Below are 72,089 nucleotides of genomic sequence, written 5' to 3' on the forward strand. Positions count from 1 at the left end.
TGTTTGAGTTCTTTTCTTCAAAAATCAGCGGTTCTTCCATTCCTTAGTTGGAGATTAAACTTCGGGACTCATTTTCTCCAATAACCAATCGACTTAATAAGTTCTTCATTTTTTTCCTCTTCTTGTTTAGCTTTATTTGGTGTTTGTGAGTCTGTGACTCTCTTTTGGTTTTTCTTCTTCTTGTGGGCTGACGTTTATCTATCTCTCTATGTTCTGCAGGAAGGAAGGAAATACCTTATGGACACAAGCATGGGAGAATTTGTTGAAGCTAAACAAAAAAACGAAAAAACAAACAAAAGAAGAAAATCTGAAAGAGGATCACACACATCATACAAAAGCTAAACAAGAAAGAAAAAAAAGAGGAACTTATTCCTGGAGAAAATGAGTCACCAAGGTTTAATCTTTGACTAGGGAGTGGGAGAATTGCCGTTTCTTGAAGAAAATAACTCAAACAAATGTTAATCTCCAACTAGGACTTGAGAAATTAGGGTTTGGAATTGGGTAGACCTAGAGACTCCATTTTATGAATTTTGTAAAAATTTTAAATCCTTCAATGTAAGAATAAGAACTCATACATCTAATGTACCACACTATTTGATTTCACACATTGGAGCATTTTTTTCTATGGATGGCGCAATCCTATCTGTTGGTTGCATGCTGCAGCAAATATAAATCCGGGATAAATCCAATAGAGGGTTAGTAGAATGATTAACTTCACTTCTTAATAGAGGAGGTCGTGGTTCACTATTGTCCCCATCCCCATCCCCAATTTCCCCATCTCCAAATGTATAAAAATACCAAAAAGAAAAAAGAAAAGAAAATTACGGGGTTGGGCGTCCCCTCATCGAAGCTGTTGTAGGTTGGGGAAGTTGCGAATTGCTATAGTCAGGCAGCTCGAGACATTCTTAACTCATCTTCATTCTCCATCCAAGGACGTATCGCTGAGGTCGTTCATTACACGTTGCAACTCTCGAGATTTCCGCACACGGTAGCATATCTCTCCACTCCCTGCTCTCGCTACCTTTTCACGATTTAGGGATGTATTGGGCAGTACTACAGTAATACCACAACATAAAATACAAGCTCTGTCAGGGGTTTTTAGTTTTTGATTTTGAGCTGCATTATGTGATGAATTCTACTAAATTGAATGTGATTTTTTTTTTCTTATTCAAGCGCAGTTCCACTCTTCCTCAACAAAGGATTTCCTTTCCACTCCTGGAAATCCACATAGGTAGATATTCCCTGTGTGTGGCCCCTTACAACTGAAATCTGCTACTTTCAATTTGAAAAACTGAAGTCCTCATGCCAGCAGCTTCTCCCTCGCCCTCTTCCTCTGCCTACTGAATTTGCACAGCTGAGGTCCCCACCCTGATTTTTACGCAGACCTTTATTATGCAGGTTAGGAACTGAATTAAAACGGTGTTTACCGGTGTTGTGCTGAGTTGTAGCACTGTGTTGTAAAATCTTTCGTGTGGATTAAGTGCTCGACCTTTGCTCCTTTCTCCAAACTCTAAAATATAAGGTATGTTTTGTCAATCACCAATACGAAAATGGAAGATGCATTTCTAATCCATACCGTTGAATTCTAATTTACGTAGGGAAAATTGTTAACCCTAGTTCTTGTTTATCTGAAAGGGATCTCACTTTGCAATCTGGATTCTCCACTCCAGATTGGAATCCAAATTTTCTGTTCCCACCAGGTCTACTTTTAATTGACGTCTGAGGGTTGATATCTATCATTGCTATCATATTTACCAATTTTGATTAGTGTAGTTTGAATCGGGGGAAGCGTAGAGATGGAAGAACATTAGACAACTGTAGTAGTAGTAACACTATTCTTTAGTTGGGGTAGTAGCAAAGTTTCTGGAAAAAGACCAAATCCAGCAAGGTAATTGGGGGAAGTGAGAGCGCCGAGACTGAGATCTAGGCCTTTTATAACTTGGGTTGGACCAAGATCTCGGTCAAGATTTACAATTTTTCTCATTTCGCTCCTGATCTTGTCTCAGCATCCTGAGAAAATGAGATATCTCGTGAGTTCTCGATCCATGATCGTATACATGGTAAGCTACAAGAAAATTTGGCATGTTTGTGTACAACATTGGTCTTTAAATGGCCTAGTACGGAGGAGTTGTTTTAATCCAAATTGAAGGAACTAAAATAGCTCCAGGCACAACTATGATAACCTTAGGAGAATTGGTGAGAAAAGACATGAATGTCTTAGGCCTTGTATAGTTGTATCTATTATGGCCTCGAATAGAGCTGATTGTAAGGCAATGATCTGTGTAGCTAATCCCATTTAGTTGGGATCATGGTCCAAATTTTGGTCGAAACTTGAAAAATCGAAATTTCGTGGAAACTTGGGACTTTTTCCTACAGGTTTCGATAGCAAGTTTTGGAGGGTTTTAGGGGATATTTAGGAGTGAGACTCTAGATATAAGCTAATTAAAGAACACAATGACACATGCATTTTGCTAAAAAATAAATAAATGTGGATATGTCATTCAAAGTCATAGTATACATAGAGAGATTTCCGATAAGTACAATATAAACTAGAAAACATAACTTTCATTTTATAAATTCAAGAATTGCCTTAAAAACACATAAACCTAAGAAAATGTTTAAATCCAAGGGGAACTTTTGATTGAAATTGTGGGTTTCTGCATTCTTTTCAGTCGAAACTCTGCAAAATGCATTTGAAGTTATATAATGAAAGTTAAATTTATAGTTTATATTGTATTTGTTGGAAATCTCGCCATGTATACTATGACTTTGAATGACATATTTACGTTGATTATTTTTTAGCAAGATGCATGTGCTAATGTGTTCTTTATGCTTTAATTAGCTTATATGCAGAGTCCCACTCTAAAATACCCTATAACCCTCAAAAACTTGTTGGATTAAGTTCCAAGTTTCCACAAAATCTCGACCATTTAGAACTGGTTGACCTAGGTTTCAACATGTTAGGGAAATTTCATGGGTGTTGACCTTGTTCAACCGAAATTTCTCAAGTTTTTGTCGAAATAGTTGATTTCATTTTGGTACCCCTAAGTTTCGTTTCAACCTTCTAAAAATCCAAAATTTTAGTCAAAATTTTGCTAGTTTCAATGAATTTTGTACTATGGTTGTGATAAGGCTGATTAGTTGTTATTATTGTGTATTTTAGAAATTAGATTCTTAGGGAAGTTTGTTCCTCATATTGTTAGTTTCCTTATTTAAATTAGAGTACCTATTTAGGGAGTTGATCTCTCTTCTCTTATGTGATTTCTCCTCCCAGTTTCTTCCCATCTTTTAATTTTCCCTCTTTAAAAGCCCACCTAGCAGACCCTTCTCAGGTCTCCATTAACATAGTACAATTTACCACTTGGTTTGCCTTTTAGAGTCTAACAGAGTGTGCTGCGGCAAGAACTTTGAGGGTTTCCTACAATAGTGCCTTGTGGTTCCTTATGATCCCACCTTTGACTGTAAACTGATAATCCATGTATATTTGAGTATAAACAATTCAACTAAGTTGCAATTAAAAAAGACACTGTTGTTAAATCCTCATTGCTTGGTCACTGCATAGGCATCTAGACGCCTTGGATGCCATGTTGGTGTGGACTTGATTCTTTCACCCTCTCATTGCCATGTTTCACTTAGGCTTTGTGACAATTATGTACAGGTGTACTACTTGATTCATCACTAACTTGGGCATGATTTCTTTCTGGTCGGACAAGTAGTAAGTTTAATCTTCATATAAAAACTTTTTAGCATGATGAGCCAAATGCAACCTATATCACTGCCCAAAAAGACGAAGCAGTCGGGGGCCTTGTTGAGGCTAAGGCCCAATTCCCATTCTCACCATAGAAGAAATTTCGGTTGAAATTGTTGAAATTTTGACCGGAATGCCTGCATTTTGGAAAAACGAAACGAAATTCCAATTATTTTGGAAAAGTTACAGGTTTCGACCGAAATTTTGGAGATTTCGACCATTTCGGAGGTTTCGACCGAAATTTGGATCATTTTCAACATTTCAACTTGTTTTTCCTCAGTTTTTGTTAATTTTTATCCCATTTTCACCTAATTTCCGTGACTCCTTTGTCTTCATGCACCTCTTTTGCTCATCTTTTGCCTCCAAACAACTCGTAATCCTTAACAGCTACAAAGGAAACTCCGGCAGCAATAGAATGTGAAGTATGAGCCATACCCAACAGTTCCAAACTTCCCCTTTTTAAAATTTTGTTTTGTTCATGCCTTAAATGATCTTGTATTGCCTTGAAATTAATATATGTTTAGCCTAGGACTATGATCTATGGTTGTGTTTTGTTAAACTTATTTTTTTTATTATTTGCTACCATTTTTTCATTTTTTTATTTTAATAATTTAAATTATGTTGTGTTATTTTATGTACACATGATATATGGGCTTCAACTTAATATATGTGAGACACCATCACTTCATCTAGTTGGTCATTTTATTGTGTTGACTTGTTGTATATGTAACCATTCTATCAAACAATGCATGTATGATGATGATTCTATGCCTGTATGCAATACAATTTGTACTTGTTGGAACCAGTCATTTATTAGTTTTACTTGAATGATAAATTTTATGGTTTTTTTTTTGGCAAAATACTAGTTCCATTGTGTTTATTATGCTTTAAATAGGTAGGAGGCAAGAAATTAGATGAAATGGCCGTCATATAAGGCCCGAAATCTAGGGTCAAAAAAAAAAAAAAAAACAAATCATATGTTTTGACCAAAATTTCGGTCAAATCCTAAAAATTTCGGCTTGGGTTGAAATCCTGGTTTCAACCAAAATTTATTCCTTGGTTCTCACATTACAATCATATCCGTTCTTTGCATAAATCCATCCCCCATGAATCCTTGGTTTCCTAAAACAACAAAACTTGCCTTTTATGTTCCTACCAGTTCCTTGCAGTCCCATCTCGCAGAACGAACAACTAAATATACATTAAAATGTAATTTTAACAAAAAGCATGCGATCTTTTAAGAAAAAGCTCCATTCTTAGCACTCCTTGAGCCCCACAGAAGCAGAATCATGGCTCAAGTGGTTCTTTTCATAGGAAATTGCCTAGGGCTGGGCTATACAGGTTATGTGGCTTTTGTCCCTTCGGTTTAAATTGTAATGCAATAGAATAGGGTTCTTAGGATGAAATTATATTCATTACTTAGTTTATTTCATGTTTTGGAGTTTGGCCTGGTTAATTGTTGGTTTAAATCGCAAGTTAGATTTAGTGGGTCAATTAAAGTTGGGGAATATTAGTTGTTTTAAAGTGTGTAAGTAGGATTCGTGCCATCCGTAGCTGCTCATATGATCAGGATTGTGATTGGCCCTAGGTCCCCCTATATAATACTTAATTGGCAATAGAAATGTTAGTACTTCATCTGGTGGAGCTCTTGATTTGGGGGGGGGGGGGACTCATTGCCAAGGAAAGCCAATAAAAAGGGTGGCGGAAGGGCCTATGGGGTTAGATGGTGGTCTTAGGAGCAAAAAAGAGAGTGAAAGGGATGCCATGGTGGTTAGTGGTGGTTTCAGCAGAAAAAGAAGTGGCAGTGACGGCTGGTGGATGTGATGCTATATCCTTAAATATCATGGGAATTGAATCCCTAAATCAACTGTTCTGATGCTATGAAAAATGTTTGGGGGATTGAACTTTTGTCCATGAGACAACCATCTTTATTTATAAAGTTAGACTATAATTTATAGAAATACCTATAGTGCAAAGGAAGATATAACCGTATAGAAATTCTACTCTTATACCCAAACTACAAAAGATGCACAATTAAATTTGTGTTCTGCAAATTATTTCTTTACTTGGTTGTCTATCATTTTTGAGTGGCTCCCCCAAGACAATCTTTAATACAATATTGCTTGGAAATAGGAAATTTCTGGTGGGTTAGGTTCTTCCTGGACTAAGTGGAGAAGAAATCCTGGTTAAGAGGAATGGTGATTTTCTTATTGCGTTGCTAAAACTGTACAAGAATTTGGGAACATTTGAATTTAGTCCTTGTGCTGCAACTATGATGATCAGAATTCATAAAATTCATCTTCTCTCACTTGAAAAAATAGGAGAAGAAATCCTGGTTAAGAGGAATGGTGATTTTCTTATTGCATAGCTAAAACTGTACAAGAATTTGAGAATATTTGAATTTAGTCCTTGTGCTGCAACTATGATGATCAGAATTCATAAAATTCATCTTCTCTCACTTGAAAAAATAGGTTAGTATGAACTCCAGAATGAACCTTTTGTCTTTTCAGAAGACGGAACATTGTTTCAAAATGAAAATTATCTGAGGACAAAGATTTGGACCGTATTTATTATTTCTTGCCAATCTTTCATCCTTTAATCGACAAGTCTGGCTGAATAAATTCATGCAGTATGCTTTTCACTCATAAATTTTCCCTAAAAAAGTTAAAAAGAAGAGAGTAGTCATCCACTAACCATGCAATCCATGTGTAACTCATGCGGTGACTGTATGCTAATGTCACAGGAATGTTGCATTCAATTTCTGCCCCTAGCACTTTTGTGTGCCACCGGAAAAGCCCTGCCTTTAGAAGACGGCATCTAGTAACATCCAGGCTGCGTATTTCTTCTTCATTACCTGATAGAGATGGAGCTAAAGCAGAATATACTCCATGGCTGATTGTTGGACTGGGAAACCCTGGGAATAAATATCACAGAACCAGGCACAATGTAGGTAGAGATCTTAAGTGTTGATTTGTACTTCATATATGGAATTGTTAATTATTTCAATATTGGGTTTCCTCTATGCATGTCTGTCTATCTGCCTACAAGTTTATTTTTAAACAACTTTTGGAGATTCTGAACTCCAGGTTGGTTTTGAAATGATTGATCGCATTGCTCAAGAAGAAGGCATTATTTTAAACACAATACAGTCCAAAGCATTAATAGGATTAGGTAATCATCTCTCTCTCTCTTCTGTTGGTGGTTCATGAAACCTTGTTTCATTTTACATCTATGATCTGTGCAGGCTCAATTGGAGAGGTTCCAGTCTTGTTGGGAAAACCTCAGGCATTCATGAATTTTAGCGGAGAATCGGTTAGTTCTATTTTTAGTCTTATTATAATCTAGTAGCACAAATTTTCTTACCTTTCTGGTAGGTTCAAAAACTTAAATTCCAACCTTTGTTAAAACCAAAGTATTTTGCGAACTGGCGAAACTTGTTTTCTTAACTGTTGAAATCTTTGTCGAGATGGTGCACATTTCATGGTCAAATAGCAGAATTTTGACCAGGTACTTTAGGGCAAAGCCTATTTAAGCTCCTGATTTCACATTTGAACGGTAGAATTGCAAACACACACAAATGGTGACTTCGGTTGTTATTGGATGCTGTAGCAATGAAAGTGCTCATGGAGTGTAAGAATTTATCCTCAAATTCGTATCTTGCACAATTGTTCACTCAAATCTAGTAAATGATTACCATGGATAAGTTTTACTCTACAATGTGGATGCAGCTAAAGGTGGGAACTTTCAGGCCAAAACATTGAATTTCTAGAGCTCCCTAGAGGTTTCAGTCAAAACATAGTACAACAACCAAAATTTCGATCACATATTCGCAATGTGATATATATATTTTAAAGGGTTGTAATATTTTTGGCAAAATGACGGAAACCTGTTAGTCAATTTGGTATTTTGACTGAATTGGTCAAAATTCTGTATGCGATAAGCACTGTTATCAAAGTGTATGCCAAGGTGTGCCTTGGTGACAAAGCAGTTTTTTGGCTCCTAGGTAATGCACCTCTTCTGACATGCAAAAAAGTGAACCTTTTATCACCTTAGCGGTGTTGCCTTGTCACCTTGTGCGTCATATTGACGCCGGTGTAAACCGGTCGTTTTTTTTGACATTTGTACCTAGACTTTTTTTGGATTTTTGAGCTATTAATTTTTATTTTACAAAACCATATACGAATATAGTTACTTATTTCGAATTGAAATGGAGAATTATTCGTTTACCAAAAGAAGTTGGGTAAAAAACTTCCGATGTTTAAATTGAGCAACCATTGTATATGTGATTGCTGAGGTCATATGTAGAATGCTCGTAGGGTCTAGGCACAAGGCACTTATTTGACATCATAGAAGTATAATTACTGCTTTCATTTTCATATTTACAATTCTATACATATCACAATCGTATGTTATTATGTTATTATTTTATGTTGCTAATTGCTAATGTGTATATATTTACATAACTAATTGCTAATGTGTGTGTGTGTGTGTGTGTATATATATCTGTATGTATTATGATGAGATGAAATTTTGCTTGTTTGTTTTTAAATGACTTGTATGATAACCTTGTAGGAAGAACAAGAGAAGAAAAGAGGAGTAGAAGAATGAGAAGAATTCGGTGGAAGATTTTGAGGAGACTCAATGTTGTTGAGTTCTCCAAATCAGTTGCTGTTTATTTATGGATCCAGTAGCTGATTATGTTTAGGATTTAAATTCCAAAAGAGGAGTCCTCACCCAGGTGCTTTATGATATCTTAGAATCTAAATAACAACATTCCGATGTGACGTCTGTGGAGCAGAGAGAAATGGACTCACAACACTGATGGGAAAGGCAATGTTAGGTCTTGTCATAGTTAAATAATTTAGCTTCCCTCCAAATCTTCTAAACTTCTCTAGATTGTCAAGGATAGTCACATCATCTAGGATTGACTTCAAATTGGTTTCTGTAAGGAGTATCTAAAGGGTTTTGACCCTAACATACCCGTTTCAGACAATAAATCAATTACATATTTCCTTTGGAACAAGAAGATGCCCTTTGTTGACTGAGCCACTTCAACACCTAGAAAGTATTTCAGTTTTCCCAGCTCTTTGGTCTGAAATTTCTTCTATAAAAAAGTCTTCAATTTGTCAGTCCCTGGATGATCCTCTCCTGTAATAACAATATCATCAACATAAACCACAAGAAATATTCAGCCTATGTCTAGTTTGAAAAATGCAAAATGAACTCTCACACCATATTATCCTAAACTCTAATATGGCTGAAGTGAACCGTCCAAACCATGCTTGAGTGATGGTTTAAGGCCATATAATGACTTGTGGAGGCGGCAAACCATTCCTGTCTCCCCCTGAGCAAGAAACCTAGGTGGTTGCTCCATGTAAACTTTTTTCTTCTTGAAAAGCCTCGTGAAGGGAGGCATTTTTCGTACCCACCTGGAACAAGGACCACTAATAGGTGGCAGCAAGAGAGATCAAAATATGTAGAAGTAAGTTTGGCAATTGGCTAAACGTATCCAAGTAATTAGTCCCATATGCTTGAGCATATCCCTCTGCAACATGACAGATGAGCCAAAGAAGCATTAGGATTAACTTTTGCTGTGAAGGCCAACTACAACCAATAGCAGTTTTCCTTGAGGGGAGAGGAACAAGGTCTTGAGCATGGAATAAATTTCACTCAAAATTGTTGAAATTTCAAGAAAAATTCCTGCACTTTTTCAAATTGAAAAAATTTAGTTGAAAACTTGGAATGTATCGTTTCAATCGAAACGGTATGAAATTTTGGTATTGACCAAAACAATACATCACATGTTATAAAAACTAGCTGTTTCAATTGGAAGCTGTTTCATTTCGCAGGTTCCGATAGTTTCAAGCAATAGTTCCGCCCTTCATGTCTTGACCCTAAATCAACATTTTTTTCATTTCTCTTGGATTCTACCCCCATTTCACCTCATTTTAACAATGCCTTTGCATTCCTTCTCCACTCTTGCACCTCCATTGTTGGGTTTTTGAGAATAAAAACAAGGTGAGTTTACAAAGTTCTCCATTTTTTGTTTTTGTTTTGTTTATGGCTCAAATCAACTTTGATTGCTTTCAAATTAAAGTATGTTTAGTATAGAGTGTTAATCTATGATTATTTGAAGTTAAAATAAATTTTTGCCTCTTGCTACTATTTTTTTATTTTTCTGTATTTAAAAATTATTTTCTAAAATATGTGTATTTCTAAAATACACATGTATACACTCATGTATGAGCTTTAAATTGATGAATGTGAGACACAATCACTTTGTCTATGCAATGATGGTGTTGAATTAGATTTTTTTGTTGCTAATTGTTAATTTTAATTGTTTTGTAGACTTGTACTTGGTAATATTCTTGGTTCTTCTTGTATATACTATATACTCGAATGTTACCTTTTTAGTGGGTTTTTTTGGGGTAAACTAGTAGTTCTATTGTATTTATTATGTCTGAAATAGGTACGATGCAAGAATCCAGATCATTTTGAGTCCTTATAAGGCTCGAAATTGAAGTTCGAAACTTCAAAAAAAAAATCACTTGTTTAGGACGAAAATTTGGGTCGAAACCTAGAAATCTCACACTTTCCCTGGTTTCTATGGTGCTAGTCACCCCCACACCTCACAGTGGTGTTCCTCAGCCTACGGCTGCCTAAGAAAGCTCTCATAAATATTCGATACCTCTCCACTCAATTGTCCCTCTATTTATTACCTTCAACTAACCCTAATTCTCTCTCTCTCCTCCACATGGCCTCATCCTAGGGCCCTAACAAGCTGCAGATAGAGATTTGCATTATTCATGGGGCATTGAGTAGGCCAGAGTGCCAGACTTGGAGGTGGTGGAACAGGCTGACTGTCTGTCAAGGTGAAGCCTACTATGGTTCCTAAAGAGGGGATATGGCACTGTCCTTTGGAGGGCTGGTGTAAATTGAATGTAGATGGTTCTGATTTTGGAATTCTGAACAAGCAGGTGTGGGTGGATTGATTCACAAATCAAATGTCAGGGTGTTAACTTCTTTCCGCTGGTATTTGGGGGTTAAATCGAGCATAGAAGCTGCTGAGTATTGTGGTCTCATGAAAGGTCTGGCAGCAGCTCGTGATTTGGGTATGAGGAACTTGTGGTTAGAGATGGACTTATTGTTGGTTTTGCTGGCCATACAGGAGATGCAAATCCCATGATTTGTATTGTAGCAATGGAGGGGGTTGAAACCTTTCTTGAACAGCATTGGATGGAGGATGTCCCATTGCTTTTGCGAAGCCAATCCGATAGATAACTTCCTTGCAAAATTGGCTGCAAAGGATCAGACTTCTACTCCTATAGGGGTGTGGCTTGAACATGTTCTTAAAAAGCTGCAGTGGGATGCCCTGCAGTTGCCTAATCAGGTTTAGTTGAGTGCTGCAGTTTAGGAAATTGTATTTCATGCTTTATCTTCTGCTAAAGGAATCTGTGAGCTTGGGTATAGGTGGGCAACTGTTGTTGCAGGGTTGAGTGTGGTTCCTATAGTGTAACTTTTATTCTTTAATTCAATACAGTCTGATCCTTTACTTAAAAAAGAATTAAAAAAATATATTTTGTAAGAAATTAAAATAAAATATCATGAGTTATACTTGTGTTTTGAATTTTTTTCGTAATATATGTTAAGACTCAATTGGAAGGGCTACAGGGTTTGAGTTAGAACTCATATATACACTTGCTTTCTCACAAGTCTAAGGCCACCATTTTGTTTAGAAGGCTTAAAACAAGCTAAACACTGAGTTCCAGCCCAAACGGAGCTCTAAAACCCACCAAGATGGAACCTCGAGTTCACTTGAGTTGAGCTAGGAAAAATTACCAGATCTCGGTCTTTTGGCTGGCCAGATATGGGTCGATACCAAGGTCTCTAACCATGCTGATTCCATACAATAATGTTGCACATTAATCTCCCAAATGGAATTCATTTGTTTGGGATTTGCACTACATTAATTATATAACCATGTGTATTGATATGATTGTATGCATATTTTATTATTACTTGTGAAGTTATTATCAAGATTTGTCTTTTGGTGTTCCCATAATTTTTAACATTGTGCTGGGGGTTTATTTCCTTTATCATGTGGACCAAGGCTGAAATTGAATTGTTATTGTCATTATTATTATTGATGGGGTAAGGTTGTGCAAGAAAATTGAACTTTTGTACTCAGCTTGTGTGGAAGCCCTTGATACATAGTTCGTCCTTTCCTTGACAAGATTCCCATTGAATCGCCCTCCCATTGATTGTTTCCACTTTCATGAGGACTGAAGGCTAAGCTGAAATTCAAGGTTGTTGCCTATGAGTTGTACATTGAAGTGAAACTGCTTAAATAGGAAGAATGAAGGTTATGCATACTATATTGGTGCTAAGTCCTGTATGGCCTGCCTTTTGTTACCTCTTCCTTTGTGGCAGTCACAAGTTTTTTGCCATCCTTTTCTGGGAAATATATGTGTTTTATCTGCATCTGGTATGAGCAGAAATCCTTTTGGGCACACTTGCTGGTTGGATACCTATTTCTTAATTTTATGTTGTGTTTTAGAAATGTCCTTTCCTGCCCCTAGCACTGCATATTCATGGATGTTAGAGCCTATTTCTAAAGTTTAAAATATAAGAAAGATGCTTTCTGTGACTATGAATTTGTAATCTTGTGGTTCCCTCTTATACAAGGCACTGGATTCGATGCAGGTGGTCTATTCATCACAAACATGCTGGAATTTATATTCATCACTAAGGCTTCATTGCACTTCCTGTGTAGAAATTGATTAGGGTATATATGTTCATGTCATGTTTTTTTATTTATTTTTTATTACCTTTCTCCGTTCTAAAAAGTTGGGATTAATAATATTTCTCTATTTCATTTTCTTTTTGTTCTTTGATAGACTCAAGCTCTAATTACCATTGCCAACCCCCCCTTCTTTTTTGTTCCATTATTCTTAGATTGGACCACTTGCTGCATACTACCAAGTACCATTGCGCCACATCTTATTGGTATGTTCTGTACCTTACGTAATGTTTAAAAGTTGAATCGTTCTTTCATTATTAAAAAATAATTATAATAAAGAAACCCACATTTGGAACAATCTGACGTAGTTTTTTTTTTTTTTGGGTAAAATTACAATCTGACATACTTTGTTCATGAAACATGTTCACTGTAGGTTTATGATGAGATGAACCTGCCAAATGGTGTCATGAGGCTTCAACCAAAAGGGGGGCATGGCCATCATAATGGGTATCCTTTTTTATAATGGTCATGCAAAACACTATGTTCATCTGTGTTAGTATTACTTAGGTGGTCCTATTTATGTGGCAGCTTTAGGATTACAATTCATGTCATGGTACAAGGTCCAGTAAAAACTCGTCAAAATCTCAGTTTCATGAAAACTTGAGACAATTTGAAAGCAGAAAAGGAGGAAAAAAAAATAAAAAAAATGAGGCAGTAAGCAGCTACTCCAAGTTCTGCTCCACCTGCATCAGCTTCACCTCCACCAGGTCCTGCAGCTCCTCTATGTTGTTGAGCTTTAGCCAACTCCAAATGATATAAGTTTTCAGCTACAACTTCCTGCATCTTAGGAGGGACTTGGTGGAACTTGGGTGTATCTGCGTAAAGTCCAACCAAGTGTTGTTTGAACCTTGTTTTACCTCCACCCAAGACTCTTTATCACATGAGTTATAGATTCCCCTTTATTTTCTTGCATCCATCAATGTCCGTGTTGCCATGCAATATCATCCTAGACTCATGAAGCAACCTATAAATTTAATTGGAAACCATCATATATTCAATGCCAAAGGAAAGCAAGTAAGATACTTGTAATAAGTTAATCAAAGTATGTGTTCAAAGTTCAACCTTATTCTAAGATGTAGAGAAGTAGTGACTGGTGAGTATCACTCAACATTATGCAACATCTAGTGTTGTGTTTGTACCAAGAAGGTTTTCCATGTCATCTCGTTCCTGTAGTACCACCGTAGGTGTCTACCATGGCTCGAGAACTCGATCTCGAGGGCCATGTACCTACTCAACAAGGAAAGTTGGCTTGAGATCTCGCTGAGTTGGTGGATTTTTTCATACCAACTTGAGACTCTTAACTGAAGGAGTATTTGGGTTTATTTGGGGCTGAAACTTATTGTCCAGCCAATTTCCCATTCTGACCATATTGATGGCCTCAATTTTATGAAAAAATAGTGTAGATGTGAATTTCATGATGGACCCCAAGTGGGAAACCACCATGCTGAAGTGAAACCTTAAAGTGGCGTATCGTACGCATCATATACTCATGCATAAACGTTTAGTGTTCAAAATTCAGATGAGTTTAACACATTGTACATGTATATAGTTCAAAACTTCAAATTACCAAGTTCAAATGACTCCAATCATCCAAGTTAGAACTTAAAGAATCAAGATTTCTCGTTTTGCACATCATCTCATTTTGGCAAATGGAAAAAGAGAGATCTATTGTGAGATCTCAAGAGTCAAGAGTTACCTAACTGTGGTGTCTATATTGCACATATATATTGTATAGTCTGCAGATTGGAACAACCTAGGGTTACCTTCAATGGTGGGCATCTGAAAGCCAAACTCCAATACTGAAACCTGAATAGGAGGTATGAGTTTGTGAAGTAGTCACTCATTAAACCACCTTCACTCTCATACTGACACCGGCCAGGTTTAGCTACAAAAGGATCATGATGTCCTCCATACTGAGGGTAGGTACTATGATCAGAACCCTTTATGTGATCGCTATATGGATAGGAGTATCAAAACGACTGCCAAGGCTGATGATGGTGACTACTAGTGGTATCGTACCCGTTCATGTTCACTTCTTTTCCTATATGTCCATTTTTAGATCATCCTCTATGATAATCTTTTCTCCTTGACGAATTCCTTGCACTAATCTATCCATTTATTCCCAAAATTGTAAGTTGCCACTTTTATCTAGTCCTACTTGAGGTGCATATGCACTAATTATATTTATGATCTCTTTCTCCAATACAAGCTTGAATAGCTGACACAACCAAGTCGCTATGTAGCTTTGCTTGTTAGATATATCCACATGGACAACATTGCTTGAGTCAAAAGTTTTCTCTGTCGGAGTTTTGATCAAGAAACCTCACTTCCTGAGTTGAGTGCCCCATCTAGCTCTATGGAATTCAACTCTTAATATATACCCTTTTTATTTCAATCCTTCCAACTTATTGTTAATAGGGATAATTACTATTGCCCCCTGTATTATAGCTTAATTACTAATTGAACCATGCTTTATGAATTTACTGTTGCCTCCCTCACTTTTAACGGTGTTAAATGGCTGTTGAGGTTGGATACGTAGTGTCTATTTTTATCTTTTGTTAGAATTGGTAAGTCATCTCATTTATAAAAAACCTTAATGAATACCAGTTTTACCCTTATATTCTTGTCATTTGATTTTTTTTTTTGGGGAATTGATTTTGGATTTCTAAGGGTTCAAAACATCGCAAACCTAGACCAAGACTTGTTGGAATAACTGATAAAGATACCCTGAACTAGTCCTTCAATTCGGATTTCTAAGGGTTCAAAACATCGCAAACCTAGACCAAGACTTGTTGGAATAACTGATAAAGATACCCTGAACTAGTCCTGCTGCAGGTCGCATGATGGAATTCTTCTCTTCTACCCTTGCTTGTGAAAGAGAGGACAGCAAAACCCAGATGCCAGATTCCAACAAAAACTGTGAATCTAACTCTAACCGCCCTTATACAGATTGCAGATTTTCGAGCCCTAAATTTTCTTCTAGGGATGGAAAAATGAAGACACAGCATTCTCAGCCAAATGAGGAAGACAATAACATGAGAGAGTATTTCGGGGTTAAAGGATTGCCTTTTGGATGACTTGATGTCAACACCGTTGGACTAGGTGAGTAGCAGGGGAGGGTAATATCATGTTCCCTGTAATTTATCCTCATAACTCAATATTAAGTGGACCACCTACACCATCAAGAGAGTACTTTGTTCAAAATAACTAGAGAAGATGGTATGAAGAAAACTGTACCTGGTACCCACCTCACCCCACACGTTCCAAGAAAAGGATTCATTATCATTCTGCAACCCAGCTTCATAATTTGACACCTTACAATTTGATGCTACTAAATTAAGCTTGGAACCCACTACAGAGAACTGGTTCTCATTAAGAAGCAGAACCTGAAACGTGTCTGCTCTCTCTCCTCTCCTTTTCTTACATTTGATCATGAACAAAGCCTTCCTTGATCCCTCTTCTTCATTCCCTCGATTGATCCTCTTAATTTCTTTGTTCTTCATTCCCACTGCTTTTCTCTTCTCTCACAGATATCTCTCAGCCTTCCCATAATGTCTCAACAACTCCTCCGTCTCAGTCTGCTATCTCTCCTCTTTTTCCTACTGTTGATCATGAAGAAAGCCGATAGAGTTTCCCTGGACTCATCCTTCGGTGCATTCAATTCTGCTTTTGATTGAGCATTATGTCAGGTACTCAGGTACCATTATAGCAAATCAACAAGATCAATTCCTCTGTCTCTGCAGTTACCCTGGATTTGATATCTCCTACTTTGAGGACGACAAACCACCCATCCTCTACTTCTGCTCTGGTTGACTGCAAGCACTTCTCTCATTTCTTTTAGTTTATTTTTTTCTTTATGAACGTACAATAGAAACCGTGCATAGTGAAATTCTATTACCTTATGTTTTGAATTTCGGTTTTGAGTTTGTCTAAGGAGAGGAAGGAGTTGGGTTCAAGGTCATTGAGAGAAAGAGGAAGAAAGATGTTTTCCCCCCCTCCCCTGGTACGCTAAGAGAAGAAGACGGTTAAGCACTTGGTTTTAGGTTTAATTTTTTCCCTAATTACTAAGGGTAGTGATGTAATTTAATATAAAGTTTAAATATGCAATATAAAATCGCAGAGTTGTATTATCATCATCTAATTGACGGAGCTTAATAGCCCGGGGGGGGGGGGTGTCAGTAATTTTAGGCATAGTTAAGGTTGGATTTCAAAAAACTATAGGGGATAAGCCGATAAAGGTAGTAATTAAGCTACGGTTCAGGGGGACAACAATAGTTATCCCTTATTATTATTGTTGTTTTTTTTCCATGTCATTCCAACAATGGTCTCAACTCCTAACCAAGAGAACAAGGATCCCCAGGATCCATAGATTGTCATCCAACTTAACATAACAACCTCTTATTTGTCTAACGGAAGTCCTATCTCATGATTCATACTGGTTACCTTCCTCTCAACAAGGTTTTTTTGTCTTCTTGATGGTTACCTAACTCTCAATTTTTTGTTTTACACATCAAACCAATAGGAAGTATATAGACACCAACCAAAGGACAAAATAGGAATCTACTAAGAAGCTGAAAATTCCCACCCTCAACACAGCAGAAAGTAGAAGGCAATTAATAGAGTTGGGGATCACACACATGACATGTTATGGTTGCGCAGGGTAAAACGGCTCATGATCCTGATGCAGGTCCCAAGAAGAAGGCCTAAGATTACTGCCCAACAGCACTGAAGCATGACTCAATGGCCGGGGCATTTTGTTAATTTCGGCAGTTCTATTTGAGCCCAGCTAGGTCTGGTTTATCCCTTAGTTTGTTAGGAGTTTAGTTCTGTTTTTGATTGGTTATTTGAATCAGTCTAGGATGAGATAAGTAGAAGTCCTATTTAAAAATCAAAATAGACTTTCTAAATTCTGTTTTAAAAGTTTTAAGTACTCTTAGGAGTCTAATAAAGGCTATAAAATGGGAAGCCTATGCTTGTAAGGAGAGAGTTTTTGATGATTAAAATTATTGAAAAGAGAGTTACTGCAGAGATCAAGGAACGAGTAGGGTTTCTTGAGTTTCAAGTACAGGAAACTTCCTACGGCAGCTCTATTGGTCTGATTTCCATCAACTAATCTTCATTCCACTGCCTCGTAAAGTGGTGAGCAGTCATCCTTAGACTTTCCCTCCATTGCACTTTGGTATTTCCCTTCCCTTTCTTCTCTAAGGCCTAAATTTTCTTATCTCCCAACTCCACCCCAAAATTCTCCCCTGCTAGAATCACAACACCCCCACTCCCTCTAGCACTCAAGTTTGAAACCCTAAATTCCCAAAACCCTAAAACCCTAGGAACTTGAATCTGAAATTGAGAATAACGAGGCTCAGATTTAAGTTTCAAGAACGCTAAGCCTAAAACCTCTAGCTGAACTTTTGTATACCCACCCTAGAAATCCTAGAACTCCTAAAAAAACCAAGAATCCCTTAACCGCAGGGTATACAAAACCTAATTTTGACTGCTGTTCATCTATTTGATCTTGGATATTAGCCCTCCACCTCTTGAGGCAACATCAGATCCATGGCTTCTTTGAATAAATTAGGCCTAAGGTGTCGGCCATTAACTTTAAAAAATGCTCCATCATTGGGTTTGAGAATATATACAGTTTCTTGACTCCAAACATGTTGCACAATGTGGAGTTACTGCAATCTTGTCTAATTATTTTTTTTTTGTGTCAATTCTTGTAATAGGTTCTTAGGTGCTAATACATAGGAGGTCAGTGTCCTTTTATTTTACTGAGTTAATAATTTTTGTAATGGCAACTGATCTTCTTTGTATGAGTTCCTAATATCTTGCAGCCAAGTAACTCCCATGGTAGAAGGGTTTGCAATTCTGTATTCTGGCTATTGGTTATTAAAATATTGAGGAGGGGCAGCTAGCCAATGTACTTCTGAAGTTCACTCCATGTTGTCAGACTATTTATCAATCGGATTACACTGAGATTGGAACATGTTATTCCCTTCCCCTCCTTTTGACTCAAATTTGAGATCCATTGGAGGTCGATTGATTCAATTTTTCCTCACTATACGTTTTCATTTTCTGTCAACAATTGAACCATCCAATTGTAAGAATATTTTGGCCACACTATCTCTTTGTTAAGGCCTCCATTCTGCTAGAACTCAGGTCCATCTGTTGGGTAGATGTAGAATACGTTTCTTTGCTGCCGATTACTCTCTAAGGTTTGGTTTAACAGTGATTTTGTTTTTGATGGGTTTGCTAGTGTTTGCTATTTCACCTAGCTAACCTCATCACTAGGTAACATCAAATAATTGCCTGGCCTTGCTTTCACCTGCTTTCTCTTTTCACAGGTTAAAGAGTGTGATGGACCATTTGGATGGTTCTCGTGAATTTCCTCGGTTGTGCATAGGTTGGTTCTAAGCATATTTACCGATTCTTCTTTATAAGTTGTCATTCTTTTACCCTTCTTCTGTAGCTGTTGTCAGTTTACTACATGCATTTCCTGTGGTACTTGGCAGGCATTGGCAATCCCCCTGGGAAAATGGATACAAGAGCATATCTGCTGCAGAAGTTTAGTTCAGAGGAGCGAAAGCAGGTAGAACTTTTCTCAAGCTTGTGGTGATTGTTCTTTTCTTTAATTTGAGATCCCTACCTTTACCCAGCCACTACTTTTCCATTCTGAGGCTGCTATCTTCAGCTAGTGATCTCTCACCCAGAGCACATCAGTGAAAACTTTTTTTTTTTGGTGGTGGTGGTGGTGGTGGCGACGTTTTTTTTTTTTTTTTTGTGTGTGTGTGTTGGGGGGGGGGGGCATTGTTGGCAGGGAGGGGTGTGCTGGGGAGAAGAAAAACGCTCTCCCCTTTTTTTACAGACTTGTTATTACGATTGTTAGAATTTATTGAGTAATGGTTCAAATTACTGTTATCTTGAACAATGTCGTCAACGATATTCACTGGTACTGTTCACATGAACAGTAACTCCTGTAACCCTAGTTAATTTATTTATGTTATTGTTGAGAAATATGAAATTGGTAGAATGGCTTATTGATCCATGATCTCAAGCCCTCTATTTATAATTAAGTGGAAAGTAGACTATTACAAGGAATAGAAGTTTACATGAATGCAAACTCTAATTTAACTCCTATACAAACTCTTATTAGACTCCTAATAGAATCCAACACTCCCCCTCAAGTTGAGGCATGGATATCACACATGCCCAACTTGACCAAAAGAGTATAAAACATCTATCCAGGTAAACATCTGCAATTTGATCTTCAAACTTATAGATTACGTCTGCCTTATAGACTTCCATTTGCTTTGTCCTCATCTTTACTCAACTTTATGTCTCCAAGGAAGAACGCCCAAGAAAAAAGGTAAAATCTTTAAATGTTGAGAAGACTAAATTTCTGCGCAAATCTGAGGTAAAATATATTTTTGGGGTAACAATTGCTAGGGTAAAATAGCCAAAGTGAAACTTTTGATTTGTAGCAATGTTATATCTTTAAAGGGAAAGTTTGCCAAGGGACAATCTCCAAAAGTAGGGGAAAATTTGTCAAGATAAGTGATAATCTCCAAAGGTAATAGAGATCAAGTTCTGCAAAGGTCAAACGACAAATCTTTTGCAAGGTTAGATCTCCGAAGGGAAGATGTCAAGTTAAGGGGCAAATCTCCAGGGTTAACAGAGATTAAGTTCTGCATAGTCAAAAAGATAGCTCTATAGCAATGTTAGATCTCCAAAGTAGAAGATTGCGAAGGTAAGGGACAAACTTTCAAAGGAGTAGAAGATTGCGAAGGTAAGGGACAAACTTTCAAAGGTAACAAAGATCAAATTCTACATAAGGAAGTCTACATGAAAGGCATTGAATTGTAGACATCTTCAATCTCCCCCTCATGTGTAGCTTTACACGTGGGAAAACAATAACAAAGGAAATGAAGAAATTGTAATGGTAAGATAAAAGTATCAGGAAAACAAATCTAGAGAAAATGACAAAATTTGAAAGGTGGATGATCGAGCCTACGGTGCCACTGATGAAGGTTTAATATTACCGAATGGACCGGATTAGAAGATGTAGTCAAAGCAGAAGTAGATCCTCCAATTGGCTCGAGCAAATAAAGTCCATTTACCACGACCAATCTCCTTCCCCGTGACCAGATCCGGAAGTAGCAAGGTAGGAGTTGGTAGGGGTAGTAGAGGAAGCAATGGTCGAGGCTGTCTTGGCAGTAGAAGACTGCAGAATATGTCGCAGAGTAGCAAACTCCTGTGAAAAACTAACGTCTGCAGAGGGTGTGGTGGAAACTGTCTCAGAAAGATTAGCCTTTGGTGTTCCCTTTCTTTGTGCTCGTTTTTGCTCAAAATCAGCAGGCTTCCCATGCAGTTTCCAACAATTTTCCTTGGTATGATATGGTTTGTGACAGTGCTCACACTTGACAATCTCCTTAGCCGGATCAGATTTAGTGTGAATAGACTGTAAAGCTGATTTCTCCATAATAGGAGTATAAAGCATGACTAATCGACGACTTTCCTCACACTGAACAAGAGCATAAGACTGTTCTAGTGTAGGAAAGGGAGAACGACTTAAGACTTGTACTCTGATCTAATCGTACTCCACGTTCAAACCTGCCAAGAAGTCATATACTCGAATCTTATCAATGTACTTCTTATATGTCGCCACATCATCTGGATTAGTGGGGTGATAATCCCCATAATGATCCAACTCTTGCCAAAGAGATCGCAACTCAGCATAATAGTGGGCCACAGTTAGTTCCTTTTGGGTAGTCTCATGAAGCTTCTTTCGTAGCTCATAAACCTGTGCATCATTCCCCAACTGTCCATATGTTTCAGTAGTAGCCTTCCAGATTTGGGCTGCAGTATCAAGTAATAGGTAACCCCGGGCAATATTTGGATGCATGGAATTCAAAAGGAATGACATAATAAGAGAGTCATTTGATATCCATTTATCTTGTAAAACACCTGCGGTAATGGGTTTGATAGTGGTGCCCGTAATGTATCCAACTAGTCCTCTTCCAGCAATAGTCAGGTAAGCAGATCGAGACCAGATCAGGTAATTTGTGCCGTCAAATCTTACCGAAAGAGTATGAAGAGTAGGAAAATATTCGGATCCATTGGGAGCAGTAGTATCATTTGTGGCTGCCATGTTGAAAGAATTGTCTGCAGTTTTTTAGTCTTCACCCCTTCAAAGTAACTGAAATGTCGCAGAATGCAACAGCCAAACCACCTAAAAAAAAAGGTTATAAATAACCCCCCCATTTTTTTTGTTAATTACAAACAAGTCCCTAGAAAAGTTGAAATTACAAATAGGTCCCTATAACTATTTGAAATCCCAAATAAGCCCCTGTAATTATCTGAATTTACAACCAAACCCCTAAAATTATGGTAATTTGCATGTAGGTCCCTGGGAAAAAGTAAATTTACCAAAGAAGTCCCTCAACTATCGTATTCTGTTTCTTCCTTTTTTTTTGGGGCAAATAGAACGGTAGCTAAGGGAGAAAAGAAACTAGGTATGATTCGATACAAGTTGGGGCTTGATTCGATTCAAGGTAGGGCTCGATTCGGTTCAAGGTAGGACTTGATTCAAGGTTCGAAAGAAAGAATCAGATGAAAAAATTTGATGGAGACGAAGAGTTTCAGAAGAGAAAAAAAACCAGAAAAAAACTCACTGTGATTACGATCGATATTCTGCGAATTGGGTGTGATTAGACGAACGATATGCTGCGATTTAGACAAGTGATGGGCCAGAACTGTTTGTATTCTGCGATTCAGAGGAAAACTGTGTTGGCTGCGAGTATATTCTTGGAACTGGAAGCAGCAGTTGCAGAAGCAAGAAGCAGCAACCAACAGCTGTGAATCTGTTCTTGACGCAGGAAGCAGCAGCAGGAAGCAGCAGCAGGAGCAGCTTTTTCTCTTCTGGTTTCCTCTGTTTTCTGTTACTGATCTTCCCTCGAGACGGTAAGTCCCTGGAAGCTAGAAGCAGATCGATTCTTTCTCTTCCTTACTTTTTCTTTTTTTGTTTCTTTGGTCGATGGCGGAAGCAGCGATGAGAGCAGCACCAGTAGCAGCAACGATAGCAGTACCAGTAGCAGCGGTGGTAGCAGCAGGGTTCTTGACGATAGCAGCGGCTGTAGCAGCGGTGGTATCAGCAGGGTTCCTCTTCTCTTCTTCTTTCCTTTCCCTCCTTCTGGTTTTGGAGATCGATAATTGCAGCAAATTTCTGAATTTGAGTTTCTGCGATAGTTGCAGAAAAAAAAACCTGCGATGGGTTTGAAAGAGAGAAAAAAGAAAGAAGAGAAAAAGAAAAAAATCCTAATCGAATTGAGGCTCTGATGCCATGTTGAGAAATATGAAATTGGTAGAATGGCTTATTGATCCATGATCTCAAGCCCTCTATTTATAATTAAGTGGAAAGTAGACTATTACAAGGAATAGAAGTTTACATGAATGCAAACTCTAATTTAACTCCTATACAAACTCTTATTAGACTCCTAATAGAATCCAACAGTTATACTTCTATTTTTTGGGGTTTATAATATTCCAACTATTTAGTTTCCTTTTTCATATTTAACTAGATTAGGATACTTCAATTTCAGTATATTGTACTCACTTATTATTTATTGGAACTGTGAGGGGTTTTAGTGTCTAGAGACTGTGTTGCTAAACAGTCTCTCTCTCTTGTTTGCATATAACCTCTAGTTAATTTAGTTGCTACCTGTTATGTGGTATCAGAACATTGAAAACTAGAGATATAGATCCAATCGTTTGATGCTGTTTTGGGAATTCCCTCAGAGAAAATTGAGAAAACCTGCAACAACCCTTGTGCCGCTGCGTGTTGCTATTCTACTAAGGTACTAGCTGTTCATGCCATGAACTAAACCTTCCTCTTATTGAACAAAGAGAGGTTCTGATGGATTGAAGTTCTCCACCCTATTCTGTGAAGATCAAGTCTATTGTTGTTATTTGGACAGTTATCCTCTTATTGAAGACTTAGTATCTGCCACTTCACCAACTGATGTTGCTGTTTTTATGAGGGACGCTATATCTGCATGGTGGCAGACTCAATCAGAACATGGTGTGGTTCTTGAATGGTCTGTCTTCTGCTTCTGGCCTATGCTGTTGCTGCCTTCGGATGCTCTGTTTCTCAACACTAGTTCGCCAGTTTCTTTACCTCTTCCCTAAAAAGCCTGGAATTTTGGGTCATTGTTTCCCCCTCCAAGTAGTAACTTTGACTCTTAGTAATAGACTTCCACAACGTGCTGTGTCTGAGCTCTAGAAAATCAGTACATCTGCCGCTGATGGGTCTCTGTTAGTCCTTATTTTCATTGCTGCCTTGGTGTTCCTACTTCTGATCAATGTTTAAAATCTTGTCTCGTCTCAGTGTCTCCACAAGGTCATGACAGCCTGCACATTGAGATTCTGCTGAAATTTCCGCGAGACATGCTACAGCAGTGTACCATTTTTTGGTTGACTCTTTGGTGGGTTTTAGGTGGTTGTTGGGTCTAATTTTTGTGTGCAGCCTAATATGATGCCAATAATCACAATGATAGTGTTATTTTTACTACATCTTAGTACACAGTGGTATTCTTAATCTGCACATGTCTGGCTGTGTGCAAACAAAAGTGGATCATGTATTTTCACAAGTGTAAACATGGATGTACAAGAGAACATTGAAACTTTCATTGTAATGCAATAACAAATACAATAACAACTAAAATTCAAGAAGTCATAGCCCAATACTTTTTTTTAATGGACGAATGTTGTGAAAAATAACAACGTAAGTGTACGCTGTCGTAACAAGTAATATAATGATAAAAGAATCGTCCCGTCGAGGGTTATAGAGTAATTACCGAGCTAATTATACCAATTCTATTCGAACAAATAATGAGGAACATAATTATTCTAGACCATATTGCAAATTGAAATTTAAATTGAGATCTGTTAATAGCTAAAATCCTAGGGGTCAGATTTCACCATAATTAATCCTTCCCACCCTTTGATCCATCTTTATAATCTGAAATATTTTTTTCTGATTGATAGTTAAGATTCCCTTCCCTATCTACTAAATCTCTCTTGAGTACTAATAGAAAATTCGCTCAATTGCTAACCTACTATATTTCTATGTGATTAAAACAATTAAGAGATCATTAAATTCTATGGATTCCCATGTAACAACTACACAAACCATGTAAATATATATTTCTATCCTACATGTAATTCATGGCATTTACTCCAACAAACTAAACACATAAATTCCATATCAGTTCATTATGATTAATGAATCAGTTGATTAGTGGCCAATTAATCAAAAGCATTAAGAATAGAAGTAAAAACTCAATCAATGAAAACAATATTCAGAATTATATTAATGAATTCGAGAGTAGAAATTCAAAGTTAGGCTACATCTGATCCCTAGAAAAATTAAATTAGTTCATTCTAGAAATAAAAAACATCATAGAAGAGTTTGAGAACATTGAAAGAAGATGAAAAAAAACATATTCCCAAGCTCCAAGTCTTCTTCTCGAAGTCTCCAAAGCCAACCAACGTCTTAAAAATCCGTCCTCTACATTTCTCCAAACGTCCTCAAGCAAGTGTTGTTCTTTTTTGTTTCCTTGATTCCATTTGGTAAAATTCTGATTTCCTAATTTGACTCAACCAAGCAAGGATTTGGCGTACAAATCGTATTGACTTCAAGAGCTCAAATGCACAATCCCACTTTTAAATTTGAAGAGTAAGAAGTTATAAGCTCCTGTCCAAAAATCGGCTTGATTAGACATCGGATGACCGTCCGATGAAGCACCTGATCAAAACTGGATACAGACACCCAAAAGCAAGATTTTTCCCTCTTCCTTTTTTAATCTAGTCCCAAATAGGAAATAAAACCTTGAAATATGCCAAGGACAAAGCAACACCCAAGGCGTAAGCCCGAGGCAAAACGGAGAACAGACTAGTGTTTCCTATTTTCTTCTTTTTCTTAGAAGGGCAAAGGTCCACAACAAAGTCTCAGCCTAATTTGTGACTACTTCTAAAAGACCGGCTGCTTCGCCTGTAAGGAGTTGGAGAAGTGGAGACGATCGGGGACTCACAGTCACGGTCATTGACCACAGCTTGCAATTGGTTCGAGCAAGCAACGATCGTGCCAGGAGACTTCATGTCAGAGCAAACCCTTTTCTCACTTTTGTAGTCCTTACTCAATGGGGACTAGAAGGAGTAGCCAGGTGTCGCTTTCTTTTGTTATGGAGTTGGTAAAAGAGAATCTTAGATTGAGAGGGATCAAGAGGAACAAGGTGACTTGTACCAACATTTGATGAGATTAGGGCCAATAGTAGTCGTTGTTCACTGAGCAAGATGGCAAACGGTGCTCGAACAAATGACAATGGGTGCAATGTGGCGGGGGCCATTCATACTTCACAAGCTGAATTAACGAGTAGCCACTCTGATCTTCAATGCTTATAGAGGATGGTGATGGAGAAGAAGCTAACAACTCTATGCAACTTCTAGCATAAAAGAGTCTCTCTATTTGTAGGGTGCATGCATTGGAGCGTATAACGTTATTAAGGGCCAAGCTAATCCTATAGAGGCACTCTTTGTTCCAAAACTCTAGGAGGAGGTCTGGGAGGATGATCCACACAAGAAGAGAGCTGAAATTGATTTGATGGAGCTTAGAGATGGTTCCCATTAGCGGACGAAGATCGTCTTGTTGGTACAAGCCATGAGGCACCGTCAAGTGTAACATCTTTGGTAGGCATGGTAGAAAACTTGAACAAAACTAGACCATTATGGAGGAGGTATACTTTTTGATCTTGGGTCTTCCATTGCCTCAAGAGGGGGTCTTTACCACCAAGAAGGGGGGTCTACTACCCAGGAATTGACTAATAAAGGCATGTTCCCAGAGTCTGAAATTGGGTTCAAGGAGGGGGAATGAGGGGAGGCTAAGATCAAGAGGACTATGTAGGGAAGATGGAGTCGAAGTGAAGAGGGAGGTCCATCTATTGAGTGCAGAGAGGCAAGATGAGAAGGAGAAGCAGGGGTTAGAAGGATGAGATGATTGGAAGGGGTCATCGAAGAGGGGGGTTAGCAGGGGAGGGGTTTCTAGAGGTCATCCTCCTTTGATGTCTCTCCAATCGAATCAATTATCCATGCAAATTCTAGCATAATAGAGTCTCTCCTAACCTACGACTTAGTTACAATGAACAAGCTAGAACTTTACAAGACACCATCAATCATAGTTCATGAATCATAACATAAATTACATGAATTTGTAAGACCTTGGCCAATAAAAGCTACTAGGTTGGCTTGGCTCAATGCCACTGTATGTCTGTTGGACTAGATGCTCACTCTATGCCATATATACATCCTATGACATAAGAGATGAGAAGTATCAAACGTAATCTGGCACCACCTCCATGTATATGGCGTCATCAGCATCCTGAAGGTAACCAATCTAGGATATGGTCACCACATTATGAAGGCTGTGATGTACTATTGACAGATCCACCACCATTCCTATAATAAGGATCATATAGTGGCATTGACGTCATGTATAGGTACGGATTGTTGGCTAAAGGGACATGCTAGGAAAACATCTCATCAATGAAGGAAGATCCTGTGCCACCATACTTTGACTTAGACTGTGCTTGGGAGAAATAGTCAACACTAGAATAGCATGAGCATGCATCACCATCCTAACCATTTGAATGTATAGGTTAAATTATGGCCCACTCTAGTTTGGGCCCCTCCGAGATGAATTCCTGCCAATAGTCCCAACTCTATGTCAAAGATAGAGCTCACTAAGCTCTCAATGTTCGAAATAGGGGGGTTACTAATAAAACTGATTTAATGGTTTTGTTTGATAAAGCTCTAAGGGCTGAAACCTCGTTGGCCTAAAAGCAATAGCCTAATGAAGATGTTGGGAAAGATCCTGGATACATCAAACCACCTCCTACTGCCACCATTGCTATTAGTTCTCCACCACCCAGATTTGATTTTAGAATAGGCTTCCCAACACCAACAATCCTGAGGAATGTTTTTATTATTATGAGAAAGGTCACTATGCTAATTGTCCCCAAAGAAGGGGAGTTGTTGTGTTTGATCTTAACTAGTAAGTTCTTGAAGAGGAGGAAGTTTGTCCTCCACTGGAAATACTGCCAATGGCAAAGATCTTGGTGTCAGAGACTGAAAGTGAAGACTGGAGGAGAAGCAAAATCTTCTACACTAGAGTCAAAGTAGGTAGGTTCCTGGCCCAAACAATTGTAGAAACTAGCAGCAATGCCAAATTGTATCAGAGAATTATGTCAGAAGAATGGGGCTTAAGACTAAAAGGCACCTTCAGCTGTACAAGTTTTCCCTCAACAGTTCCAGATTTGAGGTAAACACCAGGTGCTTAGTACTGGTAAGTCTACACTTTTACTCTGAAGAAATATGGTGCTAGGTGGTTCCCATGAAGCTCTTTGACATCATTCTAGGTAGACCTTGGCTCTCTGATAATAATGCCACCATCACCAACAGAGAGAACAAGTGCATGTTTGAACACTACGGTCATAAATTTGTTTTCCTACTTCTCAACCTTATTGAAGAAGCCAAGAAGCAAGCTCTCAGAACCACTAAAAGAATGCTAGTGCAGATGATGTACCCAACTATAGGGTTAGGATTCTTTAATATAGTTCCCTAAAGTCTAGGGGTTAGCCCAGAATCTTCCAACAATTACTGATGACACATTTACGTGTGAAATCTTAGGGCATAAAGCATGCATTTTACACATTTAGAAGGAGCTACCTTGGGTTTTATGTTGTTTTTGTGGATTTTAGGATTTTTTAGGATTTGAGCAAATATTTGGAGTTTTGGGTATGAAACATGCAATTTTACACGTCAAGAGGTCCATTCAAATTCTTAAGTGAGAAAATGGGCCTGATTGGCTAGAGATGCGCTTATGGGCCAAATCTAGAATATCTTAAAAATTAGAGCAAATTGCACAGGCACCCCAAAATGGAGACCTTAAAGCACTGACACCCCACTTTATGTTTAAAAAGCACAAAGACCCCAAAATTGGATTTTTATTGGATATATTTGTCCAAATTTTCACTGAAAACCTTTTAGACACTGTTTATTATAAGGATATTTTAAAAATAAACAGTGATTTAACTGTTTTCAGTGAAAAATTAGACAAATATATCTAATGAAAATCCAATTTTGGGGTCTCTATGCTTTTTAAATATAAAGTGGGGTGTCGTTGCTTTAAGGCCTCTTTTTTTGGGTGCTAGTGCAATTTACTAAAAATAAAGAAGCTAATTTTAATCTACAGCTGAGATTAGCTAGAATTTTTATTTTACTTTACTTTATTGTAATTGAAAAATGTATGGGGCCCACAAGTAGTCAAAGATTAGGATTTTCGATTTTTTCTATAGATTTTCTAGAAGATTTTGTTTTATTAGATTTTATTTCTTTTCCTTAATTATTTTCTCTCTCCCCACTTTCTATTTCTTTTACTTTACTATTTTATTTATTTCTTTAATTAAGTCACATTGCTTTTCATAAAAGATATATTTTTTCTCTTTCTTCTCCACTTTATTCTCCATGTTTGTACACTACTATATTTATTTATTTTTTATTTTTTTCTCCACTCATTCTCTCTCTCTCTCTCTCTCTCTCTCTCTCTCTCTCTCTCTCTCTCTCTCTTTATTCCTTAGATTTTCCAACGAAATTAGATTCTTCTCTATTTATTTTTTATATTTTATTTCACTCTTCTTTATTCTTTATTATTATTATTATTATTATTATTATTATTATTTATTTTTTATTTATTTCCTTATTTGTAAATCATTCACCATCTCCTATAAATATACCCTCCCCTCTTAGACCTAGGTTGACACCTTCTATACTCTTTAGCTTGTTAGGTTTTCTATAGTTCTTTGATTGCTTTGTGAGGTTTTAGTTTCTAGATTGAATGTTTAGGTTCAATTTTTCTATGTAATGCAATGAATTTTCAAGTTATTTAATTTATTTTATGCAAGATTTGATCAATTTCAATTTCAAGTTCAAGCTTCAAGTTTCAATTTCGAAGAGGATTCGTTTTGCTTTGGGTCTAGCAATTGCAGATTTGGATCATTCCAGATTTGGTTGTTAGGGTTGATTGAAATTCAAATTGTTCAATATTTTTTTTTTGTCATTCGAGATTCAAGGATGCAAGTAAGTAGCCTTCGTTAGTAATCTTCTCTCCCCCCTCCATTCCCACTTCTGTCTACCCTCCATATTCTTAACATAGGATTTACTTTTTAATATTTATTTATTGTTTTCCTTTCCCCTTGGGTCATTGATCAAAATGTCTATAGTTGTGCCTCTCTTTGGTTAAGGTTTCCCTTTTTCACATATTGCTTTGTTACTTGTTATATTATTTACTTTATGCATTTTTTTCTTTAATATCCGTTCCCCCGATCGGTGGACTGTAAGCTACGGCAAAGGGTCCATGGTCAAAGTCATCCTAGTTATATTCCCCTTCCCTCGATCCAGAGCTGACATTCGGATCACTTCCCTTTAATTTGTTATTTATTTATTGTCCGCACTTTTTTTAATCCTGCCTTCTATTTATGCATTTTATTTATTTATTTATTAGATGATGAATGGTTAGGTTATGTCCGTTTTATTTTTAGTCTCAATTCGATCGCATTAGATGTATGTGTTAGGACCGCTCATTTAGTATAATTAATTAGTTAAAAATTTTGATTCCTTGCACTCTCATATTACCATTAAGAGGTTAAATTCTAAAGTAGTGTATCTCCCTGAGATCGACCCGTTAGCTACACGATACTGTGTACTTGCGGTTACTTTTATTTCACATACAATTACCATGTGATCATTATGGTTTGTAGGGAGGATGAGGAGATAAAGTTGGGATCCTAATGGGTTGCTAGTGAAAAGTTAGGGTTTTACTAAATTCGCATGGGATGATTTTGGATCACAATGATAGGGTTAGAGTTACTTCAAACTAATATGGGATGAAAAGGATTTATCCAAATTGGCTTGGGATGACTAGGGAAGATGGTGGGAGTGATTTGTGGATGGATCAAAGCTAAAGAAGATTTTAGGGTTTTGGGAATGGATCTTGGGTAGGGTTTTGAAAATCTTGGAGGAGGGTTCTTGGATCTTGGCCAATATTTTTTAATTTTTCTGTTCTTCTTCTTCTTTGCTTTCTCCTGTCTTTTCTTTCTTCCTCCCCTCCCCCCCTTGGGTGTCTTTCTTCTTTCTTTTATGGTTTTCAGACTGCTGCAAGTCAGAAATGAGAGAGAGAGAGAGAGAGAGAGAGAGAGAGAGAGAGAGAGAGAGAGGAGAGAGAGAGAGAGGGAGGGACCTGAGGGGGAAAGAAGGGTGCTGCAAGGTAGTGGGTAGGTGGGGGGAGGGTCTGGGTGTGTTGTGGGGGTAGGGGAGGGGATCTTAGGGGCTGGCAGGGGGTTGGGGAGGGGAATTACGGGGCTGCAGAAGCAGTAGGGAGTGGGGTTTCCTGGGCTGCACAAGAGAGGGAAGGGGAGGGGGAGGGCTGCAATGGGTGTGGGGTGACAGGAAAGGGGACTGGGGAGATGTGTACTTGGAGAAGCTGCTGGTTCTTGAAGGATGTTGCTGCAATTGAAGGCAAGACACTTTGAAATTCGTCGTGGCCCTCCCAAGAAGGCCACGACCTGTTTTCAACATGGTGGGAGATCTCGTGAGATCTCGCGAGATATCTCGCTATTTTGAGATATGGAGACGAGAGGAGAGGCAAGATCTGCGAGATGGGAGATCTCGCCACATCTCGCCGAGAGCTTCCCATATTTCGCCAAGATCTCACCATATCTCTGCGAGATCTCGCCTCTCTCTCGCTGCAACCATAAAAGCTTGCCAGAAACTCGATTTTTTGCCGGAATTTGTTGGGGATTCAATTTCTAAACATCTTTAAGACATCTACAACATCAAATTATCATCATTCAAGCTTATTTCAACTTGGAAGACATATTTAGGGTTATTTTCTCACAAATCTAAGGCCACCAATGTGTTCAAAAGGCCTTAAATAGGCTAAATACCAAATTTCAGCCCAACCGGGGCCCTAAAACCCACCGAGATGGGCCACCGAGATTACGCCAAAATTTTGGTAGATCTCGATGGAGATCTTGCCATCTCGGTCGAGATCTCGCTATTTTGGAGTGGCAAGATCTCGCTCGAGAGCGAGATCTCCCACCATGGTTTTCAATGCAGACTCATTTAGAATGAAGAAAATGGCTTATTTATAGCTTTACATCAAGAAAGAAATAATCAAACTCTAATTGGGAAATTTACTTAGACCAAACTAGAATTTGAAACTAATTTTACCAGGATTTTTTACAATTAAATAATAGACATAAAGTAAAAGAACTGGACTTGAAGTAAAATACCTAATTATCCATAAAGAGTCCTACTTAAGAGAAAGACTCCCTATGACACTAGGACTCAACAACTAACTCAAAACTAGGACTTACAGAATTGGACCCAGAAAAATAAAACAAAACTTCTAAAAATAAAAATAGCAACTAATTAGGGTTGGAAAAGAGCCAAATTGCCCCTATAGGGGTTCAGCCAGCCTTAAGTGCGCCATCTTGGTTGGGCTTTGGGGCCCAAACCAGGGTTTTGGCCAGGGGGGTGGCTCCTTGTTCACATCAACAGGGCACCCACTCTCAGTAGTCCCACCCAAAAAAGATAAAGGAAGAGCCCATCAAGGGCTTCAAGAGTATTGAACCAGGACAAGGAAATCCCACACATTCATTGTGGATGAATGAATTCAAGAAGGGGAGAACTGTTCTAATCAGGGTCAGCAGGCCGGAGACAGCCCAAAAATTGGGCCCAAAACAGCCTCTAGGCCATGCGGCAGCCAGGGCTGGCCAAATGTCCTAAGGGATATTTTGGTCAATTTCATATCTCTTTTTGGCGTTCTGTGCGTCCAATTAGTCTTCTTGTTGTGTCAGGAGTTAGGATCTATTTTAGTGTTTAAGTTGATTATGACATGGTCAAGTTATTCAAGAATTTTATTCTATGTGGGAGTCCCAGTTGGAATAAACTGTAAAGTAAAGATTCCTTCTAGATGATTGGTATTTTATTTGGTTAGTTTTGTGGTCCTTAGAGACCCCTTTTTTAAGTTAAGTTGTCAAGGGATTCCCAATTTAAATTTGGATTCCTTGATTAGAATTCGAGTTTGTTACTTAGAGTTCAAGTCCAAGTGTCTTTCCTTCATTATAAGAGGCTATATAAAGACCCTCAGACCTTGTATAAAAATTAGACTGGATATTGAGCATTGAAGGCTTTGGAGTCGTAGGTTCCATCTCCACGGCTGAGTGTGTTCAGCTTTCTTCTTCAACTTCTTTTTCCTGTGGCAGCATTGTGACAACTTCTACCACAGCCTAAGAGTGAACCAGTCAATTCCATTAACTGTAACCCCAGCCTCCTCTCTACCCCCAATTTCCTACCCCCTAACCCTTGCTCAACACCACCTTCACCCCTCCCTTTCCCTTGCAGCAGCACACCACTGCTCCCCCTACTTCTTCCCTCCCACAGGCCTTCCCCAACCCATTTCCCCCTTCTTTACTTCTTCTTCCGCCATTGTTGATCTTGCGGCAGCTCAGGAAGCAAAGAAAGAAAAAAGGAAAAAGGAAAGAAAGAAGGGAAAGAAAAGAAGAGAAAGAAAAAGAGAAGAAAGGAAAGAAGAGAAAGAAGAAGAGAAGAAAGGAAAGAAGAGAAAGAAGAAGAGAAGAAAGGAAAAGAAAAGAAAGAAAGAATAGAACACATCAAGAACCTCAAATCAGCCCAAACTCTTTCCCAACACCAACTGCAGACTTTCCAACCCCCTCTTTACCTAATGCAAGCTTCCCCCTTCCCTTCCTTTTCCCTACCATTCATCCTACTCTCATTTTCTTCTCCAAAACCATCCCATCTTGGGTTTTTAAAATCCTGATTTCCCTCAACTCTTTGTATACCCAAGATACAATTTTCTCAAATTAAACCCAGACCCATATAGGGATCTCTGTGTAGGATTCAATTCATGCAAACAAATCAACTTCTAAGCCTCCAATGCTAAAATTGCAATCTCAATTCAGAAGGTGCTTTGCCAACGGTCCTTAAGATTAATTTTGGAGAAAGTATTAGTTGGACCAAGTCTTCATGCAATTGCTCCAATATAATATCCAGTCATGGTGCTATAAAGAGTAATTGGCTCAACAGGCTTCACTTCATATGCAACAAAGGTGGACATAAGGAGTAAACCATGCTCTTCAATCTCTCTCGGATATGTTGTTTTGAAGAAATCAATACGTGTTGCTGTCATTGATGTTACAACAAGGGAAACTAAAAAACATTCCACCTCAAATCTGGTATCAAGGATCTTGAGGGCTTCTTGAGGAAACCTTGGTGGAGTCGCTATTGATTTGACTAGACCAGGTTTCACTTCTTGGTCCAATTGTGTTAGCTGGTTGAGGCTGGTGATGCGCTAGGCTAGTCCAGGGATAAACGAAATGGGTTGGACCCATTGCCTATGTGCTTCCTAGCCCACCAGATGGGCCTGGCCTAGAGAATTTACAAACCTTTATTGTTGGACAAGACACCTCTTTAATTGACTCGACTATTTCCACCAGCCCAAGTTCAAGGGTTTAAGTGCCACCTGATGTAGCCCTATCTTCTCTCTCTTCTCTTGCAATGAGAACCTAAAATTCTCCCCCAATTGTCGTTGCTGACCTTGGTGCAACCACCTCTTCGTGGGATTTTAGCAACCGTTTATGGGCATAGGGACGCTGAACTCCTGCAGTAACTGTCCCCATATCACCAATCGACTCTACCACTCACGCTGTTGCAACCCCGAGAGATGCTAGCATCGCCGCTTGTGCCTCCAACGATGGTGGTTTTGCTGGCGCTTTCTTCATCTAGCCTTTCATCGCTATGATGTGATGATGCACCTTCCCTTGAAGCCTTCTTAGTTTGGATTTCCAAGCTTGTCAATTCCATCTCTCTCATCATTGAAGATCAGTGGTGCTGAAAATCTCTTTTCTTCCATTAATTATTGGTTATTGCCTTTGACCCCTTTCTTCTCTTCATGTTTTCTCTTCCTCTTATGTTCTGGCATTTCATCTTCAACCTTCTCCTCCCCACTTACTCTCTTTCCAAAACCATTTTCGCCAACCTCTTGTTCTGGTGTTTCTTTACCCAGTTTCTCCCTCGTCTCGAGTTCTTTTTTTCTCCTCTCATTTTGTGAGGTCTTGTTTTGCGACCACTAGCTCACTCCACTACTCCATTTCCACATTCCCCTGTGTTTTTTTCCTATCACCGAAATCGTGTTGCAAAGCCTCCTTAAAGCTTTTCCAATTGAACTTTGGCCATTTTCTCCAATAAACCCACTCCAGTGCATCCCCTTCCAAATGTTGAAGAGCCACTTCCAATCAATAATCAATAATCTTACTCAACCCTAATGTTCCTTGTAGAAGAACACGACTTCCATCAGCCATCTTTGCACACTCCCTTTGCCGGAGAACATTGATAATCCTGTAGCCATATCGGCTCCCTCGGATCAAAATGGTTATGATTCCAATTGTTAGGAACCCGCGAATTGAACAACATAAATACTAAGAAGATTCAATTACTGGACTTACATGTGAATTTTTGAATAAGAATTACAGCTATAAACTAAAGATAGACCTGGTTTTGATGGTGCTAGTCACCCCCTACACCATATGGTGCCCTCAACCAAAGGCTGTGCCAAACCATTCACAAAATAATTGATTCCCTTTCCTCTTTCCCCCTATTTATAACCCACCTTCTTTGGGATGGCAAATCCCCCTCCCCCTCCCACACACACATCTCTCACTCTCTTTCCTTTCCCAGGCCCTAATAGACTGTAGGCATCTCTAATTAAAGATCCACACGGGAAAGGAAATAATATAAAATAACTGAAAATTAAAATTATAAGTTCAAAAGGATGGGTAGTCAAAAAAAAGAATTTACAAGGGGTAGAGAACTTTACTAACGGGGCCTACTTACTTGAAACTTCAATTTTGAATGTAAACCTGTGGTTGATTTAAAATTCTACCAACACTAATAGCCAAATTTGGGGAAAACCAAATATGCCATTCCCGGAGAAAAATAAATCATGTAAAGGAAGAAATCTACAGTTGTGTGAAACTTGCTGAAGATTTATATTGATTTAAATGAAGAGATTTGTAACTTCAAAGAAAACTAATGCATGAGTCACATTCAAATAATTCAACCCAAAACATCTTGTGGAAGAAAATAAATTTAAAGCCACAGCAGCCCTATAGAAAAGGAAAGCCTAATTGAAAAGAAAATTGTAAGTGGGAGTCAAGAGGAGAGGAGAGATATATATAGAGGTATTGTTAGGGTACAAAATTTGATAAAGAGAATATGTGAAATATTGGAATGATGAATAAAGAAAATAAAAGAAAAATATGTAAATAAATAATAGGAGTTTTGAACACGTGAAAGAGAAAGAAAGGAAAAGGGGCCGGGGGGGGGGGAGAGAGAATGTGAGAGGAGAGATGAAGTAAAAAGGAGACAAGGGGAGAGAGAAAGCAAACGTGGGATGGAAGATTACATAAATGTGAGACATTTGGAGAAGAGAAGAGAGACTTGGGAAAGAGTAAAAGGGGGGGGGGGGTGAATTCAGTGGAGGAGTTATGGGAGTGGTGGAAGTTGAATGCTCATGTGACAACCTTGTGGGGGTTGTGGATGAATGGGTTTACCTTGATTCCATACTTTGTGTGGCTGGAGTGTAATATGAAACGTCATGAGTGAATTGGGAGGCATGTGGAGTGGGTGTATAGAGCTCCCTTAAGTGAACTTCAAATGGGAAGCTATCGTCTTGTGGGGAGTGTAAGGCAGAACGATGTGGTAGGAGAGATGAAGTAAATCAGAGAGGGGGAGAGAGCAAACGTGAATGGAAGGTCAGGAAAAAATTAAAAAAAATAAAGAAATAGGAAAAAGAGAATACGGGAGATAAAAGTAAAGAAAATAAAAGGAAATTTGTAAATATGCAACATTTTGAGATGTGAAGAGAGACCTAGGAAAGAGTAAATGAGTGGGGGTGAATTCAGTGGAGTTATGGGAGGGGTGGAAGTCGAAAGCTCATGTGACGACCTTCTGGGGGTTGTGGATGAAGGGTTTTATCTTGATTCCATACTTTGTGTGGATGGAGCATAATATGAGACATTGAGTGAATTGGGAGGCGTGTAGAGTGGGTGTATAGAGCTCTCTTAAGTGAACTTCGAATAATATAAAGGCAAACCTAGTGCTGAAGGCTTCTGCACAAGTAGAGCCAGGGGGCAATATTCCTACACAACCTTGTCCCAACAAATTTTGTTGAGAGGTGGTTTTGAACTTTTGATACCTTGACCTTGGTCAACAACTGTGGTCTACCAACTATTATGCCAAGTACTGCTCTATTTATTTGATGCCAAATATACCCTTGGGAAAATTATACATTGGTTCAAGCTTGCATGACAGTCCACTTTCAGCTTATTACCCTCTTTAGCCCAAAAAAGAGTAATCACATTTACAGGTGGAAAAACCTAATGGTTATTTTTAATATGCCATGTCCACCTTACTCAGAATTGAGCCCTCTTCACAACCATTAAAAAGGATTAGAAAACTTTGCGTGTACATTTGCAGATATGATGTACAGTCCACCTCCAAGCTCTAATAAATTCTAAATACCTATGGTTAACAAGAAACCCAAGGTAGCTTGTTTCAAGTATGTAAGAGACATGTTTTATTTTTGCCTAGAGATTTCCCTCATAAATGTATTCATCACGAACATACGGGTTTCCAATTCTTATATGGTTCTTTCTTTTCTTCTTCTTATTTTTTTTTTTTTTGCCAGACAATAATTTTTATTATGGAAAACTAATTGTTATTTTCTTTGACCAAAAAATATTTGTTATTTTCTTGTACTGATATGGATTTCAGTGCCGCTCATCTCCAATGTCACTACTGTTTGCGAAAAAACTAGCTTGTTTCATAGCAATTTTGCAGACTATGATGTTGCATGGGATCCTTCCCGAAATTTCAAGTGTTTGTGTGATGAATGTTCTCTGTATCAATCTCTTAAGATTAATGTCCTTTGAACAATGGGCAATTGTTGCCTAAATATCCAGCTCAGCAGGATACACTGAACCTGAAGTACATGTCTATGTGGGTCCTGCTATGGTCCAGTATTCCTCAGAAATAGCTACCGTCTCTACTGTTATCTCTCTCTCTCTCTCTCTCTCTTTAATATGTAATTTGGTGGCTTCGACAGGTGGATGCTGCACTCCAACAAGGGATGGAGGCTGTGCGGGCCTTGGTTCTCAGTGGCTTTAATGATGGTATCAGTAGATTTAACTTACAACAGAAGTACAAGTACCACAAAGTTTGAATCAAATTTCAGGGAGCAAAAAAGGATCAAAACAGCTGTTAGCCGCTATAGATGTGCCATATTTTTTTCTACATCGAAAAAGGATATCAAATTTTGTATTACTTACTTGACTTTGTATGACCTTGATGATTATTCAATCAATGTATATACTTGATTGTTCTGAGACTTCCATTTGATCATCCCGATTAACTATGCTTTATAGTGATTTATCAGTCTCTGAACGCCTTGCAGCTTTTGTTCTTCTTTATCGTGGACCCTAAGATAGCAATTTTTTTTGTTACTTTTTCCATTTTTGGTTAAAAAGCTTTCATAATTTAAATCTGTAGACAAGGAGTCCAAAGAACGTAGTTGAGAACCAAGAGGTGGAAGAGTACCATTCGGTCCTCAATGCCTTAATGCGTAGGGAAACAGCCTTCCAGGGGAGTAGCAACGTCTATTAATTTCCCTGGAAATGTAAGGGAAAGAACAGAAAATAAAATAGGACAAATGTATCATATCTTGAACTTTGTAAATAACCTCCATCGGCCGAGCAAGTTAACTATTACTAACTGGACCCATAATGTCGAGTTTGGCTTCTAAGTGTAGTTGGTCCTTCTGATATTGCTTGCAGCCAACCCTCTCTGGGAACTATAGCCTCCACAGCCGCCAGGGTCAGTTATGGCAGCTACGGTCGAGGCCCCTGAGTTTCTTTAGATGAAACACTGAAACCTATTACTTATGCCACCTTTCTCATCTTCTTTAGATGAAACATTGAAACCGATTACTTATGCCACCTTTCTCATCTTTTATCCTGCATCAGAAGTGAGTTTATGGACCATAGGTTTCTTTGACGGGTTCAGCATATGGAGGATTGACCTGATACTTCTGCTCTTGACTCACTCTTAGGTGTAACCGTGTAAGAACCTTCCAGTGATCAATACCAGTACATCTTTGATTACCCGCTCACCCAATGAAAATAAAGGAGCAAAATTTTTAGTACTGCCTCTTGAGTTACTCCGTGAGTTATCCAATCTATGAATCAGATCCCCCTATAAGGTAAAAATGTATCAATGACACTCCATGTCGTGATGTAAGCACGCTAAACATTTGAAAAGGATAAGAATAACCTTGAAGGGAAGACACTAACTCGACTCCTGTCGTCTACAATTCTTCTTCTCCCAATCATAAATTCTCACAAAGTTTGGAAATTATAGTTAATGGTTAGTATTTTTAAGAGAATTCTACGTGTGGATCCTCATAATCAAGCATGAATTACATGTTGGGTCCTCCTAGTAGGAAACCTGCATCTTGGTGTTGGGGTCTCGAACAATGTGAGTAGCTGTTAATTGAATTCAAATTTTAGAACGTTAAAGGACCACCGAAATACCCCCGTAACAATTAATAAATGTAATACTACAAAAGATACTCTCATACCCTATTCTTAAAAACCTTGTATCTCTTAGGATTCTAACTCGAAACCCTACTTGCATGCCTGAGGACCCATGAACTCAATAGAAGGAAGTTGTAGGCCATCCAATTAGAAGCCATTGGATTAGCATATGAATCCATGAACTTGGATGGTGGAGATCAAGGTTTTGCCATTTTGTTGGAGTTTGGAAGAAGATTGGACTCGAACACAGACAAATTGGGAAGGTAGTTTTCTAGCTCTTGAGTGTTGGAGTTGGGTGGTGCCCAAGTCCATGTATGAGCCTTTGGTCATTTCCCCTAGCTTGTATTTGTTAACGATTCTCATTGTATTCAATTAATGAAGGACTACAGGTGTTATATAGGAAATACAATGTAATCTCTAAGTATATGTAATACCAGAATTACCCTTTATAATAAGAGGTAATGACTAAGATACCCTAACACGCCCCCTCAAGCGTAATGGATCCTCAACCGAAAGCTTGTCACGAAGTAACAGAAAACGTGCTCGGGAAAGACTCTTAGTAAGAATATTAGCTAGTTGATCTGTAGTAGATAAGTATCGCACAGTCAACTGATGAGAGGCAACTAGATCACGAACAAAATGAAAATCAATCTCCACATGTTTTGTCCGTGCATGGAAGATTGGATTGGCTGTGAGGTAAGTTGCACCGATATTGTCACACCAAATCTGAGGTGCCGAAGGAAGAAAAATACGCAACTCACCAAGCAAAGAGCAAAGCCAAACCAACTCAGTAGAAACTGCAGCAATCGCTCGGTATTCAGCCTCCGTAGATGAGCGAGAGACTGTACGTTGTTTTCGTGAACACCATGAGACTAAGTGAGTACCAAGGAAGATACAATAGCCAATTGTAGAACGCCTATCATCAGGACAGCCTGCCCAGTCCGCATCAGAATAAGCACTAATCATCATAGAAGATTTGCTAGAATAAAAAAATCCCCATAGTAGAAGTTCCACGAAGATAACGCAAAATTCTCTTAACCGCGCTCCAATGAACATCAGTTGGTGAATGCATGAATTGGGCAACACGATTAACAGCAAATCCAATATCAAGACGGGTATTAGAAAGATATTGTAAAGCACCAACAATCTTTCGATATTCGGTTCCATCATCAAGAACAGTCCCATTTTCAAGAGATAAAGTACTCGAAGCCATTGGAGTAGAAAGGGCTTAGCCTCAGACATCTTTGTTTGAGATAACAAATCAGTGATATATTTGTGTTGAGTAAGAAATAGTCCATCAGCAGTGCGCTTGGCTTCAATCCAGAGAAAATAATTCAAATTTCCCAAATCTTTAATGGCAAACACAGTAGATAAGGCTTTCAAGAGGGAACTAATAGCTTCAAAATTGTTCCCGGTAACAAGTATATCATCAACATATACAAGGAAGTAGAGTGTAACGGTGGATGAATGAAACATGAAGAGTGAACTATCCGTTTTGGAACCAACAAATCCTTGAGAGATCAAAAGGACGAGAGCTTATGATACCAAGCGCGAGGAGCTTGTTTCAACCCATAAAGAGATTTCCGAAGATGACACACATGACTTGGTTTTGAAGAATCCACAAACCCTGACGGTTGTTCCATATAAACATCATCAACGAGATCCCCATGAAGAAAAGCATTAGAGACATCCAATTGTCGAATAGGCCAATTGTTAGTAAGGGCAATTGACAAGACTACTCTTATAGTAGTATTTTTGACAACGGGACTAAAAGTGTCTCCAAAATCAAACCCCTTTGCAACAAGTCTAGCTTTGTAGCGCTCTATTGTTCCATCAATATTTCGTTTGACCCGAAATACCCATTTACACCCGATAACATTATAATACGGTTTTGTAGGAACAAGTTCCCATGTGCCATTAGAAAGCAAGGCATTAAACTCATCATGCATTGCCGTGCGCCAATGAGGAGAAAGAGCAGCCTTTGTAAAACAAGTGGGAGAAGAGTCATCCTCAACCGAAGCAACAAGATTCATTTTAACAGTAGGCTTTAAAGAACCAGATTTAGAACGGGTAACCATTGTATGAGGCTGAACTTGATCAATTGAAGAACCCAGTTGTATATCAAAAGAAGGAAAATTAGGAACAGCAGCTGAAGCTGTAATGTCACACTGCTGAGACGAATGAGAGGCAGCATTTATTTGAGGCATTATGGGCCGAGTAGAGGTTGCAGCTATGGGCAGCATGCACTTAATCTGATTGTGCCCATCTAACGTTGATAAGTCAGTAACTAAATGAGCAGGCCCATGTAAAATTTGGGTTGGCCTATTAGAAGGAACTGTGGAAGAAGCAAGTCTTACACCAGTACCCATGGGCCCACTATTCAAATTCGGCCCAGTCAGCAGGGGTAGGGAGCTTTCATTAATATTGGAAGAGTTACAATTTACAATAGAAGCACTGGAAAATGCTTGTGTAACAGATCTATCAAACCACTGAGAGGAAGCAAGTGTTCTAGGTGCATCATCCTTATACGGAAACCGTACTTCATTAACACGAACATGTCTAGAAACAAATGTCTTCCCGGAAATAATATCATAACAAGCATAACCCTTATATCCATCAAGATACCCAATAAAGACACAAGACCGAGACCTTTTGTCAAGTTTGTTTGCAGAATATGGCCTAAGCCAAGGAAAGCACTGACAACCAAAAATCCTTAAAGTCTTATAATTGGGTTTAACCAAGAAGAGGGCTTCAAGTGGTTACCAAAACTCCAAGATAGGAAGAGGAATCCTATTAAGCAAATAAACTGAAGTTCGAACAGCAGCAGACCAAAAATTTGATGGCATTCCAGCCTGAAAAAGTAATGCCAAACTTGACTCCAAAATGTGACGATGCTTTCTTTCTGCAGTCCCATTTTGTGATGGAGTATAGGGACATGAAACACGATGAGAGACACCATGCATATCCAGATTTTTGAACAAAGACTTATACTCAGAGCCACCATCAGTTTGCAAAGTACAAATAGAAGTAGCAAAATGATTTTCAACTAATTTCTTAAATCTGAGAAAAACAGACTGAAGATCAGACTTGTGTTTCATCACATACAACCAAGTATATTTTGTATGTTGATCAACAAAAACAACATAGTAGCTAAAACCATCAAAAGAAAGCACAGGAGCAGGCCCCCAAATATCTGAATGAACAATGTCAAGAGGTGCACGACTAAGTGTTGTGGAAGAAGCAGATGGCAACCGGTGACTGTGAGAACACCGGCAAGCTTCACACATAGGTAATGACGAAGATGGTAACCCTAATCGACGAAGAATTGACCTTGTTCTTTGAGGAGCTGGATGACCAAGACGACGATGCGGTCCTCAGTTGTAGCAACATGACAAGTCAAAAAAGAATTACTAATACAACCAGAATTACTAGTAGTTGATTCCTTGCAAACATCAGAAGACAAATCAAGAACAACAACATACAAACCATTAGAGCTCTTCCCCTCCAGCAAAACTGTGTGTGTCAGACGATCCATAACCAAAAATTTCCCAGGAAAAAACCCAAAATAAGCATTGTTGTCAAGAGAAAACCAAGAAACAGACAATAGATTGCACGAAACAGAGGGCACACACAAAAGATTTGACATCACAAAATTTCTACCAGATGCAGAAACAGAAGAAACACCAATATGAGAAATGAACAGAGCTTGGCCGTCACCTAAGAAGACATTCTCAGTGCCTGTATAAGGTTCTTGAATAGTCAGATTGGCTAGGTCTGCAGTCAGATGGGAATTAGACCCAGTGTCCAGGATCCATACCAATTTATCAGAATATTTTGTAGAAGCATGAACAGCAGACGAGCATAAGAACTTACCAACAAACGCATGATTGAAGCGTTGTGGACACTGCTTGGATTTATGTCCTGGAGCATCACACAATTGACAAATTATGCGTGATTCATTCAAGAAGGAGGGAGCAGTTTCAGTATGTCTGGAATCAAAAGCAACAGAGCCGAAGTCATTTCCACGACTACCAGAACCACGAGATCTAGCTGCAAAACGACGACCACCTTGTCTATTCCAAGGCCGACGAGTCCAGTTAGAAGACTCTCCACTGGATCGTATCACAGACGAAGAATTCGAAACAAACCGAGAGTTATCCAAATTATTTCTCCAATTTGAAGAGCCTTGATTCGCAAAATTGGTTGTCAAAATAGATGAAATAGAGGAGGAAGCCGAGTGCCGCATATGAATTTAATGAGAGAAGAGCAAACCAGAAAGCTCATCAAACGATACTAAATCAGCACATAATCTCACAGAAGTAGAAAAATCATTAAAAGCCTCCCCAAGACCACGCAACGTTGCTAACACCAGATCGCAGTCAGAAACAGGATGATTAACAGCAGCCAAAGCATCTGAGAAAGATCGAATCTCAAGAAGATAATCAGCAATAGTTGAAGAACCTCTTTGAACATGAAACAAACGATCTCGCAAATCAAGAACTCGTGAGCTAGAAGTAGATGCAAAGATCCGATTCAAAACATTCCAAGCTTCAGCCGAAGTAGTTGCAGAAATAACATGCGGCAGCACCCCAGAGGAAAGAGATGAAACCAAGAAACCAAGAATTAATTGATCTTGACGATCCCATAACCTCTGTGACTCCAAAACCGAATCAGAAGCACCATCAGACGAAGAATCGCAGCATGGACGAGGATTTGAACCATCAATAAACCCAAGCAACTCATATCCACGAAGAAAAGGAAGAAATTGAGTGCGCCATAGCAGAAAATTTGTAGAGTCAGGCTTAATGGGAAGACTGGATCCAAAGTTGAGCAAAATTACAGCGGAAGAAGAAGAAGAAGAAGAAGCCATGACCAGAATCGAATCGCTCAAGAACAAAAACCTAAAGAGCGAAATGAGGGCAAATGCCCGTGTGAGAAACCTGATACCATGTTAACGATTCTCATTGTATTCAATTAATGAAGGACTACAGGTGTTATATAGGAAATACAATGTAATCTCTAAGTATATGTAATACCAGAATTACCCTTTATAATAAGAGGTAATGACTAAGATACCCTATCTGTCACATCCTCCCAGCCGGTACCCTATCTGGCATACCCGAGAGTGTGATCCACAGCCCGAAGATCAGGTATCGAGTAATCAACCTCCCACATAAACAATAACATAATCATGAACAATAATAATAAAAGTGCGGAAGATAAACCATAGATCCAAATAAGGAAAGAATGAATCATATATAAATCAGAGTACTAGATATAATCAGAGTGTCTAAAATAGATAAGTAAAGTGAGTCAAAATCCCACTCTACAACCAGCGGAAAAGTAGTTCTAAAAGAGAATAAGCAAGACAAAATCTAATCCCAGTAGCAAGTACAATGGGTAACTAAATTGTTCTCCACTTTATAGACAACATCCATATAAGTATAAATCTCATAAAAAGCACAAGGGCGCTTCCACTCAATGGTCGGACTAAGCATCGTACGGAGCATAACCACTCGCAGGATCTTCAGTGTAATTGTTGTAACCGCAATCCCCTTCCTGGAGATATGCCTCTTCTCCTTGCGCTTCTTCATAGGGCCGTCATAATATTCAGTACCTGCAGAATAGTCTAACAAACATTGTACAATAAAAGAATGAGTTTCAAAGAAACTCAGTAAGGCAGTTAAATCCATAATAACATAAATGGCAGGATTTCAGAACAAACATAAATGCAATATGGTATGAGACAAGCAATGAATGAATGAATCTAACTCTATATATGCTGGTCTCTATTGGCAGACATGCTTTAAGTCATAGCACCGTACTTCTTTAGGAAGGTCTCAATCACTCATCATCAGTTGGTAATGGGTCCGGCATCCCTCGGGACATTCCATGGCTGGGGGTATAGGTCACCACTCTCTCACATCACCATTGGTCTAAGTACCGGCGCATGTCAGGGTAAAGCCTAGCCAAATGCAAGTCTTCTACTTAGTTACATCAAGTCGGATCCCGAGATACGTCCATTCCTCGTCCCCGACGATCCTTTCCGGTATCCTTCACACTAGAGTCCTCATAGTCCCTGACTACGGACTCATCAACCCTATTGATCATCCACATATGGTAAACGGGAAGCTCTCACGTCCTCTCACGGGTTGGTTACCGGTCTTGAGCGCCCGTGAGCCCAAGTCTAACCATATGCAACCCTACCAATAAATGGCCCCCACAATGTGATTCCTGTCCTCTCACGGGTTGGTTACCGGTCTTGAGCGCCCATGAATCCCCATTGCTACCACGGGTCGTTCGGTCTCAATACCCCTCCGATTAGGGTCTGACATAACAGGACATCCTAGCCAAACACTACTAGACAATCCTAGATATGTCATCCAACAATTTAGGAAGGTGTCCAGAGGGCATCTCCGGAAACATCCCATAATATTCCCGTAGTAGTCCAAGGACAGAAGTGTCAAAAGGACACCTCTCCTTTCCAAACCATACTTAAGCATACACATGCATCAATTCATATCATCACATATATGATAACTTCATATATGGAAAGAAATCAATAATTACAATCAATTTGTATATAATTGGTAAGTAAATCATACATGAGTCAATTCAATATGAATAAGTAACGCTACTGATATCAAGATAGTACCACAGTAGTATAACATTATAAGAATCTAATTAAAGAAATAAATTAACAAGATTCAAATATAGAAACTAAGATATGCAATTTATGTTGTTAAAGAAGTAACCATCCTTACCTTTTTATAACTCGCAAAGGAATCCTAAGAAATCAAGTAAGATCTTGGCAAACTTGAGAAGAAGGTCCTAAACAAGTGTATACAACATATTAGGAAAGATCCCTAACAGAAAAGATACCAAAACATCCAACACAGACCAATTCTGGAGTTGCTGTACTCATTGGTCGAGTGGATTGGTCGACTGGTCGATCGACCAATCGATCGACCAATGCGAGACGATAAGCCTAAAAAAAACAGAGTTTTAAGATATAAAATCCGAATTTGGTGGTTCAAAAGGGTACTAATCAAGGGGTAAACTACATCAGTAGTATCCTAACATATAGGGGACCTCAAAACACTAATCGAATCAAGCCATCAAGATCCAAATTAGGAAACAAAAAGTTACCATAATTAGATCAACCATGGATCTTGAAGAATTCAAGATAGAAATCAAAGACAAGAACAATAGGAGAATGGATCATTGCTTCAGGTAAAGGTATCATGAAAAGCATACTTAGATCTTCAAGAAAATAGACCTAAGAGCATAAATCTAAATAAGGAAACAAAACCTACCATATATGTAACTATCATGATTCATGAAGAAAACATGGTATGGTAGAAGAGAAACAACTAGAGATTGATAGATCATGGATCATGAAAAGAAAACACAGCAATTGACTACTAACATGATCAATATAGAAGATCCAAGGAGATCAGAATTCAAATCAGAAGTTAAACAAAGACTAGATCATGGTTTGATCATGATTCCTTCAAAAGCTTGCAATGATCATGGTTAAGATCATTGTTTTAGCCATAAATCCTTAGGATGATCATGAGAGACAAGTCCGAGAGATGTTTGCACGAGAGAATGCAGCATCTCCCTCTACTGTCTCAACTCAAAAAGGAAAGAAAAACAGAGATGGAGGAGAAGAAGAGAGTGTAGACATACCTTTGATGCAAAAGGAAGAGTTTTGACGAAGATCCGTCAAGAAAATCACCAAGGATGCAAGGGAGATGACTTGCAGAGGTCTTTGGTTCGTTCCAAAGAGTTTGGAGGCAGCAAATACGAAGTAGACTCGAGATTGGACTTAAATAGAGCAAGCAAGACCTAATTGCCAAAGACAGCACCCATTGGTCGAGTGGATTGGTCGACTGGTCCAGTCGACCAATCAGTCGACCAATGCAGACCAGCAATTCCAAAACAGGGAATTGAAGGCCCAGATCAAATCCAATCCTAAAGGGGTTTTGCACACATATCAAGTGACTTACCTAATAGGTAGAAATGCCTTCAAACCAAGATAGAGAGCACTCCAAGTCCATCAACTAATCCGATCTTCATCAAGATTCAGTTTCCATAAATAGAACTTCATCATCAACTCTCATGGATTCAAAGCCAGACACCAAGTCCTCCATTGGGATGGCCCAAAGCTGACTTCTTACTTTATTTCGGGTCACTGGACCTACAAACAACAAGGTTTCCGGGTCAAGGTTAGGGCTGGGTTTTACATTCTCCCCCCCTTAAAGAAATTTCGTCCTCGAAATTGAAAGCGTACTGTGCTTCCAAAGAGGTAAGGAAACTTCTCCTTCATGTCTTCTTCCTTCTCCCAAGAAGCTTCTTGAGGGTATGGTTCTTCCACCGAATCTTCACCAAAGGGATGGTGCGATTCATTGTTGCTTGTCCTTCCTATCCAAGATTTCGGCCGGTTCTTCATTGTAGGTCAAATCAGCACTAAGTCCTTCGGTGCTTGCTGCAAAATGTGTTCGGATTCTCTATGTATTTTTGGAGCATCGAAATATGAAACACATTGTGAACACCGGCAAGAGGCGGAGGTAATGCTAATCGATACGCAACAGGTCCAACCTTTTCCAAAATCTCGAAAGGTCCAATGAAACGAGGGCTAAGCTTTCCCTTAACATTGAATCTCATCACACCCTTCATTGGTGAAACCTTCAGAAAGACTTTCTCTCCAACTTGAAATTCCAAATCGGTCCTTCTCTTATCGGCATAAGATTTCTGTCTTGGTAGGCAGACTTAATCCTTTCTCTTATCATATCTACCATAGCACTCGTAGCTTCAATCATTTCGGGACCTAAGACTTTTCTTTCACTGTCTCGATCCAGTACAAAGGTGTCCTACAAGTGCCATACAAAGCCTTGAATGGAGCCATGCCTATTGTTGCTTGATAAGCTGTTGTTATAGGCAAACTCAACCAAAGCTAGGTGTTCATCCCAATTACCACCCATATCCACCACACAAGATCTGAGCATGTCTTCCAATGTCTGAATTGTCCGCTCAGATTGTCCATCAGATTGTGGATGATGAGCTGTACTCAAGTTCAATTGGGTTCCCAAGGCCTTCGCAAACTATTCCAAAACCTTGAGGTGAACCTAGGATCACGATCCGAAACAATACTCAATGGCACACCATGCGGACGAACCACATTATCCACGTAAAGCCTTGCTAGCTTATCCAGTATGAGTGATCTTCATAGGAATGAAGTGGGCTGATTTGGTCAACCTATCAACAATCACCCACACGGTGTCATTGCCTTTACTTGTCCGAGGCAAGCTAGTCACAAAGTCCATAGAGATATCCTCCCACTTCCAACTAGGAATAGGAAGAGGTTGAAGTAATCCGGATGGGGGTTGTCGAATGGCTTTCACACGTTGGCAAGTCTCACACTTGGCAACAAAATCATCAACATCAGCCTTCAGACCAATCCACCAAAAATGTTCCTTCAAGTCCTTGTACATCTTGGTGCTTCCGGGTGTATAGTAAAGACTGGTGGTGTGCTTCCTTCAATATTTCTTTCTTAACTTCTTCGTTTGCGAGCACACGCACGGTCTTCCTCTAAACAATAAAGCACCATCCATGGATATACCAAAGTCGGGGTCCGACTCGGGATTCGAAGAAATCTTCTCAACTTTGATCAAAAGCTCTTGATCGGAACTCTGTGAGCAACAATCTTATCTCTAAGACCAGATCTTGCCGTCATGGCGAGAAAGAATAAAATCAGAATTCTCGGGGACAATTTCCAAATCAAAACTCTCAATAGAAGACCACAATGGTAAACTCAAAGCATTCAAATCCAAAGTCTTCTTACGGTTCTTCCTACTAAGAGCATCGGCAACAACGTTTGCTTTCCCAGGGTGATCTTGAATATCACAATCATAATTGGAGACTAGTTCCAACCATCTCCTTTGTCTCATGTTCAACTCCTTTTGGGTGAAGAAGTATTTCAAACTCTTATGATCCGTGAAAATGGCAATCTTCTCACCGTAGAGGTAATGTCTCCAAATCTTCAAAGCAAAGACAACAGCGGCAAGTTCTAGATCGTGAGTGGGGTAATTCCGCTCATAATCTTTCAATTGCCGAGAAGCATAGGCTACGACCTTGCCATGTTGCATCGTACGCAACCCAATCCAATCTTTGGCGCATCGGTATAAGCTGTCATACCACCGGAACTATCGGGTATAGTCAAAATTGGGGCACTTGTCAATCTATCTTTCAACTCTTGGAAATTCTTCTCACAGGCGTCGGACCAAACAAACTTTTCTTCTTTCTGGTCAACTTAGTCATAGGAGCAGCCAACGAGAGAAAATTCTCAATAAACCTTCTGTAGTAACCCGCCAATCCAAGAAAACTTCTTATTTCCGTTACCGACTTCGGTCTTTCCCAATCAGCCACGGCTTGAACCTTTTCGGGATCGACACGAATACCTTCGGCTGAAACCACATGGCCAAGGAATACTACTCTCTTAAGCCCGGAAATCACACTTGCTAAACTTAGCGAACAACTTCTTTTCTCGCAACCTTTGCAAAGTGAAACTTTGATGACTCGCATGCTCTTCTTCGCTCTTGAATAGATCAAGATGTCATCAATGAAAACAATCACAAACTTATCAAGCACATCGTGAAATACTCGGTTCATGAGGTCCATGAACACCGCAGGGAGCATTGGTCAATCCGAAGGGCATGACTCTAAACTCGTAGTGACCATACCGCGTTCGGAAAGCTGTCTTGAAGATATCACTAGACTTCACTTTCAATTGGTGATATCCGGATCTTAAGTCAATCTTTGAGAACACAACTGCACCCTTCAAGCGATCGAAGAGATCATCAATTCGGGCAGCGGGTATCTATTCTTGATAGTCGGCTTATTCAACTCACGGTAGTCGATGCACAAGCGCATACTACCGTCTTTCTTCTTGACAAACAAGACCGGAGCTCCCCAAGGTGACACACTAGGCTGTACAAAACCTCTATCAATGAGCTCATTCAACTGATTTTGCAACTCTTTCAACTCGGTAGGAGCCATCCTATACGGAGCTTTAGATACCGGAGCGGCACCGGGGACGAGATCAATAGAAAACTCGACATCCCTGTCTGGAGGCACTCCCGATAGATCATCGGGGAAGACATCAACAAAGTCACGAGACAACCCACGACTTCATCGACTCTTTTCTCCACTTTACCCTTGCCTTCGGATGAAGCATCATCCACTAGGGCATAGACTTGCATCGGTGCGGACGACACCTTCTTACAAACCCTTCTCTTTTCCCCCTGAAATTCTAAGACCGGACTTCCACAAATATGGAACTGAATCTTCTTTGAGGAACAAAGGAACACACGGCTTTGTGGGCTGTTAACCAATCAATTCCCAAAATAACATCGAAGTCCTTCATATCAAGAATTACAAAATTGGCTTCCAAGTTCTTCTCACCAATCAACACGGGACATTTAGATAACCCCTTATCTAGTTTCCATGAGGACCAGTAGGTGTACTAATCAATAAACAACTAGACAACTTCTCGGGGATTAGGTTAGTCTTCTTGATGAATGCGAGATGACATGAACGAATGAGATGCACCCGTATCAAATAAGACAAATGCAGAAATAGAAGCAACTAACAATGTACACTGTAATCACTTCATGGCTTGGATCCTGCTCCAGCCTTTGGAAATACTGAAAACTCTACCGAGAGGGAGGAGGCAAGAGCACTCTTCACCTTGGGGAGCGAAACGGCTGCTCTGGACGGGCCGCCGGACAGAGCACGAGCGAAATGACCAGCTTGCTTGCGGTAGAAGCAAACGGGATTCTTTGGGTCCAACGGGGTGGCTGCAACGAGAGGGCTTCGAACAAAAGGCCTAGCACTTGCACTCTTGCTGGTGGTCGGTTTCCGCCATCTTGTCTAAGCTGGCCGGGCTGCTGAAACCCGAGTTCGACCTACACTCTTAGGCTGAAAGGTAGGAGTGGGGTAGGGTGTAGGTCTCACAAAACGCCGATCATTACGATCCACCAAACCAGGGTTCCTTGGCTGCCGGGGCTTTTGCACACGTGCACTTTCCTTCTCTGTTTCTTCCAATTTCTTTGAGTTACGCACCACTTGAGCATAGCTCACTATAGGCTGGATTTGTGAGGTAAGCTTTAATGGCGGGGCGCAGTCCTTTGAAGAACTTCTTCGCTTTGGCGAGGTCAACCTTCGAGAGAATCTGGAGCAAAGAAATGAAGCTCCTCGAACCTGTTGGTACTCCAACACGAGACGAGAGATCCTTGTGTAAGAACCATGAACTCGGCTTCCTTCGCATCTTTCACCGCCTCGGGAAAGTAATTCATACAAAAAGCCTCTTTGAACAACTCCCAAGTTACAACTCCTGCATGCAAACCTTCCAAAACAGGCCAGTGGAGATCCACCATGCATCAGCTTCTTGTTGCAACCATTCGTCAAAACGAGAATCTTACGAGCTTCCGAGCATTGCGGATGTCGGAAAGCCTTCTCCAACTCACGAAGCCACTTGTTAGGAAACAAGGGGTCCTTGGTAACTCCGGTGAAAGTGGGTACTTGCATCTTGGGAAAACTCTCCATCGGCGAGTATGAGGAGTTCCAGCTAAACCTCCCGCATTCGGGACTGCGGCATGAGGATTCACATTAGCACCAGCTCGAGTCTCATTATGCGAGTCATGAAACCCACCAACATCTGGTTGGCCCAGGCTGCTTGCTCTTTGCATCATATTGCCCATAATATTGGCAATATCTCGGAAACTTCCAACATTCGGGGCACCGGGTATCTCATGGGTACCACTGATCGACATTAGGTATCTCACCACCTCCATGAGGTATTTCACCACCTCCTTGAGGTATTTCACCACCTCCTTGACCACTTTGGATTCACCACGCCCACTTCTCGGAGTAACCATTACGCAAAGCGAGAACATCAAAATACCGAATTTCGAGGTTTCAACATAAACCACAAGTCCAAATGATTTGAAAACTTAAATCATGCTCAAATATATCCATATAGTCATCAAACAATAATCCATAAGGCAAAAAATCACATTTTCCAAAAATTCAACAGCAAAAGAGGTCTCTGTGACCATTGGTCGAGTGATTGGTCGTGACCCGGTCGACCAATGAGTCGACCAATGCAGACAGAATGCGAAAATTCGCATTATAAGCCTCATTTCCACATTCCAACTTCATTTTATCTTCTTCCAAAGGTGAGAGAGCTCTAGGGAAAGTCTCCAAAGGTTCTCACAAGTGTTCTTGAGGTGTTTTGGTGCTTCAACAACAACACAACAACACACAATCATCACAAACAAGGTAAATCTCTCATTCTTTCTTCCATTTTCATCTTCTCATGCTTGCATTTCAATCAAAACCATGCTTTGCTTGTATCCAATGCTAGAAATCATGCTTAGGAATGCTTAGAAACATATTCCCTAGGTTTTAAACACAATGCCATGCATAGACAACAAGTTCTAACATATTGGTGTTCATCTCGCAACGTTTTCATACCGAAATCGTTATCTTTAGAAAAATTTCGTTTTCTCTCAAACCGCTTGAAATTTTCGCACGAGATCAAATGCTACATGCTCAAGATGATATTGTAGATAGGTCCATAAAATTTGATTAAACCAATTTCAACTTTTCAAAAATCCAATTTTGACCTAAATTGCAAAATCCCCAAATTTCCTTCTTGCTGAATTTTTCGCTTTAATCCAAGTTTTCGATCGATTTTCTTCAAACAAACTTCATAGACATGAAATTCCAAGTATTGCGCACATGCTAGTATGTTCAAATCAAATTTCCCCCAAATTTGAAATTTTCCGAAAAATTACGAAAATACCCTTTTGGCTCAAATCTTAAGGTAGCACTAACTGGAATTGTCTCTTGTCTCTTTCACAGATACACACTATGCAGAGGGGAGGGCGAGGACGAGGTAGAGGTCGTGGTCGCATTGTAGGGGCACTTAGGGGCGGAGGTCGGGTTCCTTCGAGCCTAGACGGGAGGTTAGGAGACCGGACATGTTCGACACACCTCGGGCCGAGTTCTTGTACGAGGCCTACTTCGATTCTTGTAATATCGAGATGGGATGTCTACTTCACCTACGCCAGCTCGAGTCTTTAGGATTCGGCGAGAGATTCGACACGTTGCGGTGGACTCATCTCTTCACCGAGGGATCTGCCGGTATACCCGGAGCTAGTGAGGTTGTTCTTCGACAACCTTACCTACACGAGAGGAGGCTCGAGGTCAAGGACATCCACTTAGACTTGTCCTAAGGAGCGGGGTCTTCCGGACTCGGATTCGCTTTTCCACCCGAGCATGGCTGAGATCTTGCGGGTTCCTTACTATCCACGGCGGTGTGTGTGGATACTGCGGGAGCGGATCTGGACAGCCATACGATGCCGTACGAGCTTCGCGAGATATGCTCTACGCTATGGGATAGTCGTCGATGCTTCACTCCGTGGACCAGCGGACGGATGACGGATTCTGCACGGATTATCGGTCGCATAGTCGGCCGAAACATTATGCCGAAGGCCGGACATCACCATCGGGTCACGGTGATGGAGGCCTTAGTCATCTACCGCATCTACATGGGCTTCGAGATCGATCTCTCCTACATCATTCAACGGGTCATGTTGGACTTGGTTCTGCGGCCTAGCATGCGGAACCTTTGCTATGGGAGGCTGCGACCTTGATCTTCGGGCATTTCGGGGTGAGTTTCGAGGATACACCGGTGGACACATGGTTCACGGGGATACTCTATCGGGACTCGGACCATTCGTCGGATGAGGCTGCGCGATGCGAGAGATCTCCTGGTCCGGAGGGTGAGGATGATGAGGAGTCGGAGGATGAGGATCAGGAGTCGGAGGATGGAGGAGAGGATATCGGTCCCGATAGTGATGATCAGGCCGGGGATGATACTGAGATATGCACGAGGCTGAGCCGGTGCATCACGAGTTTCCTTCATCACACTTCGAGGCGGGTGGCCCTTCACATGCGGTTCCGGAGACTTCGGATCTTGGGGCACGAGATGAGATCGATGACTTCCATGCTAGAGAGGATGGAGGTCGGACGGGGAGCGGATGTACGAGAGGATGGAGTCACGACGGGATAGGATAGAGCATCGGGTGACTCGGCTAGCGGAGGAGTTCGGAGCATACGAGAGATGAGAGAAGATCACCTAGATAGATTGTACCCTAGGATTTTCATTTATGCATTTCGGATGTAATCGTTGTAAAAGCTTTTGAAATTAATGAAGTTCATTTTGTTTCACTTAATTATTGTATATTATGCACCTTTCTTTTCTTTGCATTAGTGACATTTGTTTAAGTATAATTATGGTATGTTATTCGGAAATGTTCTGTTATGCTTCATAGGTTAAGTTTCTAATCCAAGTGTTCTATTATTCACTTCTAAGAGTAAAGGAGTCATTTCAGATCAATGACTCAGGAATGTTCAGTTATTGTCTTTTGTGGTTAGGATTTCCTCGAACCTTGGGCTCTGATACCAATCTGTCACATCCTCCCAGCCGGTACCCTATCTGGCATACCCGAGAGTGTGATCCACAGCCCGAAGATCAGGTATCGAGTAATCAACCTCCCACATAAACAATAACATAATCATGAACAATAATAATAAAAGTGCGGAAGATAAACCATAGATCCAAATAAGGAAAGAATGAATAATATATAAATCAGAGTACTAGATATAATCAATGTCTAAAACAGATAAGTAAAGTGAGTCAAAATCCCACTCTACAACCAGCGGAAAAGTAGTTCTAAAAGAGAATAAGCAAGACAAAATCTAATCCCAGTAGCAAGTACAATGGGTAACTAAATTGTTCTCCACTTTATAGACAACATCCCTATAAGTATAAATCTCATAAACAGCACAAGGGCGCTTCCACTCAATGGTCGGACTAAGCATCGTACGGAGCATAACCACTCGCGGGATCTTCAGTGTAATTGTTGTAACCGCAATCGCCTTCCTGGAGATATGCCTCTTCTCCTTGCGCTTCTTCATAGGGCCGTCATAATATTCAGTACCTGCAGAATAGTCTAACAAACATTGTACAATAAAGGAATGAGTTTCAAAGAAACTCAGTAAGGCAGTTAAATCCATAATAACATAAATGGCAGGATTTCAGAACAAACATAAATGCAATATGGTATGAGACAAGCAATGAATGAATGAATCTAACTCTATATATGCTGGTCTCTATTGGCAGACATGCTTTAAGTCACAGCACCGTACTTCTTTAGGAAGGTCTCAATCACTCATCATCAGTTGGTAATGGGTCCGGCATCCCTCGGGACATTCCATGGCTGGGGGTATAGGTCACCACTCTCTCACATCACCATTGGTCTAAGTACCGGTGCATGTCAGGGTAAAGCCTAGCCAAATGCAAGTCTTCTACTTAGTTACATCAAGTCAGATCAAGATACATCCATTCCTCGTCCCTGACGATCCTTTCCGGTATCCTTCACACTAGAGTCCTCATAGTCCCTGACTACGGACTCATCAACCCTATTGATCATCCACATATGGTAAACGGGAAGCTCTCACGTCCTCTCACGGGTTGGTTACCGGTCTTGAGCGCCCGTGAGCCCAAGTCTAACCATATGCAACCCTACCAAAAAAATGGCCCCCACAATGTGATTCCTGTCCTCTCACGGGTTGGTTACCGGTCTTGAGCGCCCATGAATCCCCATTGCTACCACGGTTCGTTCGGTCTCAATACCCCTCCGATTAGGGTCTGACATAACAGGACATCCTAGCCAAACACTACTAGACAATCCTAGATATGTCATCCAACAGTTTAGGAAGGTGTCCAGAGGGCATCTCCGGAAACATCCCATAATATTCCCGTAGTAGTCCAAGGACAGAAGTGTCAAAAGGACACCTCTCCTTTCCAAACCATACTTAAGCATACACATGCATCAATTCATATCATCACACATATGATAACTTCATATATGGAAAGAAATCAATAATTACAATCACTTTGTATATAATTGGTAAGTAAATCATACATGAGTCAATTCAATATGAATAAGTAACGCTACTGATATCAAGATAGTACCACAGTAGTATAACATTATAAGAATCTAATTAAAGAAATAAATTAACAAGATTCAAATATAGAAACTAAGATATGCAATTTATGTTGTTAAAGAAGTAACCATCCTTACCTTTTTATAACTCGCAAAGGAATCCTAAGAAATCAAGTAAGATCTTGGCAAACTTGAGAAGAAGGTCTTAAACAAGTGTATACAACATATTAGGAAAGATCCCTAACAGAAAAGATACCAAAACATCCAACACGGACCAATTCTGGAGTTCTTTGTACTCATTGGTCGAGTGGATTGGTCGACTGGTCCATCGACCAATCAGTCGACCAATGCAGACAGTAGCCTAAAAAAAACAGAGTTTTAAGATATAAAATCCGAATTTGGTGGTTCAAAAGGCTACTAATCAAGGGGTAAACTACATCAGTAGTATCCTAACATATAGGGGACCTCAAAACACTAATCGAATCAAGCCATCAAGATCCAAATTAGGAAACAAAAAGTTACCATAATTAGATCAACCATGGATCTTGAAGAATTCAAGATAGAAATCAAAGACAAGAACAATAGGAGAATGGATCATTGCTTCAGGTAAAGGTATCATGAAAAGCATACTTAGATCTTCAAGAAAATAGACCTAAGAGCATAAATCTAGATAAGGAAACAAAACCTACCATATATGTAACTATCATGATTCATGAAGAAAACATGGTATGGTAGAAGAGAAACAACTAGAGATTGATAGATCATGGATAATGAAAAGAAAACACAGCAATTGACTACTAACATGATCAATATAGAAGATCCTAGGAGATCAGAATTCAAATCAGAAGTTAAACAAAGACTAGATCATGGTTTGATCATGATTCCTTCAAAAGCTTGCAATGATCATGGTTAAGATCATTGTTTTAGCCATAAATCCTTAGGATGATCATGAGAGACAAGTCCAGAGATGTTTGCAACAGAGAATGCAGCATCTCCTCTACTGTCTCAACTCAAAAAGGAAAGAAAAACAGAGATGGAGGAGAAGAAGAGAGTGTAGACATACCTTTGATGCAAAATGAAGAGTTTTGAGGAAGATCCGTCAAGAAAATCACCAAGGATGCAAGGGAGATGACTTGCAGAGGTCTTTGGTTCGTTCCAAAGAGTTTGGAGGCAGCAAATACGAAGTAGACTCGAGATTGGACTTAAATAGAGCAAGCAAGACCTAATTGCCAAAGACAGCACCCATTGGTCAAGTGGATTGGTCGACTGGTCCAGTCGACCAATCAGTCGACCAATGCGAACAGCAATTCCAAAACAGGGAATTGAAGGCCCAGATCAAATCCAATCCTAAAGGGGTTTTGCACACATATCAAGTGACTTACCTAATAGGTAGAAATGCCTTCAAACCAAGATAGAGAGCACTCCAAGTCCATCAACTAATCCGATCTTCATCAAGATTCAGTTTCCATAAATAGAACTTCATCATCAACTCTCATGGATTCAAAGCCAGACACCAAGTCCTCCACTGGGATGGCCCAAAGCTGACTTCTTACTTTACTTCGGGTCACTGGACCTACAAACAACAAGGTTTCCGGGTCAAGGTTAGGGCTGGGTTTTACACTAACAGTATTCATATCTAGGACATACCCAAACTGATTGGCGACCTTGTTGCTAAAAAGTGATAGGGAAGGTTGGCTGAGGCAGTTCGTTGCCATCCTACCGCCCCTAGGCGGTTGGTTAGGACACTATGAGAATTTCAAAGCTTTTACACTTTAAAGCCCCCTATTTGTTAGTTCTAATCCCTGAATTCAAGATTATGTTATTCTTAGAAAGCTGATAGTTCTTGAGCTATTCAAAGGTTCATTTGAGAGAGAGAGGAAGCAATATTCTTGGCGGGAATCTTGGATCTTCGTGTGATCGTGTTGAAGGTAGATCACCTATTTCTTTTGTCTATTTTTAATCTTCATTAAATTTTGAGGGATGGATGTGAAGAACTACGTTGGGGATTAGATTCGATTGGGAAACCATTGTTTTTCATGAATGCTAATCAGATTTGGCATAAGGATGATTCTACATCTTTGCCAACTGTGAAATTCTTCCAAAATAGGATCCTCATCTTTAGATTGTTAATCCTTAGGGTTTGTTGCCATTCGTCGTTTGGGAGTGTTTGGACGTGCTTCATAGATGAAATACATGCCTAAGATTAGCCCAAAACCCTCTATGGATCAGGGATCAAAAGTATCAATTTCAGATTTGGGCAAAAATTTGCGTCCTTGCACAGTCAATCAGGGCAGCCAACTGGCCTCTACAAGGCTTGACTGACTGCTTGGTTTGTTTTCTATGTGTGGGTTGTTTGTTTTGGCCTTATTGATCCTAAACCCTAATTGTAATTGCATGAACATGTTTTTGGGAGTTCCAATGACTTGCTACCATTGTTGGCAAAGGTTGATAATCTTCTAAGGGTTTTGGAATGTCTCTCAGGTGAGGGAAATGATTTATATATGCTTGTCTTGATCCTTAAGTTATTCATATGTTTTCAGATGCATGGTTATGATGTGCTTTAATGCTTATACATGCTATTTAGGACATGCATACATGGGGTGCATCATGGGAGTATACTTAATTTTTTTTTTTTTTTTTTTTTTGAATTTTCTTGAATATATGAATGCAAATATATTGGACTGGGAATTAGTGTAATGCATCCTATCAATAATTGTATTAGGGGTTGTGGTTTAGTCCATTGCCCATGGTATCTTTTGTAGAACATCTAGATTTGTGTGTGCATATTATATATGTCAAAATGCATGGCTAGGAACTTGTTTACATTTTGGTACCCTTTTAGAGAGGGCATTGAAGCCGAGTGAGCTGTGATGGCAGTAGGTGGCAGATGGGCATCCAAAAGATGGTTGAGAGCCATGAGGAGATAGAGCCCTACTGGCGTATCATTCATAGTAGGGTTGCATTATGTGTTGGGCTCCTAGGCGCCCAAAAAAGGTTGAGAGCCATGAGGGGACATAGAGCGTCTCCGTTGTGTTATATGTGGATGACCAGAAGGTTACGGGGGTGTTTATCTAATAGAGAGTTGGGAGCCATTAGGATCGACATTCCTAGATTGGGAAGGATACTAGACCAAAAGGACATGTGGCATAAGGAAAGGTATTTGGACCATGAGTAGCATGACAAGTAATGACTTTGCATTTGGCTAGGCATTTCCATGACACATGCCAGTCTGAGACCATTGATCGTGATATGCATATGATGGACCTATTACCCTCGTTACCTTGGTTGTGGTGAGAGAGTGGTGACCTACCCTTGGACCTTTGGTTGTGATGCCCAAAAGACAGTTGGGAGCAGTGAGGGGTCGATGACGATCAAAAGAAGATTGAGAGCCGTGAGATGTCAATGTGTGTGGACTTACCCAATGGGAACTGGTGGCAACTTATTGTGTGTTGCCTAGATAGAGACTGACATAGTTAGCATACTAGATGCATTTTAGGACATCGTTACCTTTGTCGCCTTGGCATATATATTTTTCACGTGTGGACTTTTACCTCGCAAGTTCTTTAAAACTCACCGCCTTTGGGGAATATTTTCAGACTTGACTGTAGGCTATGATGGCTCAGTTGAACAAGAGTTCTCTACCCCGGTGGAGATGTATGAGGCGCCCATGACTGATGACTACAATCTACATGATGGTTCGTCCACGTGTATGGAGCCTTCATATGGAGCTCAGTAGATATCATACAAATCTGTTGGCTTTTGGGATTATAAGATAACATTTTGGGATGTAATGGATGCAATAAAACATTTATGCACATTTCCTTTTCTTCCATGTGACAGTTAATTTTCCTTTCTTATTAGTTATAACACTTATTCCTTTGCTCTTGATTATGATATTATGTTGATTGTTTGTGGATTCATAATCGATGATCTTGTGACTGTGGATCACATCCGCGGGCGGTCAAGTTGGTACGATACCGTCGACGGGTTGTGACACATCTTTTTCCTACACTGATATGATACCTCACACCCACACTCAGCCAAATGACCCAAATGGTGTGAATGATGTTACATCTGGCACATCAACCGTCCAAAGGAGCACCCGCACTAAGAAGCTTCCAGGCTATCTCAGAGATTACATAAAGTGAAATCAGGAAAGGAACCAGATATTTTAAAGAGGAAACTTTATCTCACGATGTTGCTTTTTATTGGCTATTGATGTAACCACTTAAAACATACAGGATTATATAATGGATAAAGACTACGATGAGAGATAGAAAAGGTTTAACTCTCATTTTCGTCTCATTCTCATCTCTTTTCTATCTCTGCTACTTTCCCCTTTCTTCTGTTCTTGTCTAGAATTTCTCTGTTCTATCATTGGCCCGACCTGCCGGATCTCCATGGCTGAAGGAACTCGAGCACGACAAGTTGAAGAACTACTCCGCCAACTGAACCACACATCCACTGATCATGCCTCCCAAATTAGCTCCATACAAGATGCTATAGCAGAGCAGAAGGACACCCTAGTTGAACAAAGAACTCATCTAACAGAGCAGCGACTCATTCTAGCAGAAATCATGGCAAAATTGACAGCAATAGAGACTAGATCAAGCCAAGGTCTATCACGGCTGATAGCAGAGGTGTCACATCCACCCAGCCGGTATCCTACCTGGCATACCCGAGTGTGTGATCCACAGCCCTGAAGACCAAGTATCGAGTAATCAACCTCCCATATAGACAATAACATAATCATGAACAATAATAATCAATGTGCAAAAGATAAACCAAAGATCCAAATAGGGAAAGAATACACCATGTATATAATCAGAGTGTCTAAATCAATAAGTAAAGTGAGGCGGAATCCCACTCTACAACCAACGGAATAATAGTTCTAAAAGAAAAGGAATAGAAAGAAATCTAATCCCAATAGCAGGTACAATAGGTAACTAAATTGTTCTCAATCTTATAGACAACATCTCTATAAGTATAAATCTCAAAAATGGCACAAGGGCGCTTCCACTCTATGGTCGGACTAAGCATCGTACGCAGCATAACCACCCGCGGAATCTTCAGTGTAATTGTCGTAATCGCAATCACCTTCCTAGAGATATGCCTCTTCTCCTTGCGCTTCTTCATACGAGCAGTCATGATACTCAGAACCTATAGAGTAGTCTAACAAAACATTGTACAAAAGGAATGAGGCAGTTAATCCATATCAACATATATAGCAAGATTTCAAAGCAAAGTAAAATGTTATATGATATGAAACACATGATGCAATATGATTCTAACTCTATGTATGTTGGTCTCTATTGGCAGACATGCTTTAAGTCATAGCACCGTACTTCTTTAGGAAGGCCTCATCACACAACGCCTTTTGGTAGTGGGTCCGGCATCCCTCGGGACATTCCATGGCTGGGGGTATAGTCACCACTCTCTCACATCACCATTGGTCTAAGTACTGGCGCATGTCAGGGTCAAAGCCTAGCCAAATGCAAGTCTCCTACTCAGTTACATCAAGTCAGATCCAGATACGTCCATTCCTCGCCCCTGGCGATCCTTTCCCGTATCCTTCACACTAGAATCCTCATAGTCCCTGACTACGGACTCATCAACCCATAGGTCATCCACATATGGTAAACGGGAAGCTCTCACGTCCTCTCATGGGTTGGTTACCAGTCTTAAGCGCCCGTGAGCCCAAGTCTAACCATATGCAACCCTACCGATAAATGGTCCCCACAATGTGATTCCTGTCCTCTCATGGATTGGTTACCGGTCTTGAGCGCCCATGAATCCCCATTGCTACCACGGGTTGTTCGGTCTCAATACCCCTCCGATTAGGGTCTGACATAACAGGACATCCTAGCCAAACACTACTAGACAACCCGAAATATGTCATCCAACAGTTTAGGAAGGTGTCCAAAGGGCATCTCCGGAAACATCCCATAATATTCCCGTAGTTGTCCAAGGACAAAAGTGTCAAAAGGACACCTCCCCTTTCCAAACCATAACTTAAGCATACACAAGCATCAATCCATAACATCACATATATGATAACTTCATATATGGAAAGAAATCAATAATAACATTTAACTTGTATAAAACTGGTAAGTAAATCATACATGAGTCAATTTAATATAAACAAGTAATGCGACTGATATCAAGACAGTACAACAGTAGTATAACATTGCACGAATCTAATTAAAGAAATAAACTAACAAGATTCAAATATAGAAACTAAGATATACAATTTATGTTGTTAAGGAAGTAACAATCCTTACCTTATATAACTCGCAAAGGAATCTTAAGAAATCAAGTAAGATCTTGAGAAAAAGGTCCTAAACAAGTGTATACAACATATTAGGAAAGATCCCTAAAAGGAAAGGTATCAAAACATCCAAAATAGACCAAATATGGAGTTGCTGTACTCATTGGTCGATTGGATTGGTCTACTGTCTCAGTCGACCAATCAGTCGACCAATAAAGACAGTGGCCTACAAAATCAGAGTTTTGAGAATAAAGAACCGAAATTGGTGGTTCAAAAGGGTCGCAAACAAAGGGTAAACTACTATGATAGCATCCTAGTATATAGAGGACTTCAAAACACTAATCGAATCAAGTCTTCAAGTTACAAATTAGGAAACAAAAGTTACCATAATTAGATCAATCATAGTTCTTGAAAAATTCAAGGTACAAATCATAGACTAGAACAATAGGATGATGGATCATTGATTTTGATAAAGAAATCATGAAAGAAAATAGATCTAAGACTGAAGAACATGGATCTAAATAAGGAAACAAAACCTACCATAAATGTATCAGTCATGATTCTTGAAGAAAGCATGGTATGATAAAGGAGAAACAACTAGAGATTGATAGATCATGGATCATGTAAAGAAAACACAGCGATTGACTACTAATATGATCAATAAAATAGATCCGAGAAGATCAGAATTTAAATCAAAGATGAACGAAGACAAGATCATGATTTAGATCATGATTCCTTCAAAAGCTTGCAATGATCTTGATTAAGAACATTGCTTTAGCCATTAATCCTTAGGAAGATCATGAGAGATAAGTACAGAGATGTTTGCAACAAAGAATGCAGCATCCTCTCTATTGTCTCAACCCAAAAAGGAAAAAAAAAAAAAAGATGATGACGAAGAAGAGAGTGTAGACATACCTTTTTGTGTAAGAACACGAGTTTTGACGAAGATCCGTCAAGATAAACACCAAGAACGCAAGGGAGATGACTTGCAGAGGTCTTTGGTTCGTTCCAAAGAGTTTGGAGGCAGAAAATACGAAGTAGACTCAAGATTGGACTTAAATAGAGCAAGCAAGACCTAATTAGCAAAGACAGAACCCGTTGGTCGATTGGATTGGTCGACTGCTCCAGTCGACCAATGAGTCAACCAATCAGAATAGCAAGTCCAAAACAGGGAATTGAAGGCTCAGATCAAATCCAATCATAAAGGGGTTTTGCACACACACCAAATGACTTACCTAATAGGTAGAAATGCCTTCGAACCATGATAGAGAGCACTCCAAGTCCATCAACTAATCCGATCTTCATCAGGATTCAGTTTCCATAAATAGAACACTGTCATCAACACTCATGGATTCAAAGCCAGTCACCAAGTCTTCCACTGGGATGGCCCATAGCTGACTTCTTGCTTTACTTCGGGTTGTCGGACATACAAACAATAGGGTTTTCGGGTCAAGGTTAGGGCTGGGTTTCACAAGAGGTATATTAGGCACTCCACCATTAACTTCCAATGTCTCCTCAATTCACCAGACGTTTCAAACCAGAGCAGCTCGTGTAGATTTTCCAAAATTTGATGGCCATGATCCCATCGGCTGGATTTTCCGAGCAGACAAATTTTTTGAAGTTCACGGAACCCATGATGAACAAAAGTTGGCGATATCATCGATTCATATGGAAGGACTTGCTCTGCAGTGGTTTCAATGGGTAAGTAAGGCTAAACTGTTTAACACTTGGTCTGCTTTCACTAAGGCATTAGAAATCAGATTTGGACCATCAGACTATGAAGATCCGAGAGCGGCCTTGGCAAAATTAACTCAGACAGCCACAGTAGCCGAATATCAGGCTCAATACGAAGCATTAGCCAATCGAGTGGAAGGGCTTCCTATTGATTTTCTAACCAGCTGCTTCATCTCTGGTCTGCGAACCGACATTCGAAACAAGGTTAAGGCATTTCGCCCAACCGAACTGATGGATGCTATAATGCTTGCTAGGGTTCAAGAGCAGAAAATAAATGATTCCAGACGTGCTTTCAGTTGGCCAGTAAGACCACCGATCAACTCACCGACCACTTTTGTCCCTTCTATCAACAACACTTTGTTAAAAAATGTTGTTCCACCGGCAACAACAAATGGAATTCCAATTAAATGCCTCACAACAGCAGAGATGCAGCTACGTAGAGAACGAGGCCTCTGTTTCAACTGTGATGAAAAGTATATATCAGGGCATCATTGTAAATCTTGGCACCTATTACTAATGGAGTTTGACGACGATGAAATCAATACCGGCGATGAAATCAATACTGGCGAATTCTTAAGCGAACCTGAGGTTGTGAGTTCTGATTCCATGCTTACAATAGAATTATCTTATCATTCTATGGCAGGTATCACTACTCCCACCACTCTTCATTTTGTTGTTATACTAATGGCAAACCCTTACAAATATTGGTTGACGGTGGAAGCACACATAATTTTGTGCAAACCAGTGTAGCTCGCCGTCTGGGTTTGGCCATTACCGCTGCTCCAAGCATGGCTGTTCTTGTGGGTGACGGTAATAGGCTACAGTGTGAGGGCCAAATTTCTGAATTACCATTGGAAATACAGAATTATACCACTGTAGTTAAGGCTTATGTTCTACCCTTGGTTGGGGCTGATTTAATATTGGGAGTTGAGTGGTTAGCCCAATTAGGCCTAGTTTTGTTTGATTATTCAAAACGCACGTTGGCATTCCAATTAGGAACTACAAGGATGACTTTGGTGGGTACAGATGTTACTACTTCAGATCCCATTCATTATCATGGGCTGAAGGGATTATTGCAAGCCCATGAATCAGCTACCTTATTTTTATTATCATTGGCTACACCACCACCGAATGATGCATCCAAATGGGCCCCGGAAATTCAACAATTATTAATTGATTATTATGATATACTTCAAGAACCCATTGGGCTGCCTCCTCCAAGAAGCCAAGACCATAGTATTCCTTTGTTACCAGGATGTCAAGCAGTTAAGGTGAGGCCATATCAATATCCTTATTTTCAGAAAAATGAATTGGAAAGGCAAGTGCAAACCATGCTACAGTCCGGGATTATACAACCAAGTCATAGCCCATTTTCCTCGCCCGTGTTATTGGTTAAAAAGAAAGATGGCACTTGGAGATTTTGTGTGGATTATAGAGCCTTAAACACCATCACTGTGAAAGATTGCTTTCCCATACCAACCATCGATGAACTTTTTGATGAGCTATATGGTGCCCAATATTTTTCTAAATTGGACCTTCTATCGGTTTATCATCAAGTACGGGTACGGGTCGAAGACATCCACAAAACGGCCTTTCGTACTCACGAAGGCCATTACAAGTTTTTGGTTATGCCGTTCGGCCTCACCAATGCTCCGTCGACCTTTCAATCTATGATGAATGATATCTTTCGGCCATTCCTTCGCCAATTTGTTTTGGTATTTTTGATGATCTTTTGGTTTATAGTTCATCATGGGCTGCCCATATTCAGCATTTGAAGGAGGTATTTTTCACTCTTCGGGCCCATACACTCTTTGCAAAATTGTCCAAGTGCTCTTTTGGCCAAAATACCATAGATTACTTGGGACATGTAGTCTCTGGAAATGGGCTGCAAGTTGATCCTAGCAAAATAGCCCATGTGTTGGAATGGCCCGTACCAAAGAATGTAAAAGAGGTGAGGGGTTTCCTGGGCCTCACAGGATAGTATAGACGATTTATTAAAGGCTATGGTAGCCAGCCCACTCACGGATTTGCTGCGACACGGCCCATTTACTTGGACTGAAGCAGTCCAACAGGCCTTCCATGCCTTACAACACACCTTTGTACAAGCACCCACTCTTGCCTTACCGGATTTCACTCAGCCCTTTATATTGGAGACCGACGCTTCAGGTTGCGGCATTGGCGCTGTGTTAGCCCAAAATGGACATCCAATTGCTTATTATAGCAAGAAGTTGTCACCCAAGTTACAAGCGGCATCCACATATGTGCGTGAGATGTATGCCATCACCCAAGCCGTGGCTAAGTGGCGACAATATTTATTGGGCCGCCGGTTTGTTATCAAGACCGACCAAAAAAGTCTACGAGAGTTATGTACACAAGTTGTGCAAACGCCGGAACAATACCAATGGCTCACCAAACTCATGGGCTACACTTTTGATATTGAGTACAAGCCCGGCCCACAGAACAATGCTGCAGATTCTCTCTCAAGGGTACCTTCCACGTTACTTATTCTTCAAGTGGGCTTCCCTCAGTTGGGATTTTTAGATGAGTTAAAAGCAGAATTCAATAACTCTCCTCAATTACAAGAATTGTGCATTAAAGTCCAGGCCCATCCACCTAAGTATCCAGCCTACTCTTATCGTGAGGGTCTCCTCTACCATCGCCATCGACTGGTCATACCTACAAGGTTCGGACCTTTGCTGAGATTTTTGCAGGAATTTCATTCTAGTTCGATCGGCGGTCACTCTGGGTATCTGGGCACATATAAGCGTCTTAGAGCCAATGTTTTTTGGTCCGGCATGCGTCGTGATGTCAATACCTATGTGGCCCAATGTTTCACTTGCCAACATATGAAGACAGCCACCACGGCCCCGGCCGGACTGTTGCAGCCTCTACCAATTCCAGCAGCCACTTGGGATGATGTTTCGATGGACTTCATCACCGGCCTCCCACCATCGTTTGGTAAGACCGTTATTATGGTCCTAGTAGATCGCCTCAGCAAGTATGCCCATTTTCATCCCTTACCCAAACAATTTTCTAGTTCGACGGCTGCAGAAGTAGTCACTACAGAAATTATACGTCTTCAAGGTCTACCTTGGTCCATTGTGTGCGACAGGGATCCTCTCTTTATCAGTGGGTTTTGGCAAGAACTGTTTCGGCTGCAAGGCACAACCCTCAATCTCAGCACTGCCTATCATCCTCAATCGGACGGGCAAACGGAAGTAATCAATCGGTGTTTGGAGATGTACCTCTGCTCCTTTGTCGACACTGTACCTCATGGTGGGTCAAATTTCTTAGTTGGGCGGAGCTATGGTACAACACTAGCTTCCATTCCACCACAGGCACCACTCCATTTGAAGCACTTGTATGGTCGTCCACCGTCGACGCTCGTTCGTTACATACCTGGCAGCACCACCAATGTGGCTGTCGATGAAGAATTAGGGGCGCGAGATGCAGCTCTAGCTCGTCTCAAACGCTGTCTTCAACGTGCTCAGGGTCACATGAAACAGCAGGCTGATAAACGCAGGATTGACAAGGAATTTACGATCGGTGATTGGGTACTAGTAAAGCTACAACCATACCGACAAACCACAGTGGCTGCTCGCCTCAATCAGAAGTTCTCTAAACGTTTCTTCAGTCCTTTTCGCATCGTTGATCGCATCGGCAAGGTTGCTTACCGCCTAGAGCTTCCTCCCGTAGCACTGATTCACCCTGTTTTTCACATATCTGTACTGAAGAAATTTGTTGGTGAAGCTCCGTCTTCTTCTGCTAGTACTTCGGCGATTCTGCCTGCCCTCACCCCTGTTCCGTTGGCTATTCTGCAGCACCGTCAGCTGCTCGACAGGGGTCAACTGGTTTCCCAAGCTCTTGTACAATGGTGCGACTACCCACCAGAGGATGCCTCTTGGGTCGACTTGCAGGTTCTGCGACAGCATTTTCCCCAGCTGAACCTTGAGGACAAGGTTCCTCTGGATGGGATCGGTATTGATACGATACCTCACACCCACACTCAGCCAAATGACCCAAATGGTGTGAATGATGTTACATCTGGCACAACAACCGTTCAAAGGAGCACCCGCACTAAGAAGCTTCCAGGCTATCTCAGAGATTATATAAAGTGAAATCGGGAAAGGAACCAGATATTTTAAAGAGGAAACTTTATCTCACGATGTTGCTTTTTTATTGGCTATTGATGTAACCGCTTAAAACATACAGGATTATATAATGGATAAAGACTACGGTGAGAGATAGAAAAGGTTTAACTCTCATTTTCGCCAGATGTAACATCATTCACACCATTTGGGTCATTTGGCTGAGTGTGGGTGTGAGGTATCGTATCATACACCCGCCAAAAATTACCAACCATCGGCTGCAAGAATCCACCCAACACCTGGAAAATGTAAAACCAAGGTAGAGCCTGGGTTTGAGAGTGCGTACAAGGCAGTGTGATACAAAGGTTGAGCTCGAATCTTAAAGTCCACGTGAACCGGTGCAATACCGAGGTCGAGCTCGAATGTTAAAGTTCATACAAGGGAGTGCAATACCAAGGTTGAGCTCGAATTTGAGAGTTCGTGTAAGGCAATACAATTCCAAGGTCGAGCTCGAGTTTGAGAGTCTGCACAAGGCAGTGCAATACCAAGGTTGACCTCTACTTCCATCCCTAATGTCATGTCGACCCAAATAATGGTTTCTCTTGAATGTCACGCCAGTCTGAATGTTGACTTTTCTCAAATGTCGTGCCAACCTGAATGTTAGTTTCTTTTGAATGTCATGCCAACCCAAATGTCGACTTCTCTGAATTTTTTTACTTTGTTTGCTTGGTTAAACGTATTCTTTATCAAGGAGTTGAGTTATCGTTCTCAGATTCTTCTTGAGCTGATTGCTCTTTTACTCGATCTTGCTGCTTCAAGCTATAAGTCTCCTTTTCCTCACCTCTTTTTTTCTCAATAAACCATACTAGGTTTTGCTAACTCCTTGGTGTTCCCCGCAGATCCAAGAGTAGAGGACTTGGTTGGGGCCAATTTGGATAATACAATTGCTGCTTCATTCTCTTTTTGAGGGATGTCCATCTATCAAAATAAGGTCAGCATTGGTTTATCTTGGCTGGATACTTTGCCATATGGTCCTCTTTGGCTTCATATGGTCATCAAACTTGGTTCATGATCATCTACAAATCACTGTGAACCTCTACCTCTTGAGCACACACAAACTAGCTAACCTAAAAACCGACTGTTGTGGTGTATGTATTAGCAAAACCCAAGCCAGTGGAGAAGGAGAATGAACCAATCGTGGAGACACCATATAGGTGTGAAACCCAGCCCTAACCTTGACCCGGAAACCTTGTTATTTGTAGGTCCGATGACCCGAAGTAAAGTAAGAAGTCAGCTTTGGGCCATCCCAGTAGAGGACTTGGTGTCTGGCTTTGAATCCATGAAAGTTGATGATGAGGTTCTATTTATGGAAACTGAATCCTGATGAAGATCTGATTAGTTGATGGACTTGGAGTGCTCTCTATCTTGGTTTGAAGGCATTTCTACCTATTAGGTAAGTCACCTGACTTGTGTGCAAAACCCCTTTAGGATTGGATTTGATCTGGACCTTCAATTCCCTGTTTTGGCCTTCTTTGTCGGCATTGGTCGACTGATTGGTCGACTGGGTCACTCGACCAATCCACTCGACCAATGAGTGCTGTCTTTGGCAATTAGGTTGTTCTTGCTCTATTTAAGTCCAATCTCGAGTCCACTTCGTATTTGCTGCCTCCAAACCCTCTGGAACGAACCAAAGACCTCTGCAAGTCATCTCTCTTGCATCCTTGGTGTTTTCTTGACGGATCTTCGTCGGAACTCTTCTTTTTGCATCAAAAGGTATGTCTACTCTCTCTTCTTCTCCTCCATCTTTGTTTTTCTTTCCTTTTTGAGTTGAGACAGTAGAAGAGATGCTGCATCCTCTGTTGCAAACATCTCGAACATGTTCTCATGATCATCCTAAGGATTTAAGGCTAGAACAATGATCTTAACCATGATCATTGCAAGCTTTTGAAGGATTCATGATCAAACCATGATTTAATCTCTGTTAAACTTCTAATCTGAATTCTGATCTCTTTGGATCTTCTTTTGTTGATCATGTTAGTAGTAATTACTGTGTTTCTTTCCATGATCCATAATCTATAGATTTCTAGATGTTCTCTTCTACCATACTATGTGTTCTTCATGATGCATGATAGTTACATATATGGTAGGTTTTATTTCCTTATTTAGATTTATGCTTCTAAGCCTTATTCCATGAAGATCTATGTATGTTTTCATGTTTTCATTACCGAAAGCAATGATCCATCCTCCTATTGTTCTTGTCTTTGTTTTCTATTTCAAATTCACCAAGATCCATGTTTGAGTTAATTATGGTAACTTTTTGTTTCCTAATTTGGATCTTGATATCTTGATTTGATTAGTGTTTTGAGGTCCCCTATATGTTAGAATACTACTGATGTAGTCTACCCCTTGATTAGTACCCTTTTGAACCACCAAATTCGGATTTCATATCTTAAAACTCTGATTTTATAGGCTACTGTCTGCATTGGTCGACTGATTGGTCGACTGGACCACTCGACCAATCCACTCGACCAATGAGTACAGCAACTCCAGATTTGGTCTGTTTCGGATGTTTTGATATCTTTGCTGTTAGGGATCTTTCCTAATATGTTGTATATACTTGTTTAGGACCTTCTTCTCAAGTTTGCCAAGATCTTACTTGATTTCTTAGGATTCCTTGCGAGTTATAAAAGGTAAGGATGGTTATTTTCCTTAATTACATAGATAGCATGAATCTAGTTTCTATATTTGAATATCATTAATATGTTTCCTAAATTAGATTCTTACAATGATATACTACTGTTGCATAGCTTTGATTACAGTAGCATTACTTATTCATATTAAATTGATTCATGTATGATTTACTTACCAATGTTATACAAGTGATTGTAATTACTGATTTCTTTCTATATATGAAGTTACCATATATGTGATGATATGAATTGATGCATGTGTATGCTTAAGTATGGTTTGGAAAGGAGAGGTGTCCTTTCCACACTTCTGTCCTTGGACTACTACGGAAATATTATGGGATGTTTCCGGAGATGCCCTCTCGGACACCTTCCTAAACTGTTGGATGACATATCTAGGATTGTCTAGTAGTGTTTGGCTAGGATGTCCTGTTATGTCGGACCCTAATCGGAGGGGTATTGAGACCGAACGACCCGTGGTAGCAATGGGGATTCATGGGCGCTCAAGACCGGTAACCAACCCGTGAGAGGACAGGAATCACATTGTGGGGGCCATTTATTGGTAGGGTTGCATATGGTTAGACTTGGGCTCACGGGCGCTTAAGACCGGTAACCAACCCGTGAGAGGACGTGAGAGCTTCCCGTTTACCATATGTGGATGATCAATAGGGTTGATGAGTCCGTAGTCCGAGTTGGTCGGTGCCATAGGATACGCCGACTCTAGTGTGAAGGATACCGGAAAGGATCGTCGGGGACGAGGAATGGAAGTATCCGGATCCGACTTGATGTAACCAAGTAGAAGACTTGCATTTGGCTAGGTTTTACCCCGACATGCGCCAGTACTTATACCAAATGGTTGTGAGAGAGTGTGTTGACTTAACCCCCCGCCAAGGTTTGTCCTGAGGG

At 40.0% G+C, this 72,089-nt stretch overlaps 1 protein-coding gene across 3 annotated transcripts; it reads left to right on the forward strand.

Annotated features, from left to right (window-relative positions):
* The first annotated feature begins 755 nt into the window (after positions 1–755).
* On the forward strand, positions 756–38,510 carry LOC148999158 (chloroplastic group IIB intron splicing facilitator CRS2, chloroplastic-like). 3 transcript variants are annotated; one of them, XM_089141419.1, is made up of 10 exons: positions 756–988; positions 1,399–1,522; positions 6,492–6,694; positions 6,835–6,919; positions 6,993–7,060; positions 12,704–12,754; positions 12,922–12,995; positions 18,890–18,948; positions 19,058–19,134; positions 37,840–38,510. In XM_089141419.1, the coding sequence occupies exons 3-10, from the start codon at positions 6,494–6,496 to the stop codon at positions 37,954–37,956; spliced, it is 732 nt and encodes a 243-aa protein (XP_088997545.1). In that variant the 5' UTR covers positions 756–988; positions 1,399–1,522; positions 6,492–6,493; the 3' UTR covers positions 37,957–38,510. The 3 variants fall into 3 exon arrangements, with proteins under 3 accessions (XP_088997545.1, XP_088997543.1, XP_088997544.1); XM_089141418.1 differs by lacking the exon at positions 756–988 and adding an exon at positions 1,018–1,231; XM_089141417.1 differs by lacking the exon at positions 1,399–1,522 and having other exon boundaries at positions 759–988; positions 37,840–38,200.
* The last annotated feature ends 33,579 nt before the right edge of the window (positions 38,511–72,089 follow it).

This window comes from Hakea prostrata, unplaced genomic scaffold (genome assembly GCF_041222555.1).
Source record: "Hakea prostrata isolate BN-2017 unplaced genomic scaffold, UWA_Hpros_2 contig_32, whole genome shotgun sequence".
Classification (NCBI taxonomy): Eukaryota; Viridiplantae; Streptophyta; class Magnoliopsida; order Proteales; family Proteaceae; genus Hakea; species Hakea prostrata.

Coding starts and splice junctions, on each gene's coding strand:
- LOC148999158 (XM_089141419.1), top strand. CDS start 6,494: ATGTTGCATTCAATTTCTGCCCCTAGCACTTTTGTGTGCCACCGGAAA. Junction 12,755..12,921: donor CATTGCGCCACATCTTATTG/GTATGTTCTGTA, acceptor TGTTCACTGTAG/GTTTATGATGAGATGAACCT. Junction 12,996..18,889: donor GGGCATGGCCATCATAATGG/GTATCCTTTTTT, acceptor CTCTTTTCACAG/GTTAAAGAGTGTGATGGACC.